General features: G+C 46.4%; 2 protein-coding genes across 2 annotated transcripts in view; both read left to right on the top strand.

Annotated features, from left to right (window-relative positions):
• The first annotated feature begins 34,759 nt into the window (after positions 1-34,759).
• Positions 34,760-54,381, top strand: CCN5 (cellular communication network factor 5). Its single transcript, XM_066623122.1, has 5 exons — positions 34,760-34,851; positions 38,039-38,255; positions 41,107-41,358; positions 43,189-43,391; positions 48,075-54,381. Exons 1-5 carry the CDS (start codon positions 34,804-34,806, stop codon positions 48,090-48,092), a joined length of 738 nt encoding a protein of 245 aa, XP_066479219.1. The 5' UTR covers positions 34,760-34,803; the 3' UTR covers positions 48,093-54,381.
• Positions 54,382-67,890: 13,509 nt separating this feature from the next.
• LOC136647525 (P2Y purinoceptor 1-like) overlaps positions 67,891-72,089 on the top strand; it is a 4,409-nt gene continuing 210 nt past the window's right edge. The window contains exon 1 of the mRNA XM_066623120.1: positions 67,891-72,089. This exon is cut by the window's right edge and continues 210 nt beyond it. Coding sequence (XP_066479217.1) covers positions 68,483-69,571 — 1,089 coding nt within the window. The 5' untranslated portion in view covers positions 67,891-68,482 and the 3' untranslated portion in view covers positions 69,572-72,089.

Raw genomic sequence — 72,089 nt, 5'->3', positions numbered from 1 at the left:
AGGGATCCCATTGGCACAGCTATGCCAGTGCTGGAAAGTTGGTTAGGATTTGGGCCTTTCTGAGTTCCCCTGCCGTGTCCTGATCACCTGCCTGATCTGGCTTTAGATCTGTTTCTTCATTCCCAGCAACTCAGTCTGCCTGTTCTGGAATCTGACTTGGACTCCACTGCTTGTCCCTGAACTTGCTGAAGCCCAAATTGGCCAGGGAGCCCCTACGTTTTTCAGATGACATGTTTGCAAGCACCTCTATCTCTGATCAACTTTCTGATTATGCACTGTAAGCAGGATCCCAGCCAGCGTTAAGAACTGCTACATTTAATTGATTTCAGTAGGAGAGATTTACACTAGAAATCACACAGAGATTTAACCAGGGTTGGCCCCAAACCTCTTGTCTGGGATTTTTGGTATCTATGGTGGGTTCTGTCTGGGATCCAGGGAAAATCCAGGGCAGTCTCAGCCCTGGTAACTCTAGGGAACAGCCATGACCACTGCCCTGAGCTCCTTGGAGAAGAGTGGTGTGTAAAATGTGAGTAATAATGAAGTGGGATTGGAGGAGAAACCAGGAGAAGATTTTGTATGAAAGGACCATGAGCTCAGAACAAATACTTGGGCTGAAGGTATGCTCAGAGGCACTTGGTTTCTTCACTATAAACCTCTGCCTTTGCCTAAGCCACAATGTTGCTCCTAGCTATGGTCGATGGATCTGAGGGCTACAGTAGAAAGCAAAGTAGATCTCATAAACCTGCCCACTTCTGCCTTTGGAGATTCCTGGAATACACAATTTACTGGTCCTGTATCCAGGGATGTGCCAATTCACCATGGCTTGATTTGAGTCTAGCCCCGCTTCCTGCCCCCTTTGACTCAACTCATGCTCGAGTCTATGGGCGGCTGCAGAGACTTGTCCAGAGCATTTTTGGGACTCGGTTTAACTCAAGTCCAATTCTTTTTGTCAAATGAGTCAGGTGTGGCTCCACAGAAAAAACAGAGCTTAACACTCCTCTGATGTCCCCATCCCATAACAAAAGCTCTGCTATTCTTTGAGTGAGTGCAGCAGTACAGAAAGTGCCAATCGATTCCTTAAGAACCTCAGCCACTAACCCACCCATCCCTGTTTACATCATGACTCCCGATTCCACACTTAGAAAGAGCGCCGAATATGGTTAGACCTACAGGGAGGAAGAAGAAGGTGTCCCAGCTAGGCTAGGTGAGAGGGGACAGGCAGTGCAAGCGATGGGACAGAAGCAGCAGGTGAGCAGGTAGGCCCTGAGCTAAGCCTCCCTCCTCCCCTTCACCCCCACCCCACCTCCTGGAGCCAACCTACCCTCCTCTCTCCAAGTCTCTTGCTCACTCCGGTTTGAATGCGACTTCTGGATCACCCACAAGGTCCCTTGGAACACAGCAGAAGCCACAAAAAACCCATAAGCAAGCACACACGCACACACCAAGCGGAGTGGCGGCCCGAAAGACATGAGTTCCCAAGAAAAACTCTCAAGTCCTGAGTCACTTCCGATTTCAAAACACATGTAATTTGAGTCCAAACAAGTCAGGAAAAACACATTTTGAGACTCGAGTACAAGTTTTCCCAGTCAAGTCACTCACCCTGTCTGTATCTTGGTATGCACACCAAAGGCACAAGTCCCTTTGCTTAATAAAAGGAGAAACCAAGGTGCAAATCCTATGCACTGTGAGCAAGTTCCATTGGACTCAATGAGACTTACTTCTCTGAGTAGACATGCATAGGATTGGGCTGTGATTAACCCAAATGAAGAAGGTTACTATAGTTATCAGGTACAAAAATGTCTCTGCTGTTCTGTTCAATTGAGTTCATGTTTTACCACCGTTATTTTTTTAATATTTTTTTTTTCATTTTAAAGAACTTTTGTGAGTTGCTGTGGAGGCTTTTTAATGCATATAAATATGGGAAGCTGCCTTATAATGAGTCAGACCATTGGCCCACCAAGTTCAGTATTGGCTACACTGACTAACTGCAACTATTTCCAGGTTTAGAGACAGAAATGAGTTTTTTTTTTCCCCTCTACCCCTACCTGGAGATGTTACCACGGATAGAGCCTGGAACCTCCATGGGCCACATGGCAGAAAAGTGGCATAGAAATATTTGAAATAAATAAATAAATAATGTAAATATGATTGTTGCAAATACTTTTGATTCACATAACGTGTGTGGAATTGACTGAACAATCCTACTCATGCTTACTCAGAAGTATGTCCCACTGATTTGATGGCACTAACTTCCATGTATAGTCAGTGTGTAAAGAATTGCAGCCTTCATGTCAACTAGATGTTACTGTTAGCACAAGACTGGGAACTCCTGTGCATGATTGTTGTTCTGCTGTGTCCCTGCAGATGGTGCAGAGGGGTGTTTAGTGTTCTTCCCCTGTCATGGTCCCAGTCAAGATCCCCTGTGATTCCCTTACTTGTCCTGGAAAAAAAAAATCTCATTGGGAAACAGGAGGGGGGAATCAGGATCATGGCAGGGTAGAGGGTTCACCCTCTGCTGCCAGGTGTCATAGCATGCTACTCATGCTATGTTTGTGATTTGTGGGAGTCCCTGATCTGACTCCTTGGTACTAAGTAAAAAATAACCACGCTAGCCCCACTCATATAGTCACATGCATAAAGGAACACCTAGTTTGGCCTTTCCTCCCAGGTAAGAATGCACTATATTGCAGGCTTAATCTTGAAGGGCACTTAGGGCAAGATTTGAACCTGGCTAGAGAATCTTGCCACTGCCCCGCCCCAAATCTGAAAATCCCAATTGTGTTTGGAATCAGACTCATATTTCACACTGGAGTCCTGACATCACAAAGGAATTCATGGAAAGAAGAGTCTCTATTTTTCACAAATATATTGAGTCCAGGGCATCTGGGGTGTCAGAGGTTGGCTACATCAGGCACCGATCAAGCCCATATCTATCAGGAGCCCACCTGGCCAGGCTGACTCCAGAACCCTCAGTACTGATGGCAGCGATAAGGGGGCAAGGGATGTTCAGTGGAGGGCTCAGTGTAAGTTTGTACTCCAGGGCCCCCAATAACCTGGCTCCAGCACTGATCCAAAGTACCCAGACAATGAATGAACTGTTGAATGCTTCCTACACTAAAGCTCATGCTGGGGTCAGAAAGTTAACCATTTATCAACCTGCAGACCATATAGCTGGAGGCAAACTGATAAGGGGCTCTTCTTACAAGTTCACAACTGTTTGTTTCAGGGTGTGGAGTGTCATGCTAAGAGGTGCCTGTCTGAAGCAAGACACCATCTCAGGAGAATATCCTAAAGCAGGGGTGCTCAATAGGTGGATCGCGATCTACTGGTAGATTGCGAGGCAAAATGAGTAGATCACAGAGTGCCCCCCTTTCAGGTGCCTCTGGGAGGAAACGCTGGGAGTAAGGCCCATTGTACTCAATGGGGCTTACTCCCAGGTAAGTGTGGCTAGGATTGCAGCCTCACAGCCTATTCCTAGGCATGTCTACTCAGGAGTAAGTCCTGTTATACTCAGTGGGGCTCAAGGTACATCAACATACATTGTACACATAAATGTTATATGTTATGATGGCGCGAACATTGTAAAAAAAACTCTGGTAGATCTCCGGGCCTTGCTGGGTTTCAAAGTAGCTCTTGAGCCAAAAAAGTGTGAGCACCCCTGTCCTAAAGTGTTAGAAGCACATCCACAGGGTCTCTGCACCTTAAGCAAAACTCTCCATGGAGGTATTTGCTGAAACCTTCAGCACATCAGTACCTGCCTTTGTAGCCAAATAGAATGGAAAGTCACATTTCACAGCCATGCTTAAATTAGACATGCTTAATCAAAGGACAGATTTCACCTTAGAAAGCAAAAAAAAAAAAAATCTTGCTATAGCAGTGTTTCTCAACCAGTTGTATGGGTACCACCAGTGGTATTTGGAGGTGGTTTCTGGTGGTACACGTGGGACCCCTGGACCCCTGCTGCTGGCAGCAAGAGCAGCAATGTGACAGGACAAAGTGGTTGAAGGCTTGACTTGATCGACAGAGCTCCGAAGCATGCTTTTTCACACTGGAAAAAGCCACCCTGAGCCTCTTATTGGTGCTAGTCACATCACATCTGGCCTCCAAACCCAGAAGTAACTGCTGATGATGTCATCACCAGTTAACTTCCAGTGGTACTTCCAACAGGTGGACCATGCAAAGTGGTGGAGTGGGGAACAGCCATTGAGAAATACTATGCTAGAGGATTAAAAACCAAATCCTATGGTTTTCTGCACCACAGCATGCAACTGTGCCAAAATGGGCTGTGCTGCATGGTATGGTGGGCAGGGCCAAGTGGAAGGCATGCATTTCCGCTTTCCCCTCTGTAAGCTTCTCAGCTGCCAATGGGTTTCCTGCATCAGCTCCTTAGCTGGCACAAGTTCGGGGAGGCAAAGGGGGCATGCTGGCTGGCACCAGAGGGGATAGCATCTGATGCAAGTTGCCAATGCCTGTTGCCACTCCCTCCCCCCTCTGGCCCATACCCTTCATGCAGCACTGCACCTTACAAAAATCCCTCTTCTAGCATTTCAGTACCTACTGAAAGCCAATTGAAGCTGGCGCTGCATTTCATGCCAATGGGGTGGGTGGGCGGGTGGTCAGTCAACAAGGGAGGTATAAAGCTACCAACAAGATATGAAGCAAAGCAACACTGATTGGTTAATGTAGCTGCTACTCACTAATTTTCTTCGGGGATTTAGAAAGCTTTTTATTTTTGAAGTCTCCATCCTGCTAATGATTCCAGATGAAGCTTTACTAAAAGGCCACTAGAGGTCACTCTGCGTTTACTGATTGGGCAGCCAAGCCGCCCATTGCTTTTCCAATGGCATCATCCTAGCAGTTGATCAACATGCCATTGGCCCCTCTCTGCCTTCCTTGTTGAATACTGTTCTTCCTACTCCAACAAAAAGTGTATCCTTTAATGAAAGAAGCTCCTGGGTGGAATGTAGTGTCCTTACCTGATATGGAATGCTGTCCCACTGGAAAGTCTCTACAACTCTAGGAAGTTATGGGAGTGGAGTATCTGTGGCATAATTTGGCTGAGATTCTCTGGACTGCTGTTTTCCTTCATCCCTCTGAGCCAGCGGTTTTCAGCCAGCGTGCCGCAGTACATTGGTGTGTCACGAATGGTCTGCAGGTGAAAATATTTCAAAAGAAATATTTCTTTTAAATATTAAAGAAAACGAAAATATTTATTTACTCAGCATGTAGTTGGTCTGTTAAACTCCTTGCCACAGGATGTGGTGATGGCATCTGGCCTAGTTGCCTTTAAAAGGGGATTGGACCAATTTCTGGAAAAATCCATTATGGGTTACTAATCATGATGTGTATGTGCAACCTCCTGATTTTAGAAATGGGCTATGTCAGATGCAAGGGAGGGCACCAGGATGCAGGTCTCTTATATGGTGTGCTCACTGGGGCATTTGGTGGACCACTGTGAGATCCAGGAAGCTGGACTAGATGGGCCTATGGCCTGATCCAGCGGGGCTGTTCTTATGTCCTTAGGTGTGCCACAGGAATTTGGGGAGGATCATTTATGAGTAGATTCATTGGGAAATGTGAGCCCACCCTTCCACCGGGTAATGCGGTGTGCCTTGTCAATCGTGAACAAAAAAACTGATAGTGTGCCTTAACAATTTTAGCACCTTCTCAGTGTGCCATAAGATGAATAAGGTTGAAAAATTGCTGCTCTGAGCAATTCCCCTGCAAACATTAACTCCAATGTGCAACATACAGGAGGTCCAAATAAGTCTATCGACCTGAATGTGAGACTGTCTAACATAAGGGAGGCTGTGGCATGTGTAATCTTCTTGTTGTTGGGGACAAATGCGCCTCTCGTGAGATAGGAGTGGTAGCTCTTTGCATTGGCAGCAGCACAAGACTGGAAATAAATTTGCTTCACAAAAGTGGTCAGCTGCTGTGGCCTCTCCTTATCTAAAAGCCTGTGATCTGCTGATTTTATGAGTCATTTGTTTATTTTACATTGTAAACTTACCTGGCTCTAGGGCCAGCTCAAGACTTCCTGAGGCAGCATGCCAAATATGCTCTCCCTTACACAATGATATGCCAGCCTCTGCTGCTCCCACTCTTTAATGTTCTAGGTCAGCACTCTCCTCCCCTCCACATTTCCTCTTCCTCTCTTTCCCCCTCCTCTTTTTCCAATCCAAGGAGGGGAATGAGAAGGAGGAGCAGTGGCGGCAAGTAGGTGGACAGAGATAAGCACCCCACCATCAATCCACTGGCTGAGGGCCCAGTCCTATCCAACTTTCCAACACCAATGCAGCCAAGGTAAGGGAACTAATATTTCCTTACTTTGAGGAGGCCTCCATGACTGTCCCCTACACAGGATGCAGCACACACCTGACTGGCATGGCTGCATAGCTGCTGGAAAGTTGGATAGGATTGGGCCCTGAGGCAACTACTTTGGTTGGTCTCATGGATGGCTCCGCTGTGGCTTGAAGGAGTGACTCATTCCATAGGGCAAGAGGTGAGGCGTCTTTGCCCCCATCATGACTTGCAAAGCCAGAATTTTTTTTTTAACATATCTGTATGTCAGCTTTTCCCCTGAAGTAATTATGAATTCTGCAAAGTAATGAAAGTAGATGTGCAACTTATGCAAAATAGGAAATTATGCAAATTTGCTCAGTTGGCATCTCTTGCTCAGGCCATCAGATTCAGCAGTTCTTGGTACATCATTCAATAATTTTTTTTAATGCAATAGCCCAATCCTATCCCCCGCCATAATGGAGCATGCAGGTGTACCATGGAGATGTGATCAGGGGGGTGATCAGGAGGCATGTGAGAGGTAAGGGAAAATATTTTCCTTTTACCCGTGTGTACCTCTTTTACCTTTTACCTCCTTTTACCACACCTGATGGCCTATGGGTCTACTTGGACCTACACCAGCTAAATAGAGGGGATAAAAAAGGGGTTCAAAAAGGGGATAGGATCCTCTTGCATGATGGTGCCACTGGGTTCTGCCTCTTCCCTCCCGGAATATGCCCCCGTTTCTCCTCCCAAATGCTCCATTACTCTCCCTCGCCACCCACTGCCCAGTCCTGTCAACACACCTACTCTGGCGGTGAGTGAGTGCTCCGGTGGTGCATGTGGTTGCCAGCCATTCCTGCTGGTAGTCCTGTTGCACACATTATCACTGCATCTGCAGTGCCAACTGAGAGGCCCTTTCATTAAGGGATTTCTAGTTCTATAGGCAGAAAGTGCCCAAAACATTGGGCCCAAAGACAGATAAAACTACAGTCATTTAGATTGCCTTTTAAAAACATAAAGTATCCACCAGAACTGTTTCCACAGCCTGCTTCAAGAGTGGTGGTTACGACTGAAGAAGCCATGGAAGCTCGGCCTCTGTCTGTTGATTTCCATTTCAAGATGAGGAGTTGACATTCTGCGAGGTAAAAACACAGTGTTATTGCTCCTCTGTTGGACATGCGGCATTAACTCACCACAACTGGTTTGATGTGGCCAATTCAAGTAAGTGGCCTTCGCAAGTGCTATGTTTGGCTGACGCTTACCAAATGGTGCCCAGGATAAACAGCCGTCCATGGGAAGCCTGTTCAGTACAACTGGAATACACTGAATAAAAGACGTTCTGCATATTCCGGTCTCTTTGCTACTCTACCATGCCTTTGAAAAATGATACAAAATGATCATCCTTGGTCCTTATATAGCACATTTGAAAGTGCTTCATACAGCATTGTCTTATGCTCCCCACTTCCCTGAGCAGTGAGAACTTCCTTGCCTGTCAACACTGCTCAGGTAAGGCAAGCCTGTAACGATATAGCTTATCTCAGTCGTCTTTACAACAACCCTGTAAGGTCAGCCAGTGTCACTTTCCCCATACTGCTGGTATGGAGATGGAAAGAGATAGGCTGACATGAATAGGGGTTTGCTTCAGGTAGCTTGCTGATTTTATGACTGAGGTGAAATGTGAACAAGCGGCTCTGTCTCTCAGCTCATACCATCTCAGACAAGAAATGTGTGTGTGTGTGTTTAAGACAATACCCTTGTAACTTCTTTTAGATGAGATTCAGGCAGGAGGTGTGGTCTGGAGGTTGAGCAACTGCCTTTCCTGAAAATCTAAGCAGATCAGCTTGGGTCTCACCTTGGATGGGTGACTGGAAGCTACTGCCAAGAGATGAGGAATGTGGAGAATTCAGCTGGCAAAAATGGATGACATCCTGAGAATGATCCTGAGGTGTGTTTTGTAGCTGTCTGCGTAGCCAGGATGATGATTGTGCTACGAAGGGAAACTTCTGGAGAAATGGAGGGTTCTGTGAGTTTCTTTCATGGAATAACACTTGTAAAAACCCCTTTTGAAAAAAACAAAACAGGGTTTGTGGTCAGCCTGCCTATGAAGACAGCCCTGGGTCTATGAGAGAGGCGGTGTGTAAATATTATAATAAATAAATAAATCTTCAGGAGTTTGTCTTTCCTTGATTTGTTGCTGTGCCAAGTCTACTCTTGTGGGAGATTGTGATGGCAGTCATTGAGGCAGCTGAGAGAATTCCACTGCTTCATGCCACAGGCCACGTTAATGAGCATTGTCTGACATCCACAGTTCTCTGAGAGTAGAAAACTAGCACAACAGGCAGATGGCTGGGGCAGACTTTTCTTCCCAATGTAAAAAAAAAAATCAGCAGGAAGGTTTTTTTAATGTAGAAGGAACAGGGCCTAGGAGAGGGGGGGTAATTTATACCTGGGCCCAGGGTCAAAAAGGGGGCCCAGGAACTACCACATTTTCCAGACTCACAAAGAGAGTCTGGTCCAACAAGAAGCTGACGGAACATACCAGGATCCAGGTCTACAGAGCTTGCGTCCTGAGTACACTTCTGTACTGCAGTGAGTCATGGACTTTTCGCTCACAACAGGAGAGGAAGCTGAACGCTTTCCACGTGTGCTGCCTCTGACGCATCCTTGGTATCACCTGGCAGGACAAAGTTTCAAACAACACAGTCCTGGAACGAGCTGGAATCCCTAGCATGTATGCACTGCTGAAACAGAGATACCTGCGTTGGCTCGGTCATGTCGTGAGAATGGATGATGGTCGGATCCCAAAGGATCTCCTCTATGGAGAACTTGTGCAGGGAAAGCGCCCTACAGGTAGACCACAGCTGCGATACAAGGATATCTGCAAGAGGGATCTGAAGGCCTTAGGAGAAGACCTCAACAGATGGGAAACCCTGGCCTCTGAGCATCCCGCTTGGAGGCAGGCTGTGCAGCATGGCCTTTCCCAGTTTGAAGAGGCACTTGCCCAACAGACTGAGGCAAAGAGGCAAAGAAGGAAGGCCCATAGCCAGGGAGACAGACCAGGGACAGACTACACTTACTCCCAGTGTGGAAGGGATTGTTACTCCCGAATTGGCCTTTTCAGCCACACCAGACGCTGTCCCAGAACCACCATTCAGAGCACGATACCAGATTCTTTCGAGACTGAAGGTTGCCAAACTAACTACCCATTTTGCTCACCCATCACCACCCTCCCCTGCTCTGTTTCACCCCCTCCCCCTTTGCAAAGGGACCCAAAAGAAACGTCGTACCCCCTTGTAAAATTCCTCTCAGATGCCCTGGGAAAGGAAAGGCATTCAAAGATACCCCATCTTTGGCATGAAGCGGTATAGTCCCTTACTACCTCAGTTCTCTGCCACCTCCTGTTGCATGTGTAGAGCCAACTGGAAGAACTTTCAATCCTTCTGTTTTGTCTGAAAATTGGCCCGCACGACTTGGAAAGGAACTGGAAACGGATCACTGGGGAGTGAACAACTTCAGTTTGTAGACGGCCGACCGCCTCTCCTGAAGTTGGCACCCTTTCTGACCATTCCTCAGCAGTGATGCAAGTCTGGGCTATAATTAAGTTTTCCCTCAGGGTCAGCAAAAAAACCTTGGATTCAAAGAAAAGGTGAATGTCTGGGAATAGTACTGCAAAGAGGCCAATGTTCTTTCTCCATTGGAAAGGAATCCAGTGGGGTTGTGTTTGCATTTCCCAAGCTGCACATAGTTTGGTTGGCAAAAACAGAAGAGTTAAGTGAACTTTGACTTGTGGAAATGACATTTTAAATTTGCATTTGGAAAGCCGGATTTAGGAGCCATAGAAGGAACTCTGCTAGGCTTAGAGTCACTCTCCTTCCAAACCCTGACAAAGCAGCCAGAAGCGCTCCAGGCAACTTCGCACATCACGTGGCAATGTGCCCTTGTTGGTCACAGAAGGTGTCCTTCAGTTCTCAGAGAACTGCAGCCAACTCCAGGTCCACGGGAATTGTGACAATGCATGGATTTGCAAGTATGTGTTTGTGGCATATATATGTTACAGCAGTGGCGTAGCTAGAGGGGGTGGAAAGCACTAAGTTTTGCAGGGAGCCTCACTGCGGTGTGCCAGCAGCTTCTCCCCCTCCCTTTCAGAACCATTCCGGCAAATGCCTCCGGTTTTCTCCCACCACTAGATACACCACTGCATTACGCTGATATGCATGCATAATTTATTTCTGTTTATAGCTCACCTTTCTCCCATCTTTGAAGGTGGCTTATAAGGGGTTATGTTGTGGCTTATAAAGTGGCTTATAAGGTGGCTTATAAGGGGTTATGTTTGATTCACAGGGTGCAATCTACCGGGAGGTTCTGCTGCGTGCCCCACTGAAATAAGTGAGGCTTGTGCAATGGCATGGAAAAGCCCGGACTTCATGTATTTGGATGTGTACCATTTGAACCAGCTGCCTTGGGGTGCAATATGTTTTCAGGTGACCCTGCTGAAGAATTGAGCTGCTTTCATCAACCAAACCATTCAAATGATTCTACGCGTGTCGTGCGAATGGTTGCCTTCACACACGGTTGGAAAGGGGGCCAAATGACTCTCCTGGGTTAGGGAGTTCCAGGCCCAGCTATGAAAGTGGTTGTAGCTTTGGCTTTTCCTACCTTGCTCCTTCCCAAGTGCATCTGCTATTTCTGCTTGCTGCAGGACAAGACAAAACGCCCTTACCTGTAGCTCCACCAGGTAAGGACTGAGGGTGGGCAATGGAACCAGGAGAGGAGTGGGGCCAGAGAAGCTGCTGCTGCAACATCCTTTGCAGTTGTGGGATGGTTAAAGGGACTGCATGGTTCTTGGGATTGTGACCCAGTACTCTCCTCCTCACAGTCATCAATACTCAAAGTGCCCTGGAGGCAGTGGCAAGAACTTTAAGATCTCTGAAGTGTGGAAGATCAGCTGAAAGCACAGGCATCACTAGTAGGGTTTATGTCACAAAAATTCATTGTGCGAGAGCTCATTCTGTCACCCCCAGGATGGACTTCCTACTGTACCAGAATAAATTACAACATCATACACACAATCTAAATGCAGTAGGATATCACTCAGGGTTGGTGCAACCCCCATTAACTTCATTCATTCATTCATTCATTCATTTAGGGTGCAATCCTATCCTGTGCTGGAACAGACAAGCCAAGAGGCTTACGCTGTATCCAGCGCACGATAGGGGCCCAAGGCAGCTCAGCCAGAGGCAAGGGGAAACTTTTCCTCTTACCTCTGGCTAAGGTGCCCTTGCCCCAATGGATCTCCTCAGACTTGTGCCACCTCCTGAGGTGGCACTAGTCTGAGGAGTGTGGAGCAGCTTCAAGCCACTCCGATCTCCCCCGAAATGGGGGTTGGGATCCGGCATAACTGCTGGATCCTGTCCCTGCCTCCCGCTCCCTGCCCACCTGCCCCACCGCCTACCCTCCTCCCTCCCATGAACGTCTCCTCCCTGTCTCCTCCCCACCTCCTCCCCGCCATGCCAGAGGCTTGTGTTGGCCCAGCCGGGCCGATGTAAACCTCGCAGCAGACGTCTGCGCAGAGACTTGTGTCAGCCTTGTGTCGGCTTCCTTCCAAGGACTTGCACTGGCCCAAGGGCTCCTCAGGACTGCACCCTTAAATATATAACAGTACAGGTCACCCAACAAATCACTAACCAACAAAAAACCAGTGGCCAACTTGATGGCACTCACACAGTTAAATAAGAGCTCTAGTGTTAGCTCTGATACATGGAAGTGAAAGCTGATTCATACTAACACCTTATTGGTTCCCACCTCATTATCTCTCCAATCAGTCTCATTGGTCAGTTTTGAGTTAAAGAAATCCACTTTTTGTTACATAAGACAGTTGTGTTTTTCTTTTCTGGATATTTGGCCACAATTTTGGCCAGCAGCGTTGTCATTCCCCCCTTAGTGTGTCGCCAGGTGCGATCTGCACCTCCCACACCCTTCTAGTGATGCCAAGGGCTGTCTCATGAGCTGCTAATGTACAATACTTGAGAGCCAAGGGATCTCTTCAACTTTTGTTGAAAAGCAATATAGAAACATTCTTAACAACAACAGCAACAACAGCCAGTGGCATAGCTAAAGGGGGTGCAAAGTACTAAGTTTTGCAGGGAACCTCACCACAGCATGCAAGTGGTTCCTCCCCTTCAGAGCCAGGCATTCGTCTGTGTTGTGCTCCCACTACCTGGAATGGCTCCAAGGGAAGAGGGAGGGGGCCCCTGCACACTGCAGTAAGGCTCCCTGCAAAACTTAGCGCTTTGCACTCCCTCTAGTTATGTCACTGGCAACAACATCTCTTGCTTGGGTTGCAATGCAGATTACATGCAGGCCAATCTGGCAACCTACATAAAGATTTAGAGCCCAATCCTGTGGTCTGCGGCATGGCACTGTGCTGCGGACCAGTCACAAATGTGCCATAAGGCACGTTTGCAGGGCTCACTGCCAGGCTCCCACCGGAGCTAGCCCAGCCCCAGCCAGAGCTGGGCTAGTGCGTGGCGGGCACCTGGGTTCTGCAGCTCGGCGGTCTCCTGGAGCACCGGGCTGCGGAACAGGAGGGGGGGCATGGCCGGGGCTGTGGGGGCATGGGGGACAAATGTCCCCTTCTCCTGAGGTGTCTCCATGGTAGCAGGATCCGGTGGCAGCCCTCCGCAGAGCCGCAGAGCCTGGGCACTGCAGGAAGCTCAGGACTGGACTGTGTAACATTTCAAAGTGTTGCCACCCACAGGCCATACTCAAGTTAGTTTATGAGCAGCCGCCAGTACTTATTCCAACCACTAATGACATCTGTGGTGCTTGGCTACATAAACACTCCAGCTGAGAATCAGTAACATTGCACAGGACCCTTATTTTAGGCTCCTGCGAGGGCTGAACAAGGCTCTCCGTTGCACTGCTTCCTGTTGAGGATTGTGTACTTGAGCCAGGTCGCAATCACAGGGATGACAAGCTGCTCCAAGAAAGGATAGGGAATGAAAGCCTGTGAAGCAGAAGGGGGGCTGGACCAGCAGGCCAAAAGGAGTGGGGCTTTGTAAAGTTGATTCCAAATGCATAATGGGGTCACTCTTTCATTTTACATAGTTGAACTAATAAGGATAGATTTGAGAAATGGGTCACTCTTACCTAGTGGGCTTGGTAGCCCCTTCTCCATCCTGCACAGTGATGCCGATCCAAATCAGCCTGTGTTGTCCTGCCATATCATTGGGCTGTTGCACTGATCCAGTGGCATAGCTAGAGGGGGTGCAAAACCCTAAGTTTTGCAGGCACCTGAACACAGCGTGCAAGCAGCCCCTCCCTCTCCCTTTTGGAGCCATTCCAGGCAATGGGAGCAAAATGAAGGCTTCAGTCGGCCTCATAGATGGGCCAGCCCTGGGAGTAGGGCTTCTACTGTAGTCACTCCAGAGCTATAGAATCTCCTCTGATTAGGGGGAAGGGCAGATACTTCTCTGTTTCCTTTTCAGAAGGGCTAGAAGACCTTTTCCTTTGGCTTGGATTTTGGCTGATGTTCTGTCCCTAAGTTTCCGTCAATCTTTTCACCTTTTATTGATTGTGTTTGCTTAAATTCATGTTTTGATCTAAACTGCTTTGAGCACTGGGAAAAAGATACAGGACTATTTCAAAAAACAGACAAATTCCAAGTATATAAATAAAACACGTGCGTGGCCATGGCCACAGAATCGAAGAACAGGCGCTTGGAATTTGAAGTTATCTTGGCCTGAACGTCTCTCGAGCACAGAGCATGCTCAGCTCTATCTGAGCAGAGAGAGTCTTTGGAACCAACACACACCCCCTTCCAGGTGGCTCGCAATATGGTTCAGATCTGCTAATGTTTGCTTTATGTGCCAGAGTTTATTTCTTGTAGTTGGAAGCAGTGCAGAAGGGGCAAATAAGATGGAAGATGGAAGCAAACAGGAACTAGGCAGGTTCCCTTGGTGGCTATTTTTAAATGTTACAAACAGATTCAGCTGGACTAAATTTAGAAAAGAAAATGGAGGACTTCCTGCCTTTCCTTTCCACACTTTCTCCAGCTATTTCCCAACATGTTTTGATGGTCTGGTGCTTGGAAGGGAAAAAATCTGAGCAAATAACATTACACGAGCAAAAGAATGTACTTCCTTGGCAATTAACTGCCATCTGCATCCCTGCCATCCATCAAGGTAAGGAAAGAAGGTTATGAAGGGGCAGGTGTGTTCATTGCGTTTGGATGGCCGCTATCCTGGCAGGACCTGACCAACCCCCAGACAAACAGCTGCACCCTCTCTTCCTTTCTGCAAGTGTGAAGCTATCTTTATTGTACCAACTCAGGTCCAAAATACTGGTAGGAAGATGCCTAGTTGCATAATATTCCGGTATTCAAACAAACAGTGGGTATATATAAGCTAAAACAAAGCACTGTTAAGAGCAGTGGCATAGCTAGAGAGGGTGCAAAGTGCTAAATTTTGCAGGGAGCCTCAGCACAGTGTGGAAGCGGCCCTTCGCCTTCAGAGCCATTCCGGAGGGGGGAGCAAATTGGAGGCATATGCAATGAATCAACTTGGACCTGCGCCACCAATATAACTGGCACAAGTCCAAATTGATCTGTGCCTCCTCCATTTTGCAAGCTTATACTGTATCTCCCTCCCCATTCCTAGAATTTCTCCCTTTTCTTGCACTGCAAACCATCATTTGCATCCTACCATTCAGGCCTTAGCTCTATGTGTGTGAATGCATGGTATATTTTCTTTGATTCCCCTGCATCTTATATCTACCAACAAATTGTATTATGAAGTTCCCATACCTCTGTCTCTCTTGTCCTTATTCGACACCAAGGTGTGTCACTAAGGTCCCTACACATGCATTCAAATCCCCGTATGCACATGCTACATGTGTCTCTCAGCACACTTATATAGTAACCCCTGCCCTGTGTGCCATTATGTGAAGCCCGTGATCCAGTGAGGAGAAGAATTATGGGTGCCTGCAGGATATGCCTAACTAGTTTGCATACAGAGCAAGAACGAGAACAAAATGTAGCAAACTGCAAAAGGTCATGGGGGAATGAACTTCACATGCACATGTTGTCACATGTATGCATGAGCATGTGCCGTACTCCGAGCAAGTGCCAAGTTATTGTCCCTCTCCTGCCATTGCAGCCACTCTTCAATGTTGTTTTGAGAAGGACCAAACTCTCTCACTTTGACAAGAAGTTGATGGGTGCAGAGGCCCTCTTAAGATACATCCCCCCCCCACACACTGTGTTTCCAAAGGAGTTCACCCTCTTCTCTGAAGGCCTGGTAAAGAGGCACTCAGACCTCTGCTTTCCACCGTTCCAATTTTGGCTTGATATCCAGCTCTCTTGCCATCTAGAGGGAACCAGACAGTGGAAACGTCAGCTGCCCCATTCCACTTGAACATTCCACAGATTCCACAGGCTCTCTAGGGTCCTCCTTTAGCTATTTCACATTGTGCTCTTCCCCTCTGGAAACGAAGTACAGGAACTGAATCAAAACAGAACCAACACTCCATGATGATACCTTATAGTCCCCTTTAGAGGAGAGGAACATTCACCATTGCACCTAGAGTCCCTCCACCTTTCTCATTTTTTTCTCATTTTAAAGCAATGTGCTTTGTCCTGACTGTTTCCCTGCCCTCCACCTTCCCCATCCCTAGGAGGACTGATGATTTGCCGTGCTTGTTTAAAAGTACGGTGGCCTTGGGGAAGAGAAGATTAGATATCTGGGAGCAGGGAGATGATGGCTGCTCATGGTGCGGGACAGGAGATTGTGCAGGCATTTGAGACCGCCTCAGATATCTGTATCTGGTTCTGAGTGGCAGAGGTCAGCATCACTAGACAGGAGCTGAGGCCCCTGCTACCTAAAAAGGCTCACCACCGATCCCCGGTTCACTGCTAGCAGCCCTGCGTCCTACTTTCTCTGGGTAGATCAAATGGATACAAACTGCAAGAGAGGAGATTCTGGTTGGACGTCAGGAGGAAATTCTTGATGGTCGGGGCAGTTTGGCAATGGAAAAGATTGCTGGGGGAGGTGGTGGACTCTTCCTTGCCAGAGATCTTCAAGCAGAGGCTCAACCTGCTGGAGATGCTCTAGGCCAGTGTTTCTCAAACTAAGGGTCAGGACCCACTAGGTGGGTCACGAACCAATTTCAGGTGGGCCCCCATTCATTATTTTATTTTTAATATGGTAGACTTGGTGCTACCATGGTAAGTGACTACACTGGGGGAAATGTTACATATCTGTACTTTTAACAGGCTACTATGTATATGCTTTTAACAATGATAGTCAATGGGACTTACTCCTGGGTAAATGTGGGTAGGATTGCAGCCTAGGATTGCTAAAAATGTTTCTACTGGATGATGTCACTTCCGGTCATGACATCACTTCTGGTGAGGCTGACAGATTCTCATTTTAAAAAGTGGGTCCTAGTGCTAAAGGTTTGAGAACCACTGCTCTGGGCAGATTTCCTGCTACAAGCAAGGGGTTGGACTATATGACCTTGTGGACACCTTCCAATTCTATGACTGCCTGGGGCACAGGGTAAGTGATCAAGCAGTGGTAGCTGCTGCTGTTACCCTCTATTGCATTACAGCTTAGCTAGAAGACAGGCCTATCCAGCCTTCCCCGGCAATTGCAACAATTGCCTTTGCATTGCGGCCAAATACCTTCTCCAAATTACACGGCATTCTTTGCATTCTCAGCCAGTTTACAGGCACTTCACTTGTTCAGATTGATCATGGCTGGAGCCGGAGTCATTATATTTCATTGCAAGTGATTCCCACTGATTTTGAATTCTGTCTGAGCTGCTGCCCTCCTCCCGCTCCCTTCCAGCCCCGATACAGGATGTTCTCTTGGCCCTGCATAGTTTCCAGGCGACATTGTTGCTTTCATAACAGACCAGACTAACAGTTTATTTTTCTCAGCTGAGTCACACGAACACACAACACAGACACACTCACGGGCACACAGGTGGCAGCTGCATCTTTATTGATTTGGCTCGGGATGCTGAGAAAAGGAGCCCCTAAATGGCCTGGTTTGTATAAACCAGTGGTTCCCAACCTTTAGGAGCCTTCGGACCACTAAGGCAAACACTGAAATTGTCATGGACCACATGCAACTCCCTCCATCCCCACCACCCAAAAAGTACAATTCAATTTGGTAGCCCATGGGGGAGAACTCAGCGAGTCACTGGAAATGCCAGCTGCAGGGGGTCCATTCTCTGCTCTCTCTGATGATCAGTGGGGAAGCATCTTGCCCAGTGAGCACTCCTCCACAGACTACCAGAAAGGGTGGAGAATGGACCCTTCTGCAGCTGGCACTTCAGAAAACACAGGACCACCAGAGAGAGCGAACAACGGACTATCTACAGCCACAGCTGATACTTGAGTGTTCAGTGGAGGAGCACTCACTTGGCGATACACTGAAAGTGATCGAAGGTGATCATCTTCCCCCCCCCAAGACCTTGTGGACCACTTCTCAGGGTCTCATGGACCACCTTGCCTTGGCTCTGGCCTTCCCACCAGTGCTCTGGTAGCATGCTATTCAGCGCACTACCAGAGCACACTTTATGGTCATTTTGTGGCAGTCACTGCTAGCAGAATGCATGTTCCACTGACGGCACAGCCCAACCTTGAGCTGTTAGTCTCACTGGTTGACACTTAGGTCACAATACCTTCTCTGTGGTGGCTTCCAGGATGTGGAGCTCCCTGCCTTAGTAGATGCATTTTGCTCCCATTTTGCTTTCTGGTTTTTGGAGCCTATTAAAGCCCTGCTTTTTTTTTTTTTTCCAGGTTTTTAATCACTACTGTAATTCTTTGTACTGGCTGGTTCTCAGTTGATATTTTTGCTTTTGCTGCCCTTTCCAGTAATGTTATTTTATCTTTCTGTGGCTCATTTATTGTTTAGTATTCATATTTGCTTGTTTTTGTGTTTTTGTGGGACAGCCCAATCCTGAGCTCCCGTGGCACACAGCTTCAGTGGCACCAAAAATGGCTGCCGCTGGATCCTGTGCACCACGGTACCTCAGGAGAAGGGGACTTTCCTCTCCTTTTCCCAGGTAAGGGAAGTAGCCCTGTAATGGGGCTACTCAAGTTACCGCTGACCAAAAGGTCGGTGGTAGGGTAAAGGCGTTTGTGTAGGGTGCCAAGCCCCACATGAACGGACAGGATCCAGTGGAGCGGAGCTCCACCGTACCTGCCTCCCTCCCTCCCCCAGCATTCCTCCCACCTGCCCTCTCCCCGCCTCCAGCCTGCCTCCCCCTCCCGGAACGCCTCCTCCCCGCCCCCTCCCTGCCCCTGCTGACCGTGCCACGGTTCAGTGGTCCGTGCGACTGCCGAGCAGTGGAGGCTGGGCACCTGCTCGGCGCTAGCCCAGTGCCGGCCAGCACTGAGTTAGCATGGATGCTGGCCCGGTGGTAAGGCTCACACACTTGACTTACTGGTCAGGATTGCGCTCTGAGTTACCTTGAGCACTCTTTTTGTTTGGAAAAACGGAGTCAAAGTGTCCTAATAAATATATAAAATGTGGAGGTTGTATAGGAGGAATGCCAGGTGTCACCTCATAATGAGGTGCAGAGGTGTGGCCATATCATTGGCATTCAAAATGATGGCTATATGCTCCTTTGGAATGCCAATTTGCAGTTTTGCTGACACAAGTCCAAATGGGCCCAGGAAGTTGTATCAAGGCTGAGAAAAGGTACAGGATATCAGCAATGCCACTGCTGCCGATTGCACCCCCTTCCTCGCCTTGATCCACCATCTCCTCATTCTGGTCTTCAGAATGTTCTGCCCTGCCCCTCTGTTCTGCCCCTGTTCTGCCCCTCTGCCACACAGTGTTCTGCACTCTGTTCTGCCCCTCGCCACCCCATTCCACCCACCCCTGCTTACCTCCTGCCTGCTCTCCACTTTGACTTACTGGTGCTGGTATTCACTGGAAGGTCACAGGCAAGTGGCCACAGCCAGCCACCTATTGCGGCGCTGGCCTGCCTGCACAAAATGGCATGTCATCATTTGTGACAGCTGTAAAGCACACTGCGCAGCCAGAGTGCAAGTTCTGGTGGTACAGCATGCCCATAAGATTGGGCTGAAAGTTTTGTGCACTGCACAGACCGAGGAGGAGTCTAACCCAAGGCTAGGTACAAAACACAATCCTCATGAACTTGGAAAACCCCTTTTCTGCAGATCATGTTTCATGAGGATACAGCTGTTGCACAAGATGCTTGTGAAAACAAATGAATTTATCTTGCTTTAAAACCTTTCCCCAGTCTAAGGAAACATGCATTCATTGCTTGTTCAGACTTTCGCATTCCTCCACACTTTCTTCTCTTTTTTCACATCACAACAAGCTGTGATGAAACAGCTGCTTGCGTACAATTCAAAATGCAACCCTGAACAAATACATTTTGTTTTTTCATGTCAACAAAATTCATTTCACAATGTTTCCACTAGATGGCATACTATGCCAGGTACCAGATGAGTCAATGACAAGGAAGTAGAAAGACCTATACCCTCCCACCTGAAATCTCATTGATAATTGGGTGTACTGTATTGTACTGGCAGATGTCAGTGCTAAAGTATAGTCTAAGGCAGTGGTTCTCACAGGACCAGGACCCTCTTTTTAGAATGAGAATCTGTCAGGACCCGCTGGAAGTGGTGTCATGACTGGACGTGACATCATCAAGCAGGAAAATTGGTGACAATTCTAGTCTGCAATCCTACCCACACTTACCCAGGAGTAAGTTCCATTTACTATCATTGTTAAAGCATATACACAGTAACTTGTTAAAAGAACAAGTGTGTAACATTTCCCCCAAAGCAGTCACGTCCCATGGTAGCAACAAGTCTAATATATTAAAAATAAAATATTGAAATGAATGGGGACCCACCTGAAATTGGTTTGCTACCCACCTAGTGGGTCCCGACCCACAGTTTGAGAAACACTCGTCTAAGGTTAGTCAGAGGAACATGAAAGGAACCTCTGGTTAAGGCCATTTCCAGATGGGTTGCTTGTGGTGCTAGCCAGTTGTTGCTTTTCTATTTGCAAACACGTTTTTATTGTTCCTCCTATGCTGCAACAGTTATAGCATATTTTACACAGTAGATTGGCAGCCCAGTCCTATGGTTCCTGGCACTTGGAGGAACAGCGGTGCCAAAAGGGTGACCACTGTATCCCGCAGGCGCCAGGAAGACACTGGAAGTCTCTTTGGAGAAGACAGACCTCAGGGTGCCGGGAAGACACTGAAGGTCTTCTTCATCCCCTTCCCCCAAGGAAAGCCCTAGGTCCTGCAATGGGGTTTCTGCAATGGAGCTATTTTGCTGCTGCAGATGAGAGAACCTCTGTGTCAGGCTTTGCAGTCCAACACAGAGGACAGTATTCTCTGCCAGTCCCACCCCTTCCTGGGCTGGTTCCTCCCCTCCCTGTCCTCTCTCCACCCTGGAACAGCTCCTATACTATACTGCCAGTCCCACCCCTTCCTGCGCTGGTTCCTCCCCTCCCTGTCCTCCCTCCACCCTGGAACAGCTATATACTAGCAGGGCTTAGGCAAGCTACAGTCTTTCCGTCTCAGCCCACCCCCATTCCATCTCTGCAATATGGGTATATTAGTACCAGCTCACTTTACAGGGCTCTTGTGAGGATTACTGAGATTCTCCTTACTAAGCTGTGAGTACTCAAAAGTGATACCCAGATATGAAGTACGAGATTATCATTATGCCAGTCAGATAAAAGTAAGAAGCATGAATGTAATTTATGTACAGGTGTTTTATAATTTATGTACAGGTGTAATACTCATCAGTTATAATTGGAAATGCATAGACACCTATGTTCAATTACAATTATTATTGATGATGATGGGTGCAATCCTAACTGGCACTTAGGCCAGCATAAGTGCCCTGGGAGGGTCACAAACATGCCGTACAGCATGTCTGCACCTACATGGGAGGAAGCTGTGTTGGCGCATCTAGATGCGCCAATGCACGGAGGCCAGCAGAAGCCTCCATGGTGGCTTCCTTGCCACTGCTTGTGTCAGCGCACCTGTGCTGACACAAGTGCCGACGGTAGGCACGGGGGGCTTGGAGGAGGCGGGAGGGAGGCGTTTCTGGGCAGGGGGAGGGTGGGTGATGGGCAGCCCCAGGGGCGGGCGTGCAGGGAGCCGGGGCAGGGCTGGGACCCGGCGGTTATGCCAGATCCCAACCCCTGTCCCTGGGGAGAACAGAGTGGCTTCAAACCGCTTTGCTCTCCTCACTTGTGCCACCTCCAGAGGTTGCGCAGGTCCAAGGAGACCCTTTGGGGTCAGCAACCCTTACCCAGGGCTTACCCAGCAGCCCTTGCTGAGTCACTGCAGCCAACAAACCTGTGTTGGATCCAGTGCAAGCCTCCCGGCTTGCCTGCTCCAGTGCAGGTTTGGATTGCGCCCAATGATGATGATGAACATTTATTAGCTCAGCCACATTTTGAAAGTTCAAATAGTTTCAGTGCATATAAAAACACATTATAAGAATCTTATGGAACCAGAAAGCAGTGCCAGAAACAATGAAGACCAACTGGCAATATCGAAACCCAAGTGAAAGAGGTGCATCTCTTCTCAAAAGTACATGGAGCCAGAGCAGGGGAGTTTTATTCTCCAAGTGGGAGAGCATTTCATAATCTTTGGGGAAAACAGACATAAAAATGCTGTTGCTGGCTGCAGCAGTTCCTACGTCATGCACGGATGGTACCTGAAACAGGGTTTACCTTGCTGACCTTGAAGGCTCATCCTGATAACTGGATGGTATCTGAAGCATGCACTAACATGGGAGATAATGCCAGAAGTGACCACCTCTTAGGTATGGGATGCCCAAACCGTGGAATGCTTTAATGATCAACCTCTTGGATTGAGCCTAAATACATTCTGGCAGCCAGCACAATTGAGACATAGAAAGCTGCCTCATACCCTTGGTCCACTTAGCTCAGTGTTGCTCACAGGGGTTGCAAACAGAGGTCGTTCCCAGCCCAACTAGGAAATGCTAGGAACAGAACCCAAAACCTTCTGTATGGAAAGTAGGTGCTCCATGGTGGAACCTCCACCATTGAGCCATGGCATCATCCCATGCCCACTCCTTGAAGAATGAAGGGTGTGTGTTCACTCTATGCGCATCTTGTTGTCTTCAAGGACAGCTCTGCATACAGTGCGTGCATTCCAGTAGTTATATGGACATAATAAGAGCCCCACTAGATCAGGCCCCACTCATGTCGTGAGAATGGATGATGGCCGGATCCCAAAGGATCTCCTCTATGGAGAACTCGTGCAAGGAAAGCGCCCTACAGATAGACCACAGCTGCGATACAAGGACATCTGCAAGAGGGATCTGAAGGCCTTAGGAGTGGACCTCAACAAGTGGGAAACCCTGGCCTCTGAGCGGCCCGCTTGGAGGCAGGCTGTGCAGCATGGCCTTTCCCAGTTTGAAGAGACACTTGACCAACAGTCTGAGGCTAAGAGGCAAAGAAGGAAGGCCCATAGCCAGGGAGACAGACCAGGGACAGACTGCACTTGCTCCCGGTGTGGAAGGGGTTGTCACTCCCGAATCGGACTTTTCAGCCACACTAGACACTGTTCCAGAACCACCATTCAGAGCGCGATACCATAGTCTTTCGAGACTGAAGGTTGCCAACACAGATCAGGCCAAAGGCCCATCTTGTTCAACTTCCTGTATCTCACAGTGGCCCACCAAATACCTCCGAGAGCACACAAGTCAGGGCCAAACTGTATTCTGATCAGAACCCAATTTTAACAATTCAACTCTTCCACAAAGCCCTGTGGGAGCCTCACGATAAGTCTCTTGGTTTTTACAGTCATGTAAAAAGACAAAACATTCATACAGCAAGAATAAGATGTTAAATGTTTTGCAGCTGAAAGAAAACCCCTTTAGGATTGGGCTGCTTGATGTGTAATGATATCAGACAGATCAAAGGACACCATTTAATTGATGGCAAGGATCACAAATTCGTTCATGTCCAGACTTCCGATGACTGTGTGTACTGTAGCAAAGCATGACAGACTATTACTATTCAGGATTTGAGATAGCCAGTAGAAAGCACGTTTCACAATGAATGATGAGCAGATGCACACATTGATATTAAAATAATTGCCCCTGTGGGCTTAGATTATGAATTCTTTCTGGTCTTTGGCTGATTTATTATTTATTGTTGGCTTTCCTGTTGGCAATTCTGAATGCAGCCTCCTCTTTTCCATCCCTTGCTTTTTCCTGGTTATCTGGGACAACACACAGCTACAGGGAATCAAATGTTTCTCTGTTTCCCACAGTACATCAGTGTTGACTCCATCCTGCCTGCCCACATTGCAGGCAGCCAGGATCACACATGATGCATGCAGGCCATAAGGCAGATGGCATGCAATAAAGGCAGCTTGCATTGGAAAGGTATCTGCTTTCTTGCCCCCCAAGTGTAGGCTCTTCATTTATTCCTAGAGAATGCCCAGAGCCAATTTTCTATTCTTCACAACTTGGTAACATATATTACACAGGCCTACAAAACTGAGGGTCAGAAAAGTTTTTCCCAAACTTTATGGTGGTTTGATATGAATTTGGAGTGCTGATTCCAAAAATGGCATCCATTTTGCCCTATCGTGTCTAGTTTTGGAGATATAGTATAACCTCATTAGTGAATGGTTCAAGCCATGATGTAGGCTTCCTCATGAGGAAGCTGCTTGAACCATTCACTAATGAAGCTATACTATATCTTCAAAACTAGACGTGATAGGGCAAAATGGATGCCATTTTTGGAATCAGCACCCCAAATATACCCAGGAATTGGTGTAACATTTAAGGAAGCAGAATGTGTGTTGGCCTGTGTTATCTGAAACTAGGTATACCATGCTGGATGCCTTTGAAATGTGGAAGACTGGACATTTAAACCAAGCCTGAGATGATATATGGGAAAACTTTAAAATGTAACTGTTTATTATGATTAGAGCTGAGGTGTCAAACATGGCCTGGGGGAAACTTTTTATCTGGCTCTTGGGGTTTCAGCTGCTGAGGTATCACTGCTAAAAGGGCAGCCCACATGATAATTGAACTCTCAAGATATGGATCTTGAAATATGATATGGATCAAGATATAGATCTTGAAATATGATCAAGATTAGCATATTTTCTCTTTTGTAATTTGCAGCTGAGTTCCTAAGTGAGAAAAAAATGGTTATGGTTATTTATGGTTATGATCTGTTTAATGACATCACTTCCTGCCTAATGACATAACTTCTGGCCCTCAGTAGGTACCATGAATGCTACTCAATCATTTGACTTCCCTGGATTAGAGTATTGCCTTTCATGCTTTAATTATGGTTTCAGAACTAACTTATTTACTAGTATATAAAGATTATCTGAAATTCTGTTAGCATTCTTGGGAGCTATATTGGAACTATATTGGAACTATATTTCCTTTTCTAAGTAAAAAGGAAAGAGATATTAAGTTTTGAAGTTAAGGCTCCCCAGATTATTTAGAGGGACGTGGCAATTGCAAGGCTGCTCTTTGGCTTGCCCAACAATACCACTTGCATGGTTTAAATGAATACTTTCTGGCTTAATGTAAAGCAAGTGCCTCAATTTTCATCTGACAAAATGTTGAAGGAGATGTTGAAAATCTAATCAGCAAGAGAGCTCAGTGGCACAGACTCGGAAAAAAAAAACAGCTATGCAAAATTGGAATTTCTTGCATCGCTTTCCCAATTTCTATAGTAACAAAGGACAGGCTGCCAACCCCAAATGCAAAGGAATTTTATTCCAGCCCTTGTGTCAAGTTTTCGCTTACACAACCGGCCACAGGAAACTAATCCAACTTGAATACCATGGAAATGCAGACAATAACATCAGGATGTAATTAAGCAAATGATGAAACTGTATGGAGGACATAGAACAAAGTTAGGTCCTATGTACAATGAAAGAAACCTAAAGTGAACCAGAATTATACAAGGCATTATGCAATCAGAAGGAACTATGCAGACAATGCTCCTTTTTGGCTCCATTTTCTGGATAGGTTGCTTTTAATACTCTTTCCCACCTGCAGAAAAAGGGAATGGGAAAGAGTTAGTGTGGGAGGGGGAAAGGGGGACATCACTCACGTTTGCCACTTTTTTTGGTTTAAAAATGGTAGGAGGAATGTTCTTGTACTTGATTGGTACAAGATGTGGAGAGGGCAGGGAGAACACAGCATCTAAAGGTGAGAAATGTGACAATGGGGTCTACAGGCTATGGATGCTGCCAGTCCTGCTTAAGATCAGTGGTCTGAGAGCTCAAGCCTATGAAGGTCTACTCAGAAACAAGTTCCATTATAATCAATGGAACTTACTCCCAGGTAAGTGTGGATAGCAAACAGGCAGCCCAATCTTAAGCTGCCCATTGCACCAGGACTGCCGCAGCACCGAAACAGCTGCCACGGCATCCTGTGCACAACAGGGCTACTTCTCCTTAGGAGAAGGGGATTTCATCTGCTTTCCCCAGATAAGGGTAGTAACCCCACAATGGGGCTATTTGATTCTGCGGCAGCCCTTAGGCTACCGCAGAATCAAGAGCCTCTGTGGTGGGCTGTGCAGCCCAACATAGAGCTCAGGATCTGGTGGAGCTGAGCTGAGCCTCACCTCCCTCCCACCCCGCTCCCTTCCCCCAGCATGCCTCCTCCCTGTCTTCTCCCTGCCCTTCCCCTGCCCCGGAATGCCTCTTCCCCACCCACCCCCACCTACCTCTCCGCCACCCAGTGGTTTGGGTGACAGCAGAGTGATGGAGTACCAGTGTTCCCCAGGTGCTGGCGCTCGGCTAACTCCAGCGCTCGGCTGGTGCTACAGACTCACAAACGTACTTTACGGCACGTTTGTGACTGCGCCCGCTGGCACGCACTGTTTAGGATTGAACCCTGAGTCTCTGGGGCTTCAAGGCTATCCAAGTGGAACAAGAGGCTGTATCTTTGTGAATGGGACTGCAGCTCAATGCTATGGCTTAGTAGGAGGCAGCTCCCTATGTAAAAACTGCTGCAAGAAGCAACAGGATGACTTCTGTCTGGGTGACCCTGTATTGAAGGTCTATTGAGACCTGTGCCAGGAAATTCACCAGCATAGGCCTGAGTAGACCCCCTCCCTGTGCTGCAGAGATTAACCCCAAGGAGATCTCCGCCACTGCCCCCTTCTCCCCTCCCCCACAGAATGTAGCAGTAGATCAGCAGCGGGAAGTAGACAGGTTTGGGCTTTGAGCTCATTAATCTGCTTATGCACATGGAATCAATCTGGCGCATCTTTGTATGTGGCACTTGAGTTGCATCCGAGAGAGAAAGAAAAGAGTGAATCATTTGTGTCCTCCCTGCTCCCCCCCCCAACTTCATTTCACCCCACTGTAGTTTCTTTTCCTCTGCTCTGATTACTGCTTTCCTTTTAGTTAGGTCAGTTGGATTTGTACTTATTGTGTATTTGTATATTTTCTTATGTGTATTATTGTATTTTAAATTTTGGTGAGCCACCTTAGGGCCTCTCTGGAGGCCGAAAGGCGGAGTCCAAATATTTGGATACATAACTCATCCAGCAGCCATGGCTCTGCTCAGACAGTCCGTGGAATCTACCGGTGGGGGAGACACTACTTGGTTCCCAGGCTGCTTTCCCTGGAGCTGCTGCTGCTGTGAAATCTAATGAGGCGGGATCAAATCCCTCTTGGGGACACTTGGTCAGTGAACAACCTTGATAAAATCTTAAATATGGGCCATTGGCTGTTCTGTCTTTGTGGTTTTGGCCTCCTTTCTTCCTTGGTATTTCTTACAAAATTGCAGCAGTTTCCTTCCACTTCCTGAGCACAGCAGGGTGACTCATGGCATATTTGCTGAAGGACATGGATTTCAGACTCTCCTTTCCTTGGCACTCACCTCTGCAAGGTATATGAGTCATTTTTTTCATATCCCACCATTTGTCTATCACAGAACTCAAGGCAGTTTAACAGCCCAATCCTACACCCCTCCCCAATGCAGCTACCCCAAAATGGCTTGAGCCGCATCATGCAGGGAGGGGACAGTCCCAGAGGTCTCCCCTGGATAAACCTTCAAGGCATGGAAGGGTGTACTCAGACCTGTGCCAGTAAAATTGCTGTTGCAGGACTGCGTGGACCCAGGGCACAGGATCTGGTCCAGGAAGGGGTTTTGAATTCAGCCACTGCTGCCAAACCTGTCCCTTCCTGGACCAGATCCGCCCTCCTCTCTGCCCCATTACTGCCTTGTTCCACCATCCACCACACCCCATCTCCCCTACTGACTTACCTGGGTTGGCAGGTCAGTCCAGAGCCATCACTGCATGTGAAATCACTGCCGCTTCCCTGCCAGTGTTCCAGCAGCTCATGACTTTGTACACTGCCAGAGGGCCTTTTGCAACTGCCATAAGGCAGTCACCATTGGTCTGCCAGCAGAAGTGCCCAATAGGATTGGGCTGTAATTCCAGTATCCTGCTTAGATACTGAGCAGCCCTAGACTTGGCTTCAGCAATGTGACTGCATCATGTTCCAGCAGACTGTTCCCTGGGACCATCAGACTTCTTTATTTGGCATGCTCCTCCCTAAGCCCCTACCTAAACATCTAAGGTTAGAGACATTCTAAGGGAAGGGGGATAGCTGAGCCCCCTTGGGACCAGAGAGCACTGGGGACTCTGGGTAACTTTTTTTCCTTGAATGTTAATAGTTTTGCCCTCCTCCAATTGGTTATTATTTTATTTATTTATTGTTAATAAATTTTTATTTATATAAATATATTTTTATTTAATATATAAATATAAAAATATAATTATTTTATAATTATATTATATTATTTATTTATATATTTATTCATTTATTATTCATTTATTATTTATTTTATATATATTGTTTATTTTTTCTACAAATTGTAAGTTGCCTTGGGTAACTTTAAAAATCTTTTAAATAAATAAATACTAAATAAATAAATACTTTATGTGTGCAAATAGACAGGCAGAACATGAATGAACAGAACATTTATTCCAAGAGGACAACTTGGGAAGCCTTCTTCAGCAGAATCCCCAGTTGGTTCAGTTAGCTGAAATTCTTGTCCCTTCTGCCACTCACTCACTCACTCACTCCCCTGCCCCTCCCTTCTTCTCCAGGTTTTGATGGCTATCTAGTTCCTTCAAAACACTCAAAAGAGATCTCCAGCTGACAGGGGACTATTTCCTAACAATCACCTCCCATTGCTGAAACACCAGTCATGCATCCTGGGCTATTAGCCTAACAAAGGGGCAGTCAGCCAGCAACCATAACATCATCACTTGGGGTCATATTTGGGGAGACTTTAACTGAAGGGCAACAGGAAAGAATTCAGTCAATAAAAATAAGATTCTCTTCATACAAGTTCAGGCCAGCTGAGGTTTGGCCACCAGGAACTCTTTCCCTTTCTGTATTCACAGCAATATAGGAGGGCAACAGCCAGGAGCTGCACATTTTTGGTTATGATTCCAAAATTATGAACCTTCTTTCTGAAGAGGTAAGAAGAACTTCACCCTCATTAAGTTTTCAAACCTTTCTTTTCTGACAGGCATTTGGCTGATCTGCGTCTTCAGCTGTGGTTGTTTTATATGTGTCGCTGTTTTTATAGTTCTATTTTATGTGGCAAACGATCTTGGGCGATTAGGAAAAGCAATATAACACTGTTTTAAATAAAGAAAGTTCTCACACAGATTAGAAGAGTCAGATATTCACAGTGCAAGTGTACACATGTCTACTCAGAAGTAAGTCCCATTTAGTTCAATTGGGCTTACTCCCAGCAGTTGCGTAACTGGGGGGGGGGGTTCACTGGGATGCTGTGATCCCAGGTGGCACTCCATGGGGGGGTGATCCAGTCACCACAGTCCTGCCCTCCCTCACCCTGCTCGCAGCCAAACTGCTTGGAGTGTGGGGGCCTGCTTCTTCTGCTTTGGAAGAAGTGGCTGCCCTTGTTCAGAGAGGTGTGCAACCATGCCAAGAATGGCTGCAGGGGAGGGCAGGTTCTCCTGCCCACCCCCACAGTCAGTCTTGGTATGATCGCTCAGCGAGACTGCCCATTTTGGAAGAAGCAGCCGGCCTTGCTCCTTCCGAAGTGGGCAGCTTAACCCAGAGCACTCCAGAAGTAACTGTGGCGACATCATCATGTCATTGCTATTACTTCTGGGTTGGAGCGGGTGGCGGATCGACCAACATACCCCAGGGTGGCACACTGGTCAATTGTGCCGCTGACTCCCAGGCAAGTATGTATTGGATTATAGCCTACACAGGGCTCAATCCAATGGTCTGATGCAGCATCAGAACTCATGTTCCAGTGGTGCAACATGCTTTGCTGCAGTCACAAAATGTGACTTGCCATTCCTTGCAACTGGCCATTGCCAGAAGCTGCAATCAGCTACAGCTGCATGCCAGCAAACTCAGGAGAAACCCTGGCCCTCGTAAGTCAGGGCAAGCACTGGGCAAGGGGAGGAATGGGGTAGAGAATGGGCAGGAAGGGGTTGTTGGCAACAGCAGTTCCACCGTTATTCTATTCCCTTCATTATCATTATCAGACCCACCTACCTGGGTCTGCTTGGACTTGCACCAGCAAGATCATCACCTTAGGCAAAGTAGACCCACTGCAGCAGCAGATGCTTACCCCTGAACAAGGGAACAAATGTTACCTTATCCGGAGGCGATTTCTGGGATTGCCCCCCCTGCAGGTTGCAGTGCACGCTCTGGTGGTGTGGCTGCACTGATGGGGAGGAGTTAGATAGGATTGGGTTGTTACATGGAAGTAAGTTCCAATGAACTGGACTTACTTCTGAGTAGACATGCATGGGATTGCAATATCATCTATCTTTACCCATATACAGTCCGCACAGTTCTTCTTATTTGATCAGTTACAGCCAAGCCACCACTCTCATATTTCCTACGAGTAAAATGCCTGCCATTATGACAAGTGGGTGGGTGATGGAGAGGGAACTTTTATATAGCAGGGATCCTTGGATGGACTTGTGCAATGTGTCTCTCTGCACTTGTCAGCACAGAGAAATGTACAACAATACTGGCACATTTGGTTTCTCAGCTTGGAATATGACTGCTGGAACTACCAATGGGCATGTTCCTACCACAGGTCACATTTAGTTTGGAGAAGATAGCTTGTCATTAAATTATCACAGGGACACCCACAGCAGTTTCAAGAATTCCACGGGGAATAACAATAAAGATACAAAATCAACTGTGCTAAAGAAGACAATAACTTCTGTTGTCTAGACAAGAATCGACTGGATAGTCTATCATTTTCTATGGCTGTATCCTCCCCGTTCCCTTATTTATTGCAAGAGAATGAGAGATCTCTCCTCCTTTCCTCTTAGTCTAATGGCAAATCAAAAACCAGCTGAAGTGACAGTGTGGTGGAGAAGTATCTTACTGTGGGAGGAGAATGGGGAGCAAGAGGGAAGAGATGTGACTCATATCACATGACAGGATGTCAACTTATCCACCACCTTCACTTCAGTTGCTGAAAGTTTCATGTTAATTATATGTAATAATGTGCAAGCAAGCTTCACTGTACATTTTAATAAAGGGTTTGGTGAGCACAGCAGTCTGTTGCTTTTCATGCCCTAGAAGCACCTAGTGTGAGAAAACACTATGTTGAACTAGATCAACTTTGGTCTGATCCATCAGGCCTTGCCTTGTTTTCATATCTGAGGTTGTTGGATTGTACATATTCTTCAGAATTGGCTACACTGCCACAGGCAAAAACTAGCTCAGAGTTGATTTGCAGATGGGAAAGTGTCATCAGTCCATGAGATGAACAGTTGGGCATTTAACAAGGTGTCTGTCTAGGTCAATAAGTGCATGGGTACAATGGAACAAATGCACCCTAAGAAAACAAAACGGCTCCAATAGTGAAGAAGGAATGGTGGACAAGTAGAATGGAAAGCACAAAATTTCTGTTCAGATTAATCATCTCTTTAAAGGTAAAGTCATAAATTTAGAAAGTTTAAAAAAAAATTTATATATGGATTATTTACTGTTATCTATTTTATATATGGTTATGTTTATTTGTACGTTTACTGATTCTATACATTATATTCCTTTCTTGTGTGTGTGTAGGAAATACATGATTTTGCATGAAAGACGTCAAGAAGTGGGGTGTAAATGGGGACAGATCCCAGTGTGGATCATCATTCCCTTTTCCATGCAAATGCCAGTAGCAAATCACACACACAGGGCCTAGGAGAGGGGGGTAAAGGGGGTAATTTGTACCCAAGCCCAGGATCAGAGGAGGGGGCCCAAAATCCAAAGGAGGGGGCCCAGAAATTTCCTGGGATCTTACGTTTTCCAATTTCACCCAAACTCACTGCCCACATTACCATGGGCGCATGGCGGTGACTGCTGCCACAAGTCATATACACCAGGCCCAGGAATGCATACATTCCATAACAGTGTCACATCTGGGAGGAAACAGACCTGCTACAGTAGCTCTTTGGCTTGGGGATCTGTTAACCATGGAATGTATAGGAGCTTAGTGACACAGCTACGGGACTGCAGCTACTGCAGAAGTCAGTTTTGGTGTACACAGGACATTTTTTCCATTCTAGTGTGAGCCTAAATACAGTGATGCTAATCTCTTGCAATGATTTTCTATATTTGAAATATTTTAGAGGGACTTAGAGGAGTGAGTTTGGTTTTCCGTATTACTGTATCTTGCTGCCAACACCGGGCAAGCAGGTAGACTTGAGCTTTGCATTGGGAAGCCTTGTAGACCTGAGCTCCAAAGACTATTTCGTTTGTTGCTATTTTCCTTCTACTTGTTTTGCCCCCATTCTGCCCATCCCCATTGCCATCCTCACCCCACTCTGTTTCACCCCCTCCCTCTTTGGAAAGGGGTCCAAAATAAATTTTGTACCCCCCTGATAAAATTCCTCTCAGAGGCCCTGCACACACACTCACACTATGCAGACTTCACAAGCGATATCACAGGCCAACACACATTTTGCTTCCTTAAACGTTATACCAATTCCTGGGTATATTTGGGGTGCTGATTCCAAAAATGGCATCCATTTTGCCCTATCACGTCTAGTCACAGCATAGCCTCTTTAGTGAATGGTTCAAGCAGCTTTCTCATGAGGAAGTCTACACCATGGCTTCCTCATGAGGAAGCTGCTTGAACTATTCACTAATGAGACTATGCCATGTCTCCAAAACTGGACGTGATAGGGCATTTTTGGAATCAGCACCCCAAATTCATATCAAACCGCCATAAAGTTTGGGAAAAACTTTTCTGATCCTCAATTTTGTAGGCCAGTGTATTTACTAGAAAAAACCCTTAGAATGAGTCTAAGGGCCCAATCTTATCCAATTTTCCAATGCTGGTGCAGATGTGTCAATGAGGTACACACTGCATCCTGTGATGGTGAGGCAGTCACAGAGGCCTCCTCAAGGTATGGGAACATTTGTTCCCAAACCTTGGGGCTGCATTGCAGCTGCACCAATGCTGGAAAGTTGGATAGGATTGTGCCCTAAATTAATAATCTCATTCTCCAGCATAAGAGCTCATGAAAAACTAAATTTTGTCACTGTCACTTTTGCAATGGAAGGTACTCTTTGGTTTTCTCCCCAAGCTTTCTCATGAGGTGGCCTAGAGCTTGCAGAGAGCAACATCTTGGTTTGAAATTCAAACTGGAATATAAGAGAAATGAATCGGGTAAGACCCCAACCAGCCCTTGCACTAGTCTCACACCTGTGTGCTTATCACATTATGACTGCAATAGGAAGTGGTGCCTTCCTTGTGTGAATGAGCCATTACTGAACAAACACTACAGAAGGAACTTTACTATCACATCAGATGCATTGCTTGTTGGCGGAATCAGTACATTTATCTTTGATCCATCAAGTATTTGGCATAATAAGTGCAGCAGGCTGTAGAATCCTAACAAGGTAGAATGGACTCTCCCATTTTAGCCTGCAGGTGAGGAGTGCCTTTTTGAATGCTCCCCCCATTAACCCCCTGGAAGTTACCCTAACACAGGGGTGTCAAACTCATGTCATACAGAGGGCCGAAAAGCATTCATGATGCCTGCTGAGGGCCGGAGGTGATGTCATTACACAGGAAGTGATGTCATTAAACAAGTCAAAACCACTCTGTTCTCGTATAGAAACTCATAAGCTGCTAATGACATGAGAGAAAATACACAAATCTTGATCATATTTCAAGATATGGGAGAGCCCAATTATCATGTGGGTCACCCTTTCAGCAGTGTCACCTCAGCATTACTCAGCAGCTGAGAGCCTGAGGGCCAGATAAAAAGCTTCTGAGGGCCGCATCCAGCCCCCGGGCCTTATGTTTGACACCCCTGCCCTAGCAGATTAAGCCCAAGAAGATAGGATCTAGCCCAGTTTGCACCCTGAAGTGCTGATTTTCTTCTTACAGAGATGTTGGTAATGCAGGGGAAGTTTCCAAAGCTCCCCCACCTGCAAACAAAAGTGGTACAGATCTTTGCACTGCTTCTTTCTCACTTTCTTTCTCATCTTGCTATGTGTGTAGACCAGCCTTTTGAGCCGGGTGCGCAAATAATATTAGCTCGTTATAAAGTGGGATGGATGGTAATAAGCAGTCACTGCCCTCGATCTGTGATCAAGGGAGGTGGGGTGTCTCATAGAGTTACCAGGGGGCACAGGAACCAGTGCATGGCCACTAGCACACAGCACAGTCCCATCACTGTGCCACCAAGTAATGCCTGCCAGTAAGTGTGTGGGCCCTCCTCCTCAGTTTCCACTAATCAATTATGTATGTGGAGCTCCATCTACTCCATCTCATTGTTGGCAACCTTCAGTCTCGAAAGACTATGGTATTTCCACTCCACCTCATAAAATTCACAAAGTAGGGGGTCTGAGGGCCAGTCCTATCCAACGTTCTAGCGCTGATGCAGCTGTGCCAATGGGGCATATGCTGCACCCTGCGGTAGAAGGGCAGCCATGGAGGCTTCCTCTAGGTAAGGGAATGTTTGGTCTCTTACCTTGAGGCTGCATTGCCACTGCATCAGTGCTGGAAAGTTGGATTGGATTAGACCCTGAATCAGCTTGAAGTGTACTGTATAAGCTTTCATGATCCACAGAACCTCTGCCCTGTTGAAGAGGTCTCTGTCTCTACACCAAGAGAAACTTGGTCATTCAAAGATGTACTTTGGCATCTTGAGTGCTTTCTTCTCTACTGCTTCTCTTCTGCTTCTGTAACTGGGCACATACCAATTCTCTCTTCTGTGCTTTGTCAATGGGTTGCATGTTCTCACCTTGAGATGAATGGAAATGTTAACTGGAATGTGGGGATAAAAAAAAGAAACAACTTGATGCCTGTCCAAACCTACTCGTGTTTATACTGGAGCCTGGGAGTGACATCAGAGCAGGGAAGAGTATAAACACTTGCAGTACTTTACTCCCAGGCTTTAAAAACTGCAGACACGGTGCTGTCTCCAAACTGCCTGGGGAGGGATGTGCTGAAGTGTCAGAATGAAACTCCAGCTTCTCTTGATCTCCTTCCTCTGTCTTCTTTCCAAGGTAAGGAGGCTGGGAAATGTTTGCTTAGACCAGTTATTTTTATTTTTTATTTTTTTGCCTCCCCCACTCACAAACCAATTTATAATCAAGCAACTGCAGTCTGGCAACTGCAATAGTTCAAGGATGTCTTAAATACTGATTTTCTTTTATGTGCATGTTTAACGTATGTATCACATGTGTGCAAACAATGGAAAACCAAAATATATACCCAATGTTTATATCCATCAGTGGACCTGTACTTTGGTAGGACCTTCATAGTGAGTTTCACAGGCATATATGTTAACTGGAGAGCCTGTATAGTAATGAATTAAATAGTTTCTTCTGCACGTCCAGTTCTCCAAGTTACAACCTACCAAGGCAGAAAGCCAAGCAGCTGGCATTATTTTCCAAGATTGCTCAATTGTTGTCCACTATTCACTCCAAACATACAGAGAAGCACATGTACAGCTGATGCCTCCTGCAGGCTTGCTCAGGATGAATAACACAGTTCATTGAACACACACACACACACACACACACACACACACACACACACAGAGAGAGAGAGAGAGAGAGAGAGAGAGAGAGAGAGAGAGAGAGAGAAGAGAGAACAATTTAAAATCTTGAGAATTCTCCCAGCAGTTTTGGACTGCTGTTTGAATTCCAAATGTTGGACACACTGCAAGTGCTGAGATTATGGCAATTGCATGCCTGTTTGAATTGTAACTCAAAGAGTTGAGGCCCATGACCAAGATTAAATGTTACTTAAGGACACAGGGCCCAATCCTGATCATCGTGCGCTGGCTCACTGCCAGCACACACTGTTGCAAACGTGCTGTGAAGGAACGTTTGTGAGCAGTACCGCGGGCCCAGTGCTGGAGCTAGCCCAGCGCACTGGGTGGTAGAGAGGTGAGTGGGGGCATGGGGGAGATAGGGGAGGTATTCCAGGGTGTGGGGAGGGCGGGGAGGAGGCATGGTGGGAGAGGAAGCAGGGCGGGAGGAGGGCGGAACCAGCGGAGCTGGATCCAGAGTTCCATATCGAGCCTCGCGACCCGCAATGAAGCTTCTTGATTCTGCACCTGCTAAATAACCAACGCAGAGAAGCCCCACTGCAGGGCTGTTTCTCTTACTCAGGGGAAGGAGATGAATGTCCCCTTCTCCCGAGGAGCCACTGGCAGCTGCATGGTGTGCTCAGGACGCTACAACAGCCATTTTGGCGCCGTGGCAGCCCCACACACCAGGCAGCTCAGGATTGGGCTCACAGAAAGCTACAGTAAGCTGGGGAAAAGTAAAACGCATCAGTTCATACCAATATCGCATCCACAATAATCCGGTAGTGGACAGAGCAATAAATAAATAAATAATATACAATCATCAACAATGATGACAAGCAGTACCTGAAGGGCCTAATGATTCAAGCCCTTTATTCCTGGAGAAAATGATGGTTGCTACTAGCCCCAGTCCTAGATGGCATAGTTGTTGATTTTACCTATTCCTTACTACATGCTCTTATTGAATCCTGATGTACAAGGTCAGTGGTACAATTTCCAATTAAGCACCGCACTCGGAACAGACTCTTGCCTTGTGAGTGATTTTAGAGATGTTTTGTTTCCAGATTCCATGAGGGTGAGGAAAGGCCACTGTTCTCATGAGCTCTGATGCTAGAAATGCAGAAAGCAGTCGCATCACAATGGAATGATTTCCTTCTGGGTGCAAAAGGATAAGAAGGGGAAAGGACTGGGGATGAGGAATTCATTTTGGGAGGAGCCACACAGGCAGATTCTAATTCTTTGGCCCTTGTCAACTTGAGGAGCCCAAGTGCAAGTTGCCATGGATACATTATTGAATCCTTTTCATCCGAGAGCAAGAAGTACATCAAGCGTGGCTGCACACAATGCTTTGTAAAATTCCTTTATGAGAAAAGGCTATAGCGTTTGGTGCGCTTCAGTCTAAAGAAGGTGCCTGAGAGGGGACGTGATGTGTACATATAAAATTATGCATGGGATTGATAGAGAGTAGTTCTCAGGGGACATTCACTAAAGTTTTGTGATGATATATTTAGAACAGGCAAAAGAAAATATTTCTTTACCCAGAAAGTATTTAATCTGTGGAACTCCTTACCACAGGATATGGTGATGGTGCCTGGCTAAGTGCCTTTAAAAGGGGACTGGACAGATTTATGCAGGAAAAATCCATCACAGGTTACAATCTATGAAGAGTGTATGAAACCTCCTGGTTTAGAAGTAGGCTACCTTAGAATGCCAGGTGTGAGTGAGTGGTAATAGGATACAGGACAAAGTTCCAAACAACACAGTCCTGGAACGAGCTGGAATCCCTAGCATGTATGCACTGCTGAAGCAGAGACGCCTGCGTTGGCTCAGTAATGTCGTGAGAATGGATGATGGCCGGATCCCAAAGGATCTCCTCTATGGAGAACTCGTGCAAGGAAAGCGCCCTACAGGTAGACCACAGCTGCGATACAAGGACATCTGCAAGATGGATCTGAAGGCCTTAGGAGTGGACCTCAACAGGTGGGAAACCCTGACCTCTGAGCGGCCCGCTTGGAGGCAGGCTGTGCAGCATGGCCTTTCCCAGTTTGAAGAGACACTTGCCCAACAGACTGAGGCAAAGAGGTGAAGAAGGAAGGCCCATAGCCAGGGAGACAGACCAGGGACAGACTGCACTTGCTCCTGGTGTGGAAGGGACTGTCACTCCCGAATCGGCCTTTTCAGCCACACTAGACGCTGTTCCAGAACCACCATTCAGAGCGCGATACCATAGTCTTTCGAGACTGAAGGTTGCCAACAATGGTGTGCTCCCTGAGGGATCTGGAGGGTCACTGCGACATACAGATTGTTGCACTAGATGGGACCTTGGCCTGATGCACCAGGGCTGATCTTATGCTCTTATGTTTATTGTACACTGCCTTGAGCATAAGAAAGGCGGTATATACATCTTTTAAATAAATAAATAAATAGTGTGGCTTGTTCGTCCTTATCAATGGTGTTACAGCCCATCAGATGTTGTTGCTATTATTACATAGGATATGTAATATTCTACTTTATATAACTATACACACAGAGATGTATACTATAATATAGAACATCCTGGTAGATAGTGCTCTAACCATGCGCTGAAAACATAATTGGTCTTTTTGTTAAATCACTATTCTCTCTCTGTCTCTCTCTCTGTCTCTCTCTCTCTCTAGGTGTATACTCAGCTCTGCCCAACTCCATGCTATTGCCCTTGGCTCCCTCCCCGTTGCCCTCCTGGCTCCCCCTTGGTTCTGGATGGATGCGGCTGCTGCAGCATTTGTGCCCGCAGACTGGGAGAACCCTGCAACTTTCTTCACGTGTGTGATCAGAGCCAGGGACTTAGCTGTGATCACAGCACCAGCCCTACAGGGAGAGGAGGAACCTGCAATTGTGAGCAAACCCTCATCACTAATTTCAGAAATCTTTGGAATACATGGGGAAAAACAGCTTCCTTAAATGGCAGCAATCCATGGGAGTTTAATACAAATGAAAAGAATGGTTAAATGTAAATGGTGGGGAAACCCACAGGATGCTCTTGAGATGCAAGATCCAGATCTTTATTACATTACATGAGCTTTATCAGTTCTGTGTGTGTGTGTGTGTGTGTGTGTGTGTCAGAGCAGGGCCTCTGAGAAGAATTTTAACAGGGGGTACAAAGTTTATTTTGGCCCCTTTGCAAGGGGGGGGTCAAACAGAATGGGGGGTTGTGATTGGAGAGCAGAATTGGGTAGGGAGGGGTGAAACAGGGTGAGGGTGGAGACAGCTGGAAAACCTTTGGAGCCCAGGTCTACCCACCCATGTGGCATCGGCAGCTAGATCCAGTAAGATGGAAAACCAAACACACTTGTTAAGTCTCTTTAAAATCTTTTAAATCTAGAAAATCATTGAGAAAATTAGTATCATCATATTTAGGCTCCCACTAGAATGGAAAGTGTTCTGTGCATACAAAAGCTTGCTTTGGCAGCAGCTGTGTCCCTGAGCTCCTACACACTCCTTCATAGTAAGTAGATCTGCAAGCCAAAGAGCTACTGTAGTAGTTCAGTTTCCAAATTTGACACTGTGTTAAGGAGTGTCATAAATACATTCTTCGGCCCGGCACAAATGGCTTGCCAGTAGCTGCAGCCGCAAGTTCATGGTAGTATCCCCAGCATCCCATGAGGGCAACAAGTCTGAGTTGATAGGAAAAGATCCCAGGAAATTTCTGGGCCCCCTCCTTTGGCTCCTGGGCCCCCTTTTTGACCCTGGGCCCAGGTACAAATTACCCCCTTTACCCCCCTCTCCTAGGCCCTGTGCCAGAGCCAAACTAGACTTCAGTATTCATGAATCTCCCATGAATTTTAGAAAAGATAATAGCCACTGTGGAGTCTGGAGAAAATTCAAGGGAAAATTCAGATTGGGACCATGGTACCAGAGGAAGAGCTTTCTAACCTTTGTCTTTCCACATAGGGCTATCAAATATCAGCCCCAGACTTGGAATTCGGAGGGCCCTGTTTGGCTGTCCAGGCAAATGATCCAATCTCCAATCACCCACTACATCTGCTGCCTCTTGCCCTCTCTCCTCCATTCAAAACTGAGTGTGCAGGGCTGGTTGCAATTGGCCTGTAAGGCTGATTTGTGTTGTTGTTCAGTCAATAGCTGGTCACTATGTGACATCTTCATGCCCCATCTTATGACATGACTGGGCCCTGCCTCTTGAATTTCAGGGTTGGGGATGCCTCTATTTCTACACCAATTTTCTAATTCAAATTACTCGCCCCTCCCAAAGCTGCCACTCAGAGCAAAATATAGATATCATACAACACAGGTGTGCACCTGTGCGTGTGTATTTGTGCTTTACTTGGGAAAACAGCAGCATGGGGAGAAAGGGTTAAACTGCCCTCCCTTAGTGTCAAGAGGAGACCAATCCTCTTCTTTTGCTCTGTCCCCAATTTGCATGTTTGAACATTCTGAGTTTCAAATGTCACACTGGCTCATGCTGCAGGTTTCAAACATTCCCACTGTTTGGAGGGCATCTCACCAGAAAGGGATGAAGCTCTTACCATCCCATAAATCTGCATTTCTGATTACAGTTCAGGAAATAGGTACACAGAGCAGGCTGGGTTTTACGTCACCGCTGTGTGTGCTCTAGTCTTCTTCTGGAGCTCCCAGGTAGCTGGCAGGAATGCAAACAAAACTTAGCAAATATGCCCTGATTTCCTGTCCTACTTGGAGAGTTCAGATCAGCTGACAGGGACGTGAGCTAAACAAATATCAGCCCCATACAAAATAACAAGACTTAATTGGGAACAAAATCATTTTCCTCCTTAGAAAGGGAAGAAAAACTGGTAGGGGCTCCTGGAAATTTATGATTCTGATGCCACAGGTTGCGGAGTCTTTCTGCTTTGTTCGGTTATAAGTGCATCAGACAGGAAAATAAATGGTGAGGAAAAATAAAGCTGATTGCAGCTATCAAAATAATAAAGAGCCCAATCCTATCCAACTTTCCGGCACTGATGCAGCTGTGCCAAAGGGGCATGCACTGCATCTTGAGGTGGGGACAGCAATCACAGAGGCTTCTTCAAGGTTCGGGAATGTTTTTTTCCTTACTTCTGGGCTGCATTGCAGCTGCGTCAGTGCTGGCAAGTTTGAAAGGATTGGGCCTAAACAATAGGGTTTCAGACAGGTAGAAGCTGCCATGTGCATTTGCAAAGGGAAGGAGGGATATAAATCTTTTAAGTAAATACAGAAAACCAATTTTCCAAAGACTCTGAAATAAAATTGAAAAGCCTTAATGGAATGGTGAAGAGTTAGTGGTGAAACATGTACTTTGCATGGTTCAGTTCCCAGCACCTTGGCCTAAAAGGATCAGGTAGCAGGTGTGAGAAAGGATTGTGACTGAGACTGAGAGACCCATTAGGCTAGAAGGACTAGTGGTCTGACATCACTCATCCACAGAAGACAGCTTCTCATATTTTTCTATTAAATTGCCCCGTGTAGATCTAAAGTAGATTCATATGTAAACTTCACCTCCATCTACCCCTGATGGTGCGCTGTGAAGAAGATCTTAATGTTCAGGTTGTTCATATAGGAAAAGTTCTAGGAATTATTAGTGTTGCTTTGCTGAGAAATGGAATTCCCTGTAAAAATTCCCATTTGTAAAAATTCAGATGCAAATATCGGTTTCATCATATTGTCTGTGTGACTCTAGCACAGGTTGAATGCCTAAATTTGATTTGTCCCATTCTCTCTGGTGTGGCTGCAGATGAGGAGGAAGATGACAATTGTGAGGTGAATGGCAAGATCTATCGGGATGGGGAAGTTTTCCAGCCAAATTGTAAGCTTCAGTGCCGCTGCTCAGCTGGAGGCTTCACGTGTGTTCCCCTCTGCAGCGAGGATGTTCGGCTCCCCACCCCAGATTGTCCCCATCCCAAGCGCGTGGAGGTCCCAGGGAAGTGTTGTCAGGAATGGATTTGTGAGCGGCAAAGCAGACGGCCTGTGCAGGATACCATGGCAGGTACTGCTGACAGGCCCCAGACTACACTGGCAGTCATAATGTTGTTGTGGAGGGTAGAAAAACTACATGTTATGATAAATCTGATCTTAAAAGGTGGGCTTAACATAGGAAGTAAACAGGAAAGCAACTGTGGGGGCGGGACCTGATGCAGATCAGGACCATGTTGTGTAGGAAGTGGGATTTAACACTTTCCCTCTGGGTAAGAAAATTCCTGCAGAAAATTCCCCCCTCTTGCCAGCTGGCTACTTGTTGCAAATAACCAATTTGGGGGCAGATAGCTAGCTTAGGGGGAGCTTTTTGTTAGGGAAACAGTGCAGGGGGGACCCCCCCCCAGTGCACAACAGCCTTGATTCATAATACCACCACTCCGACAACGACTTTTTTGTAACAGAATTTTGCTTTCGTTTCTGTGTTAGGCTCATGTCTTAATGACGGAATGCACTGTTTGGCCCCTGGAACCCCAAAATCTATTGGGGGCCTCCATCAAACATTTTAGTTATTATTTTAGGGCTCATGAATGCCGGTGTGTTGGGCTGGGAGGCATTATGGATGCTCAACCTATGCACAGTCATTAAAATGGGAGCTCTCTACCCATGTTCTAAGGAACATGCATAGGTTGGCTAGGAGTTTGCCTCTGTGCTGCTGGAAAAGGGCTATACAGTACTCAGAATACAGCAACATTTCAGAATTCAAATTTAACTGTTTGAATTTCAAAAATCGTCCAAGTTTTGCTTTAGAAATTAGAAATTTGTTGTCGTCCCCCCCTTTGAAGGCAACCACTTCAAGATGGGTCACCATGTTAGTCAGTTGCAGCAAAAATGACAAAGACTCTTGTGGCACCTTAAAGACCACCAACTATATTGAAGCATAACAAGTTGTCATGGAATAGAGTCTACATTATCAAATGTATAAATTGTTATCCTTGTTTGGCACAAGTGCACATGCACACAAGGAAAAAAAAACTGTAAACAATCAAGCCAAATGTGCCATTAAATGTGTCAACAGTGGGCCAAATGGCCACGGTACAACCTATGACAATTCTGGGTAAACTTTATACACATATATGTTTTCAGATCCACTCCATGTTTTCCTAGTAGCTCTGACAAGCCAGAATTTAGAATAATTCCAACCCAGGTTTTAGTCAGAACCCAAGCTCTCTCCACACCAGATAGACATTATCTAGTAGGGAAGAATGAAAGAGTCTGGCAGGGCACATTCTAAACAGGGTGACCAGATGTCCTTTTTTATCCTGAACATGTCCTCTTTTTTAGCTTCATGTCCTGGAAAAGAACTTAAATGTCCTCCTTTTCCCTGTGAGCAGGCAGCACAGAGCCTTCTTGGAATGAATAAATCATATGTAATATAGTTTTAAATTTAAAAATAAAAAATACAGTGTTTAATCAAATGAAATTCATATATATGAGTGCTTTGTAGCTTTTATTTTGTCATGTCCTACATTTTTCTTGGATGCCCTACATTTTGGGGTGCCTTGTCCTCTTTTGCAGTTATGACATCTGCTCACCCTGATTCTAAATGCTTGCTTGATATCCAGGTTTTCAGTTAAATTGTACTTTTACATCAGCTATTTTCAACCAGTGTGCCATGAATGATCTGCAGGTGTAAGTCTCATGAACTCAGGTGGGTTTACTCCTGAGTAGACATGCCTCGGGTTGCACAATTATGTGTGCTCTAGTCCTCAAAAGGGCTACGATACATGTGCTAATCTTTAAAATGCCACAAGGCTCTATGCTGTCAATGCTCTCACTCTCAATGAAATTCTTTTATGTCAATATTTAAAGCCTTCCCTTCCTGATCTCTGTTCTCATTCAGCACAAAGGCTGCCTGCGATGGCTTCAATAGCCTTTCCCTATCAATGTGAAGAGTGGAGCACTCAGTGGTCTGCCTGCTCTACAACCTGCGGAATAGGGATTGCAACACGAGTGTCTAACCAGAACCAGTACTGCAGGCTCGAAACTCAGACGCGCTTGTGTATCCATGGACCTTGCCAGAGTCTGATGGGAATAAATAGCATGGTAAGTGATGGACTTTGGCAAGACAAGAGAAACCTTCACCAGGCTGGAAGGTAGCTGCTGATTGTAAATAACAGACTTTGAGTAGGTTTGCCTCACCGACTGGCAGCCATAGATTACTAATGGCTGTAGCTGTGGCAGAGATTTTACCTGCTTAAGAAAAGAGCATCAAGGATGAAGATATGGGGCAGCAAGGGAAGAAAAAAAGGAGGGCAGTGTTAGATGTGGCAGAACAAAAGCACACAACAGAACTCTTCTCATAACTATTTCTAGAGATTCATTGGAAAATCCCAGGGCATAAAAACAGACTGGTAAAGAAGTAAGAACAGCTGGGGTGGGGTGGGGGTTAATATTGCTTCCAAATGCTTGTGGCTGGCCTTGTGACATGCCCCATCCCTTCTTTTGACCTCAATTCTCCATGTATGGCTTATCTGGGTTCTTGAAAGGTCAGATCTTAAGAAAGACGTTCTCTTTTAGTCTGGTATAAATTGTTCCAGCAAAATCAATAGTTGCGATTCAGCTGCCAAGAGCTGTAAGCCACTGAATCCCATAATAGCAATGGACCCTCCATGACCCAAAATACAGCAGCTTGATTTATTGGCAGCTTGAATTAAATAAGCCACCCAAATGGATTTAAACTGGTTAGCTTTGGGGACAGCTTCTTTGCTATCTGACCGAGAAGGCTCTGGCTTAACCTGCAGTGCTTCATGCTGGGATATGCCATTCAATTACAATTTCCCTGAAGGAAAAAAGCATCAAGCATGAAGTGCTGCAGGATTACTCTGCAAGTACTGGATTTAGAAGTCGGTGCTGCTTTGCCAAAAAAGCATGTGAAGCATCACAGTGTGCATACCTTTCACTGCACAGGTAACGTAAGAGACAGTAACATATGACACAGCTCAGGCTGATGTGAATTGAATATGTCAGGACAGGAAGAGAGGGAGCTCCAGGAAGTAACAAGAAGAAAAGAGCATGTGACCTGACTACCATGTTCACATCACACTATGTGTTGTGCACGTGTTGATTATTCCCATGCTCCTAAGTTTCTTTTCCATTGATCAGTGATGCCCTGGGCATTTGCCCCCCTTGCTCCCCCAGGTACACCACTGCCATGATCATCAGTCTAGGAAAATGGGTAATATAGCACTGTTTCTACTGCTATAAGATTGGGATTTGACGCTGAGAATAAGCATGGCAGTAGAACTGAGGCTTACATGACAATGCAGTAGCAGTGTCATCATCCTCGCACCCGTTTATTACATCTCCCCTCTTTGTGTTCACTGAATCCAATAGATTACAGTCGCCATGCAATTTGATCAGCACTACCTGTTTTCAGTTCTCTTCTCAAGTAAGCCTTAGACAATGTGTGTGTTTTATATAACCAGCTCTCCCTTCATCCAGTTTCAAGCGCCTTTCCTCCTGCAACACCCTCACCCAGGCCCTCCTTCAGGAAGCCAAATAAATATCTAAAGGTTTCTCCAGGGGGCAGTGTTGGTCTGGATGCAATTCGACTCCTTGGCCTGATCAAATCCATGTCTCCAAATTCCAAACTTTTGCTCCATTGCTTTTCTCACATCAGTCTTTCCTGGCCATAGCCAAGGCAGGATAGCCAGGCAGATGGGGCATTGCACTATAGATATGTGGTGGGTGCAGTGACTGCTCCTATATGCATTGTGATCCTCACCCCCAAGTGGTAGCTTTCAAATGACTGTTACTTATCTTTTTATTTATTATTTTTGTCTACGACTGATTCCCCCTTCCATCCAAGCCACACTGTCAATGGATCTCAGTACATTTTATTTGTGTGCTGACCCCCGTTTTAATTTGGGGGCACTATCACTTAGTAGAAAAGCACCATTGCATCACTAGAGCCTTGCACCAAAGCAGCATATTTCACTAGATATTTTGGCAAGAAAAAGGTTCTTTTAATTGTTACCAGGCGTGCTCAAAGATCATGTATAACATGCGCACACTGGAGAAATCTGTGGCTTGTGCAGAGATCAAGCGCAGTGGCTCATAGCACAGCTCAGTGGGACAGCATGAAATAAGGAGGGTTAAAGGGTTAAACTATGTGCTATTACAGATAGTTTTCATTGTGGGGATAAGAATGCAAGAACTGGGAAAAGGAATCAAAAATAAAATGCAATGCAATACACACAACAATCACGCACATAAGTTGATCCTAAATGTCACTAGTTTTAAGTAGAAGACAAGAGAATAGGAAGTCCTTATAAGGGTGTGTGTAATGGGGCAAATTAAGGAGAAAAAGAAGGGGGAGCAGGAGCCTGTAGGGAGTCCTTCATACTGCTTGACAACCCAATTGCTTGAGCAGCTAAGTTTGGGTTGCCTGGGGCTCATCTCTGGACCACCCCCTTAAATGGTGAAAAACAGAACAAGGTTAGATTGTAGAACAGTCAGAGTTGCCAAAGACTTGATTAGCTAGCCGTATCTGCTGGAAAGAGCTTGCAGCATTACAGAGATTGTGGTGGAAGGGCACCAAGACACAGCAATCTCCTGGTTCAGAGGCCGGTGGAGAAGGTTTTGGGAAGAACTCCAGGCATCAAAGTGGAAGCTTTAGTTGATTCCAGGGAGGAAAGCAAGGCAAGGGAACTGACATCGGTTTTCCTGGGGAAAGGTGTAGGGAAAGAAGGGAGAATGGTTGGGGGAAAACGAAAGTAGACTGATGCCTATTCTGGCACATTGGTGCTTGGCTATTGGAGGGAATGTCCTCAGTGGCGGACTTTCCTAGCCCTGTGCCCCGGGGCAAAGGTCCGCAATGGCACCCCCCACAGGATGCCGCCACCCCCAGCAGGCAAATCCACCTCTCCACTCACCTGGAGTGAAATGCAACCTCACACAACTCCAGAACAAGCCAGGGAAGCACAGTTTCCAACTGCGTCAGGAGTTTCAGTGAGGCTTCCACACGGTCCTAGAGGTGCACGAGGCTCAGCGCCCAGGGCATTTGCATTTTTCACAACATGGTAGGTCCACTACTGAATGTCCTTGACACAGCACCAGTGGGTAGCTGAACAATTCACATGCAATGGAAGCAAGCAAATAGCCAACACAAGAGGCCTGTGCCCCTGCTTCTAAAACCAAAATGCCCAAAAGGAAATATGAGACTATTGTGGGGTGAGCTCATCAAGAACCTTGTTTTTGATTCTTGATGGTCTTTCTCAGGCTCTGTGTTGGTACCTCTATGTGGGGCAGAGAACTTCTTGATTGCTCAAGAGATCTTAATTACCATTCAACTTTGACTGAGTTTGCAGTGGTGTGGGAAGCCAAGGCTGAAGGCACCTCTTTTGTGTCTAACCCATGGTGGTCAAACACACACCCCACGAGACCCTTTTTGGCAGCCCCCAAAAGCCCCATAGTAACCCCCACACCTCCTCCCACTCCAGCAGCTTTTTGGTCTCCCTGCGACGCATTTCCAGCTTCTCCTTCTCCAAAGGAGGAACTGGAATGGTGCAACAGGGAGAATGATAAGCTCCACTGCACCTACCACCACCTCCACCACTTGCTGTCTGAGCTTGTCGAATGGCTTTGGCAGCTCAAAATGCAGAAGTAATTGGCAGTGACATCATCATGTAACTGCCAATTACTTCTGGGTCAGCACATGTGGGGGGTCACACCAGGGTCATACAGCCCCCCCCCCCGGCTGCTAGAAGCTGAATCACACTGGTCTAACCACTTAGTTTATTCCAAAGTCAACTATCAGGATGTGGTTTTTTACGGTTTAAATTTGCTGACCAGGCAAGGTGTGGCTGGTCATGGAATTTCCCGAAAAGAAAGTCAGGGCCTAAGTTAGCCAATTAAACTGCCAGGGATGGATGTGGGGAAGTTGCTCTGAAAGCTTCCATGCCAGCTGCTCAAGCAAACTACTAAGACACTGGTGTGGGTCATGCTCATGCGGTAGGCACCCAGCACAATGTATGTTTGTAGGCTAATGTATCAAAAACGTATCAGGAAATAAAAATATGGAGAGAATTTTTCAGAAGAAGAAAAGTGAAATGATGCAAATGATGTGTTTACAGCACGACACTGAATGAAGGTTGTCAATAAAGCACAAACAGGACACAAAGGGAGGAACTTTGGAAAAGATTATCACACCCTAAATTATTTCATAACCTAGAAGGACTATTGGAAAGATCATGGCCAAAGTACATGTTTTGATGGAGATCTCTGACTAGCCTTCAATGTTCTTTGTTTTGTTATTACTGAGAATCAGGAGGCTGCTGGTTTGAACAGGGGAAAAGAGCAGGTTGGTGTGTGTAGCATAGGGTTCATTAATCTTTCCCTTTCCTGCCAGTTGTCTGCTCAAAATCAATCTCTCCAAGCTGATTTTCTCCCTTTAGGAGGAAAAAAATATGGGAACCCTGTAGGGAAAAAAAAGCTTGGAGAGGATGGTTTTGATAATATCTAATGGAAGTGGAAAGGGTTAACCCATTTTTGCCCAGAGCATAGGTGTACACATTTGGTACACTGTTGTGTATATGCAAAGTTGGGCAGAAATGGCTTAAGGAGATTCTCCACACTCTTCCTGCTCTCAGACTGGCAGTCTTCTATGGCTACTTTCCAGTTAAAACAAAAACAGCTTGGTCATCCAGCTTGGTCATAAGTCTCTAAGTCAACTGTGTGTTTTCAGAAGGTGTTGGGAAAGCTACACTGACTGCTTTGTCTCTGCAGAGAGGAAGCCACTTGTAAACTGGTCCACTTCATTCAGAATACTGGCCTAATGCCAGCAACTGGACTCTCACAAGGCCACGCAGCTCTTGTTTCTGTGGTGATGAGAATGTGGCCTAAAAACAGACAGCAGAAATGACTGGCATTCACTGCAAGAAAACTCAAGAGCAACTTCTCATCACAGCCATCATCTGCCTTCCTCCATGATTCCACTGCAATTGTGCTATCATTCAGTGAAAAAAAAAATAGACCATATGTTTTATATAGCGTACAGTGTTGATGTGTGTCTGACCAGTTTGTGGCTACTATTATAAATCCATCCATTGGAGAAATGATGCTGTGCAGCTACAGAAATGCATGGAACCAGGTCCTGTTATTTCTTCTGCATTGTCCCTTCGTCGATGGATCGTTCTGGTGACCTAGTTGGTGGGGTGCCACCATTTTTCAAAGTAGGTGTGGTTGTCAGAGGCAAATAAACAAATAAATAAATGCAATGATGGACTGCTTGAGGATTGATTGACCACAGTTAGGTCCAGGGGACTTGCAACAAATATCATGAGATGTACTTCAGAGACAGTAGGCCAACAGTCTAGCAACAGTCTAGCAACTGATGCACACACTAGCTTTGAGGCCAACACTGTAGGCCAACAGTCTAGCAACTGATGCACACACTAGTTTTGAGTCACACAGGAAATGGGGTGTCTGCGGAAATGCTCCTGGCAATCAGTGCGACAAGGGTCTACCAAGAAGTTAATGACAAGATTTGTCTCATAAGCAAATGCACTATTTTTCCTAGTCCTCCCTTCCCTTTTCTTCTCAGTCCAGTAGCTCCTGGAACTGGTAATTCATAATTCTCACTACAGTAGCAGAATTCAAAAACAAGGTAGGGTATATTCATGTTACAAACTGATACTAATTTTAGAATAGTTAACTAGAAGTTCTCATCCTCCCCTCCAGTCATCTCTTTGTGTGCTTTCCCTCTTCATTGACAATATCAACATTCCCTTGTTGAGCAAGCCTGAAGCCTTGGCTATACCTCTGAATTCTCTCTTTTTATATCTGTATACCTCATCTGTCACCAAATGCCACTTCTCCCTCTACAACACTGCACAAATACATGCCTCTCTTATCATTGCAGAGGTAACACTAGATCAAACCCTGGTCATCTCTTGCCTTGACTACTGCAACCATCTCCACTCTGGTGGCTCACCTCAATGCCCTCAGCTCCAGCATCCTGCCGACAACCATTATTTACTCTCTTGTTAATCTCATCATGTTACACTTCTCCTTAAATCTCTGCACTGGATTCTTGTCCGCTCTGGAATCCAGCACAAGCTCCTGGTCCTTACCTTCAAAATCCTCCATGGCTTCACCCCTCCTTACCTCTGCTCTCATATCCCACCACACTTCTGCTTATGACCTTCACTCTTCTGGCTTCACCCCTCAGCTGCTCCAAGGTCTCTAAGTGTCTCACACCATGTCACCCCTTCTTCATTTCTGTCCCTTTTGCCAGGAACGCCTGCCCAAATCACCTATTTCACTTGGGCTTAATTGCTGTGGGACATAAGAACATAAGAACAGCCTTGCTGGATCTTGCCACAGGCCCATCTAGTCCAGCTTCCTGTATTTCACAGTGGCCCACCAAATGCATCGGGGAACACACAATACAGAAGAGACCTGCATCCTGGTGCCTTTCCATACAACTGGCATTCTGAGGTAACCCATTTCTAAAATCAGGGGGTTGCACATACACATTATGGCTTGTCACCCATGATGGACTTTTCCTCCTGAAACTTGTCCAATCCTCTTTTAAAGGCATCTAGGCCAGATGTCATCACCGCATCCTGTGGCAAGGAGTTCGACAGACAAACTACACGCTCAGTAAAGGGACTGGATGGTGGTGGTTAAGACTTTACAGAAAAAGTGGGCTTTAAGGAAGAATTTGAAAGAAGTAAGAGGGGGACATTCACAATCACTGTACTCCAGCATCTATCCAAGTACACTGTAGTGCCTGTTGGATGCCTCCCCTTCAGGGTGACCAGATGCAAAGGAGGACAGAGTGCCTATACCTTTAGCCACTGTCTAAAAGAGGGAACTTGGGCAGGTGCAGCTTTTTAAACCCTTCCATGTTGAGCTGCACCTGCCAAAATTCCCTTTTCTACATGGTTAAAAATGTATAAGCACTCTGTCTTCCATTGCCTCCTTGCCTCCCTTACTTCTTTCAACCCTGTACCTGCTCTGCCTTCCTGCAGGCCTTACCTGCTTGATGGCCACAAGCCCCCTTCAGGTCTAGAACCCAAGAAGGCCATCTCACCTCTCCAGCTGACTTCTCAACTACCTGGTTGGGGATGATTGCTACTCAATCATCATATCGCCTTGTGAATATTTGTTCAAAAACTGATCTAAAACACTTTGAGAACATTTTTGCTTTTGTACCCCGGGGAACAGACCTAAAACTGTAGGTTTAATTATCATTGTTGCTATGGGAGAATCAGTTATTTTTGTTTTGGCCTTGGAGAATAAGACAACAATTATCCAGCTACATCCAGCTGATACCAAAAATAAACAGAATGTGTTCAAACTGTCACCAAAGCAAATGGGTTCTTCTCCCACTTTCTTTCCTTGAAGAAAGCATGAAAATGCTTTCCCTTGAAGTAATCCAATAACAAGAGAAAAATGTTTCTTTATAGCACCTTCTTCACTTTCTTAATGGAGGGACTATGGTTTCAAAAACACAAGAAGCTCTCTCTCTCTCTCTCTCTCTCTCTCTCTCTCTCTCTCACTCACTCACCCCTTCCCAGATGACCAGGCATTCTACTTAGTGCCTTTTGTGGCCTGCCATCAAACTAAGAGAATCAAAAATAGGGAAAACAAGTTTCAAAGAGAAGAGGTGGTCAGAATCCACATTAAAGCAACTACAATCAGGTCATTGGGCCACTCAAAAGTTTCATGAAGTGATGAAGACTTTTCACTGGGCTCAAGAATGAAGCTTAAATGCCCTCTAATGGCCTCATTCTAGCTCTGCAGACAGAACAGCTGAAAATGGGGACTGGACAACTGAACAGAGGAGAGGAGTAGCAAGTATACTTGCATTTATTTTGAAAACAGCTAATATTTTGCATTGGCAAGCAAAGATATTTGTTTCTTCAAGATACTTTTTAAAATCTTCGGATTCCACTCAAGAGAAGGCTTGAAGGGCTTGTGTCAAATAAAAACCATCAAAGTATGTAAAAAGAAATCCAACAAAAATAAAACAGCAAAAATAATAGGAAGGAAGATGAATAAAGCAGAGAAGTGGGAAAAGTTCAGCTCCCATCAACTGTGCACCCCTATTGACATTAAAATTAGATACTTCCTGCCAAGTCCTTGTTTTAAAATTAGATGCAAGTCTACATTTGAAAGGACCAGATTCTGCTTTATATGTGGACAGGGCAGGGAACTGAGCCACAAACAGGACTGCTTCTGTGAATTCTGTTTGGCCCTCAGTCTCCTCATAGAATCACAGAATGCTAGAGATGGACATTCTATCTAGATTCTAGATCAGGAGTCTCCAAACCCTGGCCCAAGGGCCAGATGCAGCCTGCGGCAAGCCTCTATCTGACCCATGACAAGCCTCTAGTCCCTTGCAAACCCCTGGTCCACTTGACCAAATGTGAACAGAGATGTGCTCTGGTCACATCTGGAGTTTATTCTGAAGGTTGAGGAGGCCTAGAACGCCTTCTAAAGGCCCAACACATCACTTCATGGTTTTTCCAAAAAGTGACATTTTTGGGCTCTTGGAAGGCCTTAGGCTTTCTGAGGGTGAGTCCATTCATTCATTTATTCCTTCATTTAAGTTCCGTCTCTAATGTATTTATTTAAATTCTATTTTTAAAATTTATTAATGTTTCCGGCCCTCAAAACCTTGCCAGATATTTGATGCGGCCCTCTGGCTGAAAAGTTTAGAGACCCTGCTCTAGATGAACATCAAACCTCAAGAGTGTGATTTACATTAAAAGGGGCCTTTGGCAAAGAGAAAAGCCGACAGTGGTGACCTAGGGGTTAAATGCCAAAAAAGAGCATTTGAACCACTATTTTCTAGCCATTGAGATTACAGATGAGGAAAACAATGAGGCTGCAATCCTATGCACACTTACCAATTCACACTTACCTGGGAGTAGGCCCTATAGACTATAATGGGGTTAACGTTTGAGGAGACATGCATAGGATTGGGCTCTAAGAAATATTGCTCAGTGTCTCTGGAAGGAAAACCTATTCCCTCTTAAAAAATTTGTTGATGCCTCAGAAGCCAGGAGACAAAAGTTTAGCAGGTCTGCAAAATATCTTAATGGAATTGTATAGTCCCCAGACAAATATGATTCCAGTATATTTTAAATATTTAAATATAATATGAGGAGAGAAGGTACGTCTACACCAGAAATTGTAGCTGAGCTGAAAAAGACTCACTCAGTTGTGCTCCTTTAGTGGAGTCCTGGAGGATAAGTGGAGAGATAGGTTTGTTTGTGGTGTGAATTATGAGAAAATTCAGAGGCAAGGGCTGGCAAGAGAAACTGGACCTCAGCCAAGAACTGAAATATTAGCAATAACTACGGAGATGGCCTTGAGAAACTTGAAAGGGCTTCTAGCTAGAAAACAAAGAAACCCAGATGGAGTCCACAAGCAACAAATAAAGCCAACAACTGAAGCTTTGGGCCTTGGGAAGGTGCTTCCATTATGGAGGAGTTTGTTCCAATTCCATTTGTAAGCAACTTGTTCAGATTCAATACCGTAAAACAGGGTGTTTTGCCAGGAAATATAGTGAGCCATCAGATCAGATGTCACAATAAGGCAGTAATCGTTGTCCCCCCTTCCACTATGCCAGGGAATAAGGTAGGAACCAGATGACTTGGAGGAGAAGGAAATGGCAGAAGAGGTTGCACAATGTGGTGTAGTTCTCACTCCACGGTGGGTTATGCAATCTTACTCCATGGTTCGGTGCTACAGCAATGAGACTTCAAGGAGTCTTTGGACTGTGTGCTCCAACTATCACCTCCCTTTCTTTGTTACCTGCCTGGCTGCTCCACCTGACCACTGCCCTGCCCTTTGAGATGAGAGAACAGATTTTTTCTCCACTATGGCACTGCCAAGGTAGCCACTGCTCCCACTTCTGGACCACTGCTGCCTCCAAGACTTCCTTTTCTACCCACCCATTCTTGTAAACTGGCTGGGTAAGGAAGATGCTGGGAGCAGAGAAGAGCTTTAGACTGGCACTTTGACCTGTCCAATGTAACAGGTGGAGCTGAATAAGGGCTATCTTCCCCTCAGTAAAGTTAAGTGTTGGAAGAGTTAGGGTAGATAAAAAAGACATTCCTTTACTTAGCGTGTGATTAGTCTGTGGAACTCCTTGCCACAGGAAGTAGTGATGGCATCTTGCCTAGATGCCATTAAGAGATGATTGGACAAATTTCTGGAGGAAAAGTTCATCATGGACTATAAGGAAATGTTAGAGTCACCACAAGGGGAGGTACAACGAGGCACATGCTTGAAATGGAAAAGCCAATGCTCTACTAAGAACCCTCAGTTGTTTAGCCAGGAGGGGAAGGTGAAGCAGGCCAGATGGAAACCATGGCCTGAATACAAAAAGAGCTGTGCAAAGGAGTTAAAGCACCAGTGTCACCAGGAGGAGGGTGACCAGTGAGAACCTTACAAAAGGAAATAAACAAACTGGGAATAATAAACTGTATAGAAATGTATGCAATGCCTGTAATGTGAAATAACAAATGAAATGTGTACTGACGTATGAAACAAGCAAGCTGTAAAATGTATGTAACAGAAATGTCGAAAATGTACCCACTGTATGAAAACCAAACTGTGCTGAAAGCAAATGTACCAATGTTTGAAAGGGAACTATCCAGCCAGAAATTAGGAGGGGTGTTAAGGGTTCATCCCCGGGACTGCTAGGTAATTTACTGGCTGAATAGTAGCAGGCCTGAAGCCTTGGCCTGACTAAGCCAGCACAGCATCCTGGGAGCAAAGGATGATGAAATATCTGGTGATCCATACCAGGTGACATTCCCTGTGTGTGTGTGCGTGCGTGTGTGTGTGTGTGTGTGTGTGGCAGCGCATGCCAAGTCAGAGTGACTCTGCAGATTTTACTGCTCTCTGAGTGGCTACCACTCATATATATTCCAGCAGGAGCAAGCTGGGTTGTGGGAGATGCAGAGTGGATTTTGTGCCGAAGGCTACGTCTGTGTGATCAGTGATTCCTGTACCATTTGTACTATTTGGACTGTTGCTGTTGTAAATATTGTACATAGTAAAGAGGCGTTTGGTGGAGGACTTCTGCCTTGTGTCGTCTTTGTCGCCGGGAGTGTGTGCGCTCCGACCTTGGGAGATAGGCAAGCCGAGCAGCCAGATGGCAGCTAGCTGCGTGAACGTCTTCTCCAGCTCGCAACAGTTACAGGTCATGGTAGGTATGTGCAAGGTAGAGGTAGGCTGCCTCCGATTGCCAGATGCGGCGGGTGGGCACAAGGACACAGGTTGTGTCTGTTGTCTAGTGTGTTCCCTGAAGCATTTGGTGGGCCACTGTGAGATACAGGAAGCTGGACTAGATGGGCTTTTGGCCTGATCCAGCAAGGCTCCTCTTATTTTCTTATGTTTAACACAACACTCACTTATTGATTAATACTATAAGATTCCCTGTCACATAGGGGCTGACAAGCAGCAAAAGTGGTTTCATTGCTTGCCCTATTGATAGAGGTATAATGTTTTGGTGATAACAAAATAAAAACACATGACTGATTTCTGCACTTCTTATTTAAGAAAAAAAACAAAAACACCCCCCCCCCAATCTACATATAGGTTGCTGTGTAGGCTGATTGGGCTGGAGTGGTGGGTGCATAGGTAATTACTGTGGCTGCATCTGCTGCCACTATACCACCTTTATCACCTACCTAGTACACTTTTAAAGCAATTATAATTTATAATTATAATTTATAAAAAATGCAGCCTTGGAATAAAACACATAACACTGTTTTCTGCACTTTTCCTCTTTGGGAAGAAAACAAAAACTGAAGAAAAAAATAAAAATGTTTAAGAACACCTCTAACTATGGGCATTGCCCTTTCTGAAGCAGGAGGGAGAAGCATTCCAATAATCTAGTGCAGGGGTCTCCAAACCTTTTGGACAGAGGGCCGCATCAAATATCTGGTGTGGTGTGGAGGGCCGGAAAAAATTTTTTAATATAACATTTAAATAAATTTGAGATGGAACTTAGATGAGTGAATAAATGAATGAATGGGCTCATTCATTCAACCTATCTGCCCCTCGGAACACCCTCCAGACACAATCAGAGCACAGTTCTGGTCATATTCAGTTGAGTGGGCCAGAGGTTTTCAGGGGACAAGAGGTTGGCCGTGGGCCGAAAAGAGGCTTGCTGCAGGCCGCATCTGGCCCCGGACCGGGGTTTGGAGACCCCTGATCTAGTGGTTACTCAACCCCTCAGAGATCCTGGTTCATTTTGAGCATCAACCTTTTCCTCTGATACTCCATCACATGGAGTGGGAGGCTGTTCTAGCCCATATAATGGGAAATAGGGAAGAATGGCCAATTGGATCTGTCTCAAGGATACTAGATAAGCAGAACTGGTTCATTCTCAAGTGGAGAAAAAGCTCTATATTTGGCATCAAAAAAATTCCAGCTCTATCTGTATGGGAGCTTTCCACCATTGCCCATAGTTTTGACGACAGATGATAGAAATGAGCTTCAACAAAGGCCCAATCCTATGGGTTTGTTGTGATGGCTTGCATCCAGGTATGCCAGCGCAATGAGGGCCCTGCTAGTGTGGCAGCCTCTCTGCTGGTCTGCGCAGTGCTGCCCCTGGTGCAACAGCTGGAAAGCCATGCACCACCAGCAGTGCAGCTGGGCCGGTGGGATTCTGCCAGCAGAGTGGTGGGGATTGGGGTGGATTGGGGCCAGACAAGAGTGGACCCAGTGGCTGCAGCATTAACTTCATCCAAAACCCCCATCCTGAGCCAGACACATCCCTAGCAGAGCTATGCCAGCAAAAGATACCATGCAGTGGCGAGGAAGTACTTTTCCCTCTCCTGACCAACATAATCCCTGGACAGCACACTGGACACAGCAGATGCTGTACTGGTGGCTCTACATCCAACCTGCTTTTGCTACATAGAATTGGACCCTAAGAATTCAACCAGCCAAGATGTCTGGCATGGGAAAGTATCCTCCATTGGAGATACTTGAGTGAGGTTTTAGTTATGTGAAAGAAAGAAGAGCTCTTAGTTATTTGAAAAATTTCCGGGAAGTACTGTTTAAGACTGCATCAGAAGCCACCAAAGGCTTTCACAGCAGTCCTGAATGCCATGCGGGGCTTCAGCAGCCCCCGAAATGGCTCTGGAGGGCAGGTGGAGGTGGTGCAGTGGGCAGGTAGAGGTGGTGCAGGCGGAGATGGCAGCAGCACAGCAGGTACGGTGGTGCCACCCCCACAAGGCCCATGGGCAAGGTGCCTGGGGCATTTGCCCCCCTGCCCCCCTCAGGCCCGCCACTGTTTTTACCTCACCAATTCAACTATGGATACTATCTTAACCCACTTTCCAGCACCAACATAAGGGCAACACAGCTCCGAGGTAAGGGAACAAACATTCCCTAAACTTGAGGAGGCCTCTGTGACTGCCACCCAACTGCAGGATGCAGCACATGTCCCATTGGGACAGCTATGCCCGTGCTGGAAAGTTGGTTAGGATTTGGGCCTATGTGGTGCAAACAGACTGATTTACAAACCAAACATGCTAATAACTGAGGATGCCAAGCTGGCGAATTAAGGCATGCAATTGATATGGCCTATTGAGAAGGTGGTTGGTTATGGAGGCCACAAGCATTTGTTCCTCAGTTCCCCGTAGCCTTCCTGGGTTACTATGGAGATTTCTTTTGAGCCTGTGGTAAAATGAATGAGGATATTGTTGATCAGTGCAAATAATGTTTTAAAAAAACACTCACTTCCAATAGATAAATTGGGGGGGGGGGAGGGAGATGCGTTTTACAGAATACAAAATCTGATGGTGTAAGATTGATTATATGACCTCTTCAGATCAGCATAATGCAAAATTTGAGAGGACCATTTTTTTTGAAGCAATATGCAACTATTCTTGGATAGTGACCCTTTCCTGATAAAGGGAGACACACAGCTCAATCCTACTGAAACCCCTGCATAGGGGAGCTTTTGCTGCTAGAGGTCTCCTTGAGGTAAGGGGAATTTGTTCCCTTGCCCTGGGGTAAGCTCCAGCAGCTGCTATAGGTCAATTTGGACCTGCTCCAGCAATACCATTGGCCAAGTCCATGTTGGCCAACATGCAGGCAGATCAGGCCCAGGAAATGAGTTTAGATGCAATGGAAGCCACCACTGCCAAGCCTGGGCCCAATCCACCCATTCCTGCCTTCTCATTCTGCCCTCCTCCTGCTCCAGCCCCTTCCCACCGTCCCCCATCTTGTTCCACCCCCTGAACTGGATTTACCTGCTCCTGCTTGCCTGCCAATCTCTGTCTGCATGCGCATGAATGCCCCAGCCTTCCCATCTGCTGCTTGCGCTGCTGCAAAGCACTTTAAAGTTGCTTTGTGGCAGCCTGTGCTCGCGGAACGCATGTTCTGCTGGCACTACTGTTAAGTTAGGATTGGGCTGACAACTGGGGGGGGGGAGTCCTGATGACCTTTTGCATTCTTCTACCTCTACCATCCATAGTCTGGAGGAGGTTCAAAATGTGAAAAGTAAAATGGCCTGACGGACTTTGCAACCTTTGCGACCCTTCCCTCCTATGGGGAATGCAAAATCCAACGTGACATTTGTGGATTTTGAACACCTGGGTGAAAGAAAGGATCTCAGCTGAAGGTTGCAGTAGATTCAGGACAAACAAAAAACACACCGCACAGCACAACAGACTCTATTACATTATAAGAAGTGATGATGAATCTGTCAGTGGTTATTAGCCATGCAATAATAATAATAATAATAATATAATATACAGTATTTATATACCGCCTTTCTTGGTCTTTATTCAAGACTTTATTCAAGGCGGTTTACATAGGCAGGCTTATTAAATCCACGCAGGGATTTTTACAAATTGAAAGAAGGTTCTCTCTTTCAAGAACCACCACATTCGAGCTGTTACACTCCGATCTGGTTTAACATTCTGGCCTCCATCCTCCCACGCTCCGAGCAGATGGAACAGCTCAGCTGCAGCTTGTCAGCTGCTTCAAGGTCGCACGGTGCCGGTGGCCTCGAACTGGCGACCTTGTGGATGTTAATCTTCAGGCAAATGGAGGCTCTACCCTCTAGACCAGACCTCCTGCCCAATGGAACACCCATGTTCTGTGGCAACTTATCTTGTACTTTTAGATACTGGAAAACCACAGGGAATGGCTGTCCTCTGACTGCTCCACTTGCCAGCATCTCATGAGCATCTGGTTAGTGACCATAGTTGGAAACGGAATGTAGGGCTGGGTGGGCCACTGATCTCTCTCCACTAGCAATGCAAATTCTAATATACAGTCACAATTTATCACTCACTGCCTCTTCGTTGGTGCCAAAGCAAGCATTAGTGCCCGAAATAGCCTCATGCCAGGCATTAAGTTCCTGGTGCGGTGACCAAAAAGATTACTAGCGGAGGCTGGCACTGACAAAACAACAGACACAGTTTACAGTGAGTTACCTCCACTTTTTTCACCAGTTGGCAGATATGCTTTTCAGATAATAGAGGTAGCAAGGAGGCTGTGGCTCTGATTCCAAAGCACTCAGTTCTGACAAAAAAGGCCATCATTCTAAGAGGTATCAAGGTTAGAACTCATTTGCTCAGTCATTCATTTGTGACTAATGTGCTCAGTCACAACACTGCAGAAGTGTATAATGCATGTATATACAGCGCTGCAAACACATGATACAACGCAGATACTGGTGTACACTGATGTCACAAATCATCCAGACCCTCCAGGTCACCTTCCTTTCTAATCTAGTGCGCTTCTCTGAACCATATATAGTACATATCCCTATAGGTGGAGGTGGGGTTTTTTGGGGGTGGATTTCAGTGTTTTAGGGCACAATCCTAACTTCGAGTTAGGCTGACCCAAGCCCTTGGGCTGTCCTGGGAGGGTTGCAAATGTGCCGTAAAGCATGTTTGCACCTCCTCAGGAGGAAGCCAGGCCGCCTATCCAGGCTGACGGAAGCCTCCGCGCCAGCTTCTTCCCATTGCCTTGCATTGGCTCGGATAAGCCGATGCAAGGATGAAAAGTAGGCATGGGGGAGGTGGGAGGAGGAGGGAGGGAGCTGTTCCTGGGCAGGGGGAGAGCGGGTGGTAAGTGGCTCTGGGGTCGAGAGGGCAGGGAGAGGGAAGCGGGGCTGGAATCTGGCAGTTATGCCAGATCCCAACCCCCGTTCTGGGGAGAACGGAGCGGCTTGAAGCCACTCTGCTCTCCTCGGACTTGTGCCACCTCCAGAGGTGCTGCAAGTCCAAGAAGACCCATTGGGGCCAGCAGCCCTTACCCAGGGGTAAGGGGAAAAGTTTCCCCTTGTCTCTGGCTAGGCCCCTATCCTTCATTGGATACAGCGCAAGCCTCCTGGCTTGCCTGTTCCAGCGCAGGATAGGATTGCTCCCTTACGAAGTCAGAAGCTCAGAAAGCAGTGTTATGTGTTTAATTCAAAATGTACATTATAATTGCTTTAAAATTGTACTAGGTAGGTGATATAGGTAGTATAGTGTTAGCAGATGCAGCCACAGGCATTACCCATGCACCCACATCCATTAAATAACAAATTAAAAAAACCAGGGTGGAATTTTGCAGGTTTTGGGGGTTTTTGTGTGTGTGTTTTTACAGAAAATAAAAGTGCAGAAAGCAGTGTTATGACTTACATTTTGTTGTCACTGCTTCCTTCCACCTTTACTTATACTAGTGTTTTTTCAAACTGTGGGTCAGACCCACTAGGTGGGTCGTGAGCCAATTTCAGGTGGGTCCCGATTCATGTAAATATTTTATTTTTAATATACTTGATGCTACCATGGTATGTAACTGCATTTGGGGAAATGTTACACATCTGTACTTTTAACAGGTTACTATGTATGCGTATATGCTTTTAACAATGATAGTCAATTCAATGATGGTTGTTCTTGGGTGTGGGTAGAATTGCAACCCAAGCTTGTTAAAAACTTTCCTGCACTTCCAGTCATGACATCACTTCTGGTGGGTCCTGGCAGAATCTCATTCTGAAAAGTGGATCATGGTGCTAAAAGTTTGAGAATCTCTGAGGAACATCAAACTCCATTAATAGTGATCATAGTATTGACAAATAGTGTCGGCAAATCCAGCACTCTGGTTCCTCCAACTGTTCTGTTGCTGCCAGAAATGTGCAGGCCTCAGGTCTCTAGGACTTTGCCAGCAGCCAAGGGTAGCATGGCTGGCTGAGAAAGTATGTTGGGAGTATGTTTTTATGTTGGGCTGGGAGGGAGAGAGGGAGTATTGCTCCCCCCTCCAACATGTTGGTTGTGATCAGTTGCACGCAATCTTGTCTTCTCCCTCCCTACAACCACAAGATGTCCCTTACTGCAGCTGCTCCTTTCCTTGAATTCATCCTAGACTAGTTTTGCACCCAGAAAGCAGAAATGCAGCACATCTCACCCTCTGCAAAGAATGTAGCCAGCACGGTGGCTTGGAATGCTGAAAATGTACCATGTCTGATTTTAACCATCATGTCAAACTACACAAAGCACCATATTTCTAGAAGAGAAAGGACTCAAAATTAATGCATTTAGAACAAAAATATTTTCTAAATATGTACTGAAGTGGCTCTGTTTTTAATGTGGCAAGTTATATTGAGGGCCCAACAGTTTTTCTTCAGGGCCATGACACAGAAATATGAAAGTCAGAGTATGTGCCATTAAGGCCTATAACAGCAAAATAACATACAATCTTATTAATATTATTCACCTTCAAACAGAAACTGAGGTGACCAGGTATCAGTTTCTGGGGGATGAAATCAATAGAAGGATGCCCATCAAAGTGGCAAAGTGTTACCTGTCCACGTTCATTAAGAACTTCTCAGGGCCAGTTCGAGGCCCTCCAGTGCCTGAGGCTGCACATCAAGTGCTGCTCCCCTTACCTGGTGATGTGCCAGCCAGCCTTCCCAGCTATGGCCAAGGCCACATAGCTGTGCAGCTGGAATGGAAGCCCTGAGCAGTGTCCTTCCTGGCACTCCACAGCTTGTTGATAACGATGACATCACCAAGTGCTCCAGAGCCATGATGAAGCCACTGTAGAGCTCCACCACTTCCTGGGAAAATGACAGGGAACATTGACTGACAGCCTCTGCTCCTCCTCTCCCTGGATTGGAAAAGGAAGAGGGAGCAGAGAGAATGAAGAAGTGTGGTCAGGTAAGACATCTCTGACACTCTAACCCACCCCTCAACAGTACTCTCCTCCACATTTGGTCCTGGAGGCCAAATTTAGGCTTTTAGGCAGGAAGCTGAAAGCCAGGACCTCAAAGGTAGCGTTCTCTGAAGTGCTACCTGTTCCACGCACAGGGCCAGCTAGGCAGGCGGAGATCAGGGGTCTCAATGTGTGGATGAGACAGTGGTGTAGGGAGGAGGGGTTTAGATTCGTTAGGCGCTGGGGAACTTTTTGGGACAAGCAGGGCCTGTACAGGAGGGACGGGCTCCATTTGAACCAGAATGGAACCAGACTGCTGGCGCATAACATTAAAAAGGTGGCAGAGCAGCTTTTAAACTGATCCCTGGGGGAAGGCCGACAGGAGCTGAGGGGCATCCGGTTCGGGACTCCTCATCCCTATGGGATGAGGATGGGGAGGTTAGAGAACAACAAGACAAAGGTAGAGTAGGAGAAGAAATTGGGAAAGGTAGCATGATGGGATGTGATAGACGGTTTGGCACAATGAGAGGATGAGGGGACAAAGGAGCAAATAAGCAGCGCATCCTGGGGCATTCCGTGTATAAATGCTTTTATGCAAATGCCTGAAGTCTACGAGCAAAGGTGGGAGAACTGGAATGTCTGGTGACAAGGGAAAATATTGACATAGTGGGCATAACGGAAACCTGGTGGAATGCGGAAAATCAGTGGGATACCGCAATCCCGGGCTATAAACTCTACAGGAGGGACAGGCAGGGGCGTGTTGGAGGTGGGGTGGCCGTTTATATTAAGGAAGGGATAGAATCCAGCAAAGTAGAGATTGAAGGTGGGTCCGACTCCACCGTAGAATCTCTGTGGGTTAAATTACCAGGCTTGTGCAGCGATGTAATACTGGGGGCGTGCTATCGTCCTCCAGACCAGAAATCTGATGGGGACCTTGAAATGAGGAAACAGATCAGGGAGGTGACAAGGAGGGACAGGGTTGTAATCATGGGGGACTTCAATTATCCTCATATTGACTGGGTCAATTTGTGTTCTGGTCACGATAAGGAAACCAGATTTCTTGACGTGCTAAATGACTGTGGCTTAGATCAGCTAGTCACGGAGCCCACCAGAGGACAGGTGACTCTGGATTTAATTTTGTGCGGTACGCAGGACCTGGTTAGAGATGTAAACGTTACTGAGCCATTGGGGAACAGTGATCATGCTGCGATCCGTTTTGACGTGCACGTTGGGGGAAGAATACCAGGCAAATCTCTAACAAAAACCCTTGACTTCCGACGGGCGGACTTCCCTCAAATGAGGAGGCTGGTTAGAAGGAGGTTGAAAGGGAGGGTAAAAAGAGTCCAATCTCTCCAGAGTGCATGGAGGCTGCTTAAAACAACAGTAATAGAGGCCCAGCAGAGGTGTATACCGCAAAGAAAGAAGGGTTCCACTAAATCCAGGAGGGTGCCCGCATGGCTAACCAGCCAAGTTAGAGAGGCTGTGAAGGGCAAGGAAGCTTCCTTCCGTAAATGGAAGTCTTGCCCTAATGAGGAGAATAAAAAGGAACATAAACTGTGGCAAAAGAAATGTAAGAAGGTGACAGGGGAGGCCAAGCGATACTATGAGGAACGCATGGCCAGCAACATTAAGGGGAATAATAAAAGCTTCTTCAAATATGTTAGAAGCAGGAAACCCGCCAGAGAAGCGGTTGGCCCTCTGGATGGTGAGGGAGGGAAAGGGGAGATAAAAGGAGACTTAGAGATGGCAGAGAAATTAAATGAGTTCTTTGCATCTGTCTTCACGGCAGAAGACCTCGGGCAGATACCGCTGCCTGAACGGCCCCTCCTAACCGAGGAGTTAAGTCAGATAGAGGTTAAAAGAGAAGATGTTTCAGACCTCATTGATAAATTAAAGATCAATAAATCACTGGGCCCTGATGGCATCCACCCAAGGGTTATTAAGGAATTGAAGAATGAAGTTGCAGACCTCTTGACTAAGGTATGCAACTTGTCCCTCAAAACGGCCACGGTGCCAGAAGATTGGAGGATAGCAAATGTCACGCCTATCTTTAAAAAGGGAAAGAGGGGGAACCCGGGAAACTATAGGCCGGTCAGCCTAACATCCATACCGGGTAAGATGGTGGAATGCCTCATCAAAGATAGGATCTCAAAACACATAGACGAACAGGCCTTGCTGAGGGAGAGTCAGCATGGTTTCTGTAAGGGTAAGTCTTGCCTCACGAACCTTATAGAATTCTTTGAAAAGGTCAACAGGCATGTGGATGCGGGAGAACCCGTGGACATTATATATCTGAACTTTCAGAAGGCGTTTGACATGGTCCCTCACCAAAGGCTACTGAAAAAACTCCACAGTCAGGGAATTAGAGGACAGGTCCTCTCGTGGATTGAGAACTGGTTGGAGGCCAGGAAGCAGAGAGTGGGTGTCAATGGGCAATTTTCACAATGGAGAGAGGTGAAAAGCGGTGTGCCTCAAGGATCTGTCCTGGGATCAGTGCTCTTCATAAATGACCTGGAGACTCCAGAAGGATCTCTCCAAACTGGCAGAATGGGCAGCAAAATGGCAGATGCGCTTCAATGTCAGTAAGTGTAAAGTCATGCACATTGGGGCAAAAAATCAAAACTTCACATATAGGCTGATGGGTTCTGAGCTGTCTGTGACAGATCAGGAGAGAGATCTTGGGGTAGTGGTGGACAGGTCGATGAAAGTGTCGACCCAATGTGTGGCAGCAGTGAAGAAGGCCAATTCTATGCTTGGGATCATTAGGAAGGGTATGGAGAACAAAACGGCTAGTATTATAATGCCGTTGTACAAATCTATGGTAAGGCCACACCTGGAGTATTGTGTCCAGTTCTGGTTGCTGCATCTCAAAAAAGACATAGTGGAAATGGAAAAGGTGCAAAAGAGAGCGACTAAGATGATTACGGGGCTGGGGCACCTTCCTTATGAGGAAAGGCTACGGCCATTTCTGCTGTTTGGGTCTGGTAGGGCCTTTTTCTTCTTTGGGGGGGGGGAGAAAAGCATGGCTCTGGCACCTGAGATTTTGGATGGGCCATTTCTGCTGTTTGGGTCTGGTAGGGCCTTTCTCTTTGGGGGGGGGGGAGAGAAAAGCATGGCTCTGGCATCTGAGATTTTGAATCTTTCTGAGATATCTCAGAGTTTTTTTCATGGGTATTGGATATATACACCACCAAATAAACAGAGATTTATTCTGAAGAACCTGAGTGCAAAAAGAATTAGTGTTGAAATCTTCCAACATGGACCATTTTGTTGTCAGAACAAACCAAGCTTCAAACTCGTGTAATCAAGAAACTTTGGAAACAACAGGTGGAGATAGAGATATCATTGCTTCTGCTAGCACCAGTAAAGCAATTAATGAGAAGACTCCTGATGATTTAGCACGAGTAGGAGAGCCTATTAAACAAATTAAACTTGGTAAATATTCAAAGAACAAAGATGGCAGATCATTCAGATCAGAGTGGTTCAACTTTTTAAGTGGTTGGAATATTCTTCAAAACTAGATGCTGCATTTTGCTATCCGTGTCACCAATTTGTTCCATTTACTAAAGAGCAAGCTTACATAAAAAAGGGATTTAGCAATTGGAAGGCTGCATTGGATAAAACTAAATCAGGATTTTTCAAGCATGCTTCATCTGAGACCCATGTGCAGGCTATGTTAATGTGGTCTGAAAGAAACCAAAGAACTGATTCAAACACATCTATTTCAACTCTAATTAATGACAATGTGCTTGAAAAACATAGGTATTACATTTCAAGCATTGTTGAAATCATTCCATTTCTTGTAGTTAATGAGCTTCCAATGAGGGGAATATACATTGAAGAACATGTGGAGGAAAGTTTATTAAAAAACCTTTTCAAAAATACCCTCAAAAAGGACCCAAAACTTTTATCTTATAAAATTATTCCAAAGAATACCACTTAACAATCCCCAGAAATTCAAAATGAAATAGTTAAAGTAATGACTGATCTCATTCAAGAGGAAGTTTCCAATGACATAAAGAATGCAGCTGTCCCATTTTTTTTGTCTTGGAGGATGGAACAAAAGACAAAAATTGAAGAGAAAATATAGCAATTGCTACTATATATGTTAAAGATGGTGAAATTTACGAATCCATGCTATCCATAGAGACAACAACTGCTGAGACTTTTACAAACACAACTTTAGATATGTTCCGAAGGTGTGGTTTAAATCCTAACAATCTGTTGAGCCAATGTTACGATGGAGCATCGGTTATGAGTGGCAAGAAAGGTGGTGTCCAGGCATTAATTAAAAAAAAACTGAAGAAATTCCATATGTCCATTGTTTTAACCATAGGCTGCATTTAGTTGTAGTTAAAGCAGCTGAAGTTGTGCCAATGGTGAGGGAATTTTTTGGACAATGTGTGGAATTATACAATTTTTGTCCCGTGGGGTAGTAGCTGCTGAGTATGAAGGCAAAGCTCTTTCTCGTCTGCTGGAACAGAGATGGTCAGGACATCTTCAGGTGTGTAGGACAATTTTTGAAGAATACAAACATATATCAGAAACTCTTGAACTAATATCAATCAATAATGGAAAAAGATTTGCTGGGGAAGATGTGTTTCTTAGCACTGGTCTCCACCTTATAATGCGGAAGCAAGAGTTTAGATTTTGTCTAGTGGTAATGAAAAATATTTTGGTAATTCTTTCTCCAGTAGATAAGGGACTCCAAAGTCATGACATTTCCTTGGAGCAGGCCTATAACTTAATTCAAGCTACAGAAAGTTCACTAGAAGACTTAAGAAACTTTGAAATCAATTCTGCAGGAAACATCAAAACTGGTTAAAGAGGAAGAAGTAAAAATGCCAAAGAAAAGGAAATTTAATTCCTTACTTGATGATTATGTGGTGTCTGAAACAACAGGTAACAGAGCGTCATGTAGTGACACCCACATAAGAACATAAGAACAGCCCCACTGGATCAGGCCATAGGCCCATCTAGTCCAGCTTCCTGTATCTCACAGCGGCCCACCAAATGCCCCAGGGAGCACACCAGATAACAAGAGACCTCATCCTGGTGCCCTCCCTTGCATCTGGCATACTGACATAGCCCATTTCTAAAATCAGGAGGTTGCGCATACACATCATGGCTTGTACCCCGTAATGGATTTTTCCTCCAGAAACATGTCCAATCCCCTTTTAAAGGCGTCCAGGCCAGTCGCCATCACCACATCCTGTGGCAAGGAGTTCCACAGACCAACCACACGCTGAGTAAAGAAATATTTTCTTTTGTCTGTTCTAACTCTCCCAACACTCAATTTTAGTGGATATCCCCTGGTTCTGGTGTTATGTGAAAGTGTAAAGAGCATTTCCCTATCCGCTCTGTCCATCCCCTGCATAATTTTGTATGTCTCAATCATGTCCCCCCTCAGGCGCCTCTTTTCTAGGCTTAAGAGGCCCAAATGCTGTAGCCTCAGTAAGCATGCTTCTGACTTTTTTGAAATTCTGGATGTAGTGCTAGCCAAAATAAAAAGAAGATTCCACGACAATGAAGAGATTCTTCAGGCCATAATTGCAGCAGAAAATTTAGATGATGAAAATGGTCGGCTTAGGGCGCAATCCTAACCCAATTTCCAGCATGGACATAAGGGTAATGCAACTTTGAGGTAAGGGAACAAACACTGCCATACCTTGAGGAGGCCTCTGTGACTGCCCCCCAGCTGCAGAATGCAGCACATGCCCTACTGGCACAGGTGCAGCCACAGCTGGTGTACGAACAAGAGTTGAGCACACACACACACACACACCCCATACAGCCACAGCCTTGATGATGCAGGGGCAGCAGTGGATCCAAGACTCCCAAGCTGTGCACCTGCTTCAGCAAAGGGAGTGCAACCCCCTCAGGTGGCTCATTCAGCAGCTATAGGGTGGATTGCTGAACCAAGAGGACCTCTGGTTTGCCTGGGCTGAACTGCAGCCTGTCAGCCCGCATGTGATCTTCATGGCCTCCATGCAGCACTCCAGAACATCAGATCCTGCCCACCAGTTGGAGTTAGCCGGGTTTGGGGTCATTATGAATGTGTCTACTGCATGCTAAACCGGTGGCGTAGCTGGGGGGGGCAAAGCACTAAATCTTGTAGGGAGCCTCACCACAGCGTGCAAGGGAGACGTTGGCCTCCGTTTTGCTCCCCTGCCTGGAGTGGCTCCGGAGGGGACGGGGAGGGGCCCTTGCACGCCGCGGTGAGGCTCCCTGCAAAACTTAGCGCTTTGCCCCCCCGCTAGCTACGCCACCGGCTCGCAGAGGTCTCTCCGGGCTGCCTCACCCTGCCCATCGCCAGCCCTCCGGCGCCCACTTTCACTCTCGGCTGCTCCTCCCAAGTCCTCTCCAGTCCCGCCGCCCTCTGCTCTCCCGTCCCGTCCCGCCTGCCCTGCACGACGCTCGCAGCAGCAGCAGCGCCTGCCGCCCGGATCCCCCCTCCGCTGAGCAGCGGCGCCTCGACCTCCAGCTGCACGTCGGAAGGCGACGGGTCTGCGGTCCAGCACAGAGCGAGGCGAGTCTGCGGGGGGGGGGGGCAGTGAGCAGGGCGCAAGAACCAGACCCACAGCAGGGGGCCCGATCCTGCATCCCCTTCCACCCCCCCCGTCCCGTCAGTAACTCCACCGAGGGAACTGCCTGGCGCCCTGCTTCTGGCACCCTGTCTTCCTGCTGCACCACCAGGTCGCCTCTCCCCCCTTCTCAGAACAACCCAAGAGACCTTCTGCCCCTTGGACATTCCCTCTTGCATTCAGCACCTACCCCAGTATTACTGCCCAGGCTCCCCTGAGGTGAGATTCCAAGACCCCTTCAGTGTGACCTGCAGAGGACCTCTTCTGATGCTCACCACTGCAGTCTCCTTTCCCACCCAGTGAGCCCTTCTGCATGGACACCCCTGCTGCTGCGGCTGCTCCTTTCCCTGCTACCACCCTAAGAGGAGCCCCTTCCCTAGACTCCTCCTGGCTCTTCCTCTCTTCCCCAGCCACAGCGTCAGCATGGACATGGAAGAGGCAGCAAGGGACAGTGGACTGGCCAACGCCACCTTTGGCACCACTTTGAACATTGAACTTCTGTGCCCCGTGAACACCGATTTCACCCAGTGGTTCCTGCCCTCTTGTTACCTGGTTGTGTCTCTGCTGGGGCTTTGGGGGAACGGGCTGGGCTTGTGGAATTTATGCCTGAGCTCACGGAAGAGCAGCTGGAGTGCCTTCAGTGTGCTGGTGTGCAACTTAGGTGTCGCTGACTTGCTTTATGTGATCACGCTGCCCTTCCTGGTGTCCTACTACCTCCAGGGTCGCGTGTGGCTGTTTGGCCCAGGCTGGTGTAGGCTGACCCGGGTTCTTTTCCACCTCAACCTCTATTCCAGCATTGGCTTTCTGACTTGCATCAGCGTGCATCGTTACCTGGGCATCGTGCACCCGCTAAGGATGCTGGGTAGATGCCAGACTCTTGGTCCTTCTCTCTGTCTCAGTGCCTTGGTTTGGGGCTGGGTCATCATTCAGCTGTCTCCTGACTTCATCTTTAGCAAGATGGACCACACGGGTGTGAGGTGCCATGACACCACCGAGCACGAGAATGTGGGCACCTACCTGCAATATACCCTGGCCATAACGATGACGGGCTTTGTCATACCTTTTCTCATCATCACCGGATGCTACTGCCATGTAGTTGTGGTCCTCCAGAGGAACAGGAACGTGGATCCCACTCTCAAGCGGAGGAGTATAAAACTGGCAGTGTTGGTGATGGTGCTGTTCTCTGTCTGCTTTCTACCATATCACATCTTTAGGAACCTTAACTTGGTGTCCCGTGGCTGGCAACTCCAGGGATCCTGTACACAGGCTTCAAGAAGCATCTACATTGCCTACCAAGTGACCCGAGGTTTAGCCAGCCTCAACAGTGCCCTGAACCCTCTACTGTACCTGTTAGCCAATGAAGAGCTTGCGATGCGCTTAAGGACCATCAGCCAAAGGGTCCGACAGTCGCTGAGGACTCTTTGGCAAAGCCAAGCCCAACAAAATGTGGACCCAAATAAGTTTATCATTGTGCTTAATGAAGAACGTGAGGAGGTATCTGATGATCTCTGAGTTCATGTGTTCATCAGAGATCACTCTGATGATCTCAGAGTTCATGCCCTGTGGTAGAGCATCTGTTTTGTATGCAGAAGGTCTCAGGTTCCATCTCTGGATAGGTGTGGGAAAGACCCCAGTCAGTGCAGGTAATGTTGACCTTGACGGATTGATAGTCTAGGTCAGTATAAGACTGTGTTCATTTAGCACACCAAAATGGGCACAGCTGAGATACTTCTTTGGACTTCCCTCCTTTGCAGGGTCCCTTTTTCTCTGGATGGAGATAGAAATTAATTTTCAAAAGTGTTGACAAAGGAAGTATCATCATTTAGTTGTGCTTACTTAGATTCGTGTTCTTGACTGTTAGGCTTTGCATGTCTCTGCAAACTTGATGAGGCCCATTATCCATGAGGCCCCTGATGAGGTCATGATCTAAAGCAGTGGTTCCCAGACTTTTTAGTACCAGGATCCACTTTTTAGAACAACAGTCTTTTGGGACCAACCTAGCATTATGAGACTAAAAAAAAAAGTTTCACTTTATCAGCTGCTCAAGCCTCTGCTTTCATCCTTTTACTATGGAGGGGGACCACCTTCTTGAGGATTTGTTGAGCTCCATGTTCATTGAATTGGTGGACTGCCATTCCCCTTTGCCTGGCCTTTCATAGGAGCCCATGCACATTTGCCTACTTGTGAGTAAACAGGCATTTGTGACTCAGTTTCGCTTTCCACGGGGCTCTATTCCTTTTTCTTATCAGCTATCAGCCTGTCAGTTTCGTGACCCAACAAAAATTGGGTCGTGACCCACTGGTGGGTCCCAATCCACAGTCTGGGGACCACTGGTCTGAAGGCACATGAAGGCATACTTGCTGAAACTGAGCTGACCTGAGTCAGGGCCCTACCTGGGTGGGAAGCTTCCTGAGAGCCCCTCGTTTACCTCCTTGAGTTCCATGGAAAGAAAAGTGGGATGGAAATGAAACAACATAAAAACTTGCAAGAAATGTGAACCACAGCAATGGGATGAATGTGCACACCATGTTAATACTGTACCTGTACACACCTGTGCTGGGAGAGTAGCAATTATCAGCAGGTGTACAATGCACCGCTCAGTTTTATAGCCATGCACCTCTGTTCCTCAACTGTATTATTCATTTACTCAGTTTTATGGCCTTAACCCTGTTTATCTGTTATACATTGACTCATTGTGACTGCAGTCCTGCACAGGTAGACAGCTTAGATCCCATGATGGCTGCTATGTCATAAGCAGCCTATGTGCAGGTTCGCAATGAACTATGTATGCCTAAGAGTGTAGTACCTCTTGGTGAAAAATTACAGGCACTCAAAGCAGGAGAAAATTCCACATGCAATCTGTAAGGTCCATTTCTCTTTACTGGTGATAGCATGTCAGGGTCATTCAATAAGGGAGATTATTTCTGTTGGCAGACATGTCTTGCTAGATAACTACAGATCCTGGCATGCTTACAGAACTTATCTAAAGCTACTTGCCTTAAAATAACCATTTGCTCAGTCCTACATGGTAAATGAGATTGTGCCCAGGCACCAAGGCTGGGAAGTTTAGCAAAGCTGGTACAGTAGTTGTTCCCTTTTATGCCACAAATCCCAGGAATGTGGGAACAGGTGGGCTAGTACAAACGTTTGAAGGGTAGAAACTTGAGGACTTGTTTGCAAGGCTGAGTTATGGTGTTTAATGTTAATCAAAACATGCTCTAAAGCAGTGGTTCCTAAACCTTCTAGCTCCAGGATCCACTTTTTAAAACAGCACTCGATCAGGACCCACCCAAGTTTACCAGACTTTAAAAAGAGGAGATCTAGAAAGAAATAATATTTTATTTATTTATAAGTAATAATAACCAGAAAAAACTCTCAAGCTTTATCTCACTATATTTACACATACTTGCAAATTGCAGGAACTTGGCTGCTTGCAGGGCAGTTAGCAGCTATCTTGCAAACTTCAGGAGCTGAGCTCTTTGCAGGGTAATTAGCAGCTACAGTATCTCATTTATCAATAGCCTCCGGGCCTGAAGTAGTTAGCTATCTATCTTTCCATCACCCTTTGGAGACTTACCAAAAATCTGGTTTCAACCCACAGTTTGGGAACCACTACTCTAAAGTACGCTCTAGTCCAGGGGTGTCAAAACTTTTTGGCAGGAGGGCACATCATCTCTCTGACACTGTGTTGGAGGCCGGAAAAAAAATTAATTTACATTTAAAATTTGAATAAGTTTACATATATGAATATATTAGAGATAGAACTTATATGAATGAATGAAGGTCTTGCAATAGCTCAAGGCCTATAAAAGACCTTGCACAAAGCAAGTCCTTTTCTTTGCTGCCACTGCTGCTTCACAGGTGTGAAACAGCAAGCAGAAGCCCTTGGCCCACAACTTGCACGAGAGGGCAAACAGTCGGCCCTCGCATTGACAGTAGTCACTTTGGGCCAGCATGGGCTCTAGCAAGTCTCTGGAGGGCCAGAGACTCATTGGAGACAGAGGACTCCATGCAGGCTGGATTGGGCATC

Source organism: Tiliqua scincoides, chromosome 4 (genome assembly GCF_035046505.1).
Source record: "Tiliqua scincoides isolate rTilSci1 chromosome 4, rTilSci1.hap2, whole genome shotgun sequence".
Taxonomy (NCBI): Eukaryota; Metazoa; Chordata; class Lepidosauria; order Squamata; family Scincidae; genus Tiliqua; species Tiliqua scincoides.
This window is presented reverse-complemented; position numbering and strand designations above follow the sequence as displayed.

What these genes read in the sequence shown, in the direction of transcription:
- CCN5 (XM_066623122.1), top strand. Translation starts at nt 34,804, where the DNA reads ATGAAACTCCAGCTTCTCTTGATCTCCTTCCTCTGTCTTCTTTCCAAG. An exon ending in GAGAGGAGGAACCTGCAATT is followed by an intron (nt 38,256 to 41,106) that starts GTGAGCAAACCC and finishes GTGTGGCTGCAG; the next exon opens with ATGAGGAGGAAGATGACAAT. An exon ending in TGTGCAGGATACCATGGCAG is followed by an intron (nt 41,359 to 43,188) that starts GTACTGCTGACA and finishes GTTCTCATTCAG; the next exon opens with CACAAAGGCTGCCTGCGATG.